This window comes from Amborella trichopoda, chromosome 4, assembly GCF_054954075.1.
Source record: "Amborella trichopoda isolate Santa Cruz 75 chromosome 4, AtrichopodaSantaCruz75HAP2 v2.0, whole genome shotgun sequence".
In the NCBI taxonomy this organism is placed as follows: domain Eukaryota; kingdom Viridiplantae; phylum Streptophyta; class Magnoliopsida; order Amborellales; family Amborellaceae; genus Amborella; species Amborella trichopoda.
The window spans coordinates 7,270,878-7,341,995 of NC_142339.1; the positions used below are offsets into that span (position 1 = coordinate 7,270,878).

At 35.7% G+C, this 71,118-nt stretch overlaps 5 protein-coding genes across 40 annotated transcripts in view; 2 read left to right on the top strand and 3 right to left on the bottom strand.

Annotated features, from left to right (window-relative positions):
* Positions 1-447: 447 nt before the first annotated feature.
* Positions 448-5,081, bottom strand: LOC18421710 (PHD finger protein MALE MEIOCYTE DEATH 1). Of its 5 annotated transcripts, XM_020662045.2 has the most exons (5): positions 5,020-5,081; positions 3,725-3,871; positions 2,909-3,342; positions 2,291-2,537; positions 448-2,171 (listed from the first exon to the last, which is right to left on the bottom strand). In XM_020662045.2, the coding sequence occupies exons 2-5, from the start codon at positions 3,826-3,828 to the stop codon at positions 722-724; spliced, it is 2,235 nt and encodes a 744-aa protein (XP_020517704.1). In that variant the 5' UTR covers positions 3,829-3,871; positions 5,020-5,081; the 3' UTR covers positions 448-721. The 5 variants fall into 5 exon arrangements, with proteins under 5 accessions (XP_020517704.1, XP_088720805.1, XP_088720807.1 ...); XM_088864679.1 differs by having other exon boundaries at positions 2,909-3,871; XM_088864681.1 differs by lacking the exon at positions 5,020-5,081 and having other exon boundaries at positions 3,725-3,961.
* A 2,998-nt stretch (positions 5,082-8,079) lies between these two features.
* LOC18421709 (uncharacterized) lies at positions 8,080-28,662 on the bottom strand. Of its 21 annotated transcripts, none has more exons than XR_016054007.1 (15): positions 28,224-28,662; positions 27,643-27,699; positions 26,761-26,931; positions 26,509-26,595; positions 23,562-23,644; positions 19,925-20,027; positions 19,632-19,746; positions 17,603-17,818; positions 16,418-16,476; positions 14,707-14,810; positions 13,818-14,263; positions 13,283-13,366; positions 11,483-11,523; positions 8,682-8,700; positions 8,080-8,577 (listed from the first exon to the last, which is right to left on the bottom strand). XR_016054007.1 is itself a non-coding variant. In XM_020662053.2 (14 exons), exons 1-14 carry the CDS (start codon positions 28,353-28,355, stop codon positions 8,521-8,523), a joined length of 1,332 nt encoding a protein of 443 aa, XP_020517712.1. In that variant the 5' UTR covers positions 28,356-28,662; the 3' UTR covers positions 8,080-8,520. The 21 variants fall into 21 exon arrangements, 12 of the variants coding, with proteins under 12 accessions (XP_020517712.1, XP_020517726.1, XP_088720817.1 ...); XR_016054001.1 differs by having other exon boundaries at positions 14,707-14,814; XR_016054003.1 differs by lacking the exon at positions 13,818-14,263 and adding an exon at positions 15,321-15,395 and having other exon boundaries at positions 14,707-15,230.
* A 6,826-nt stretch (positions 28,663-35,488) lies between these two features.
* Positions 35,489-41,671, top strand: SDS (Cyclin family protein). 4 transcript variants are annotated; one of them, XM_006826514.4, is made up of 7 exons: positions 35,489-37,328; positions 38,250-38,414; positions 38,665-38,831; positions 39,166-39,294; positions 39,701-39,881; positions 40,749-40,793; positions 41,379-41,671. In XM_006826514.4, exons 1-7 carry the CDS (start codon positions 35,682-35,684, stop codon positions 41,409-41,411), a joined length of 2,367 nt encoding a protein of 788 aa, XP_006826577.2. In that variant the 5' UTR covers positions 35,489-35,681; the 3' UTR covers positions 41,412-41,671. The 4 variants fall into 4 exon arrangements, with proteins under 4 accessions (XP_006826577.2, XP_020517763.1, XP_020517772.1 ...); XM_020662104.2 differs by having other exon boundaries at positions 35,495-37,328; positions 40,695-40,793; XM_088864695.1 differs by lacking the exon at positions 35,489-37,328 and adding an exon at positions 37,847-37,982.
* A 630-nt stretch (positions 41,672-42,301) lies between these two features.
* On the bottom strand, positions 42,302-49,498 carry LOC18421707 (binding partner of ACD11 1). 3 transcript variants are annotated; one of them, XM_020662125.2, is made up of 8 exons: positions 49,024-49,498; positions 46,839-47,035; positions 45,775-45,858; positions 45,241-45,344; positions 45,080-45,155; positions 44,859-44,942; positions 43,739-44,070; positions 42,302-42,722 (listed from the first exon to the last, which is right to left on the bottom strand). In XM_020662125.2, exons 3-8 carry the CDS (start codon positions 45,829-45,831, stop codon positions 42,467-42,469), a joined length of 909 nt encoding a protein of 302 aa, XP_020517784.1. In that variant the 5' UTR covers positions 45,832-45,858; positions 46,839-47,035; positions 49,024-49,498; the 3' UTR covers positions 42,302-42,466. The 3 variants fall into 3 exon arrangements, with proteins under 3 accessions (XP_020517784.1, XP_020517777.1, XP_020517790.1); XM_020662118.2 differs by lacking the exon at positions 46,839-47,035; XM_020662131.2 differs by lacking the exons at positions 45,775-45,858; positions 46,839-47,035.
* Positions 49,499-66,587: 17,089 nt separating this feature from the next.
* Positions 66,588-71,118, top strand: part of RID3 (Transducin/WD40 repeat-like superfamily protein) — a 25,077-nt gene continuing 20,546 nt past the window's right edge. For 2 of the 7 annotated variants that reach the window (XR_016054011.1, XM_020662252.2), the window contains exons 1-3: positions 66,588-66,725; positions 67,499-67,570; positions 68,510-68,760. Coding sequence is in view for 3 of the 7 variants with exons in the window: in XM_020662252.2 (XP_020517911.1) it covers positions 68,551-68,760 (210 nt within the window). In the remaining 4 variants the exon portion in view is untranslated. Of the gene's footprint in view, positions 67,065-67,498; positions 67,571-68,509; positions 68,761-71,118 lie in introns of all 7 variants that reach the window. The other 5 variants (XR_016054009.1, XM_020662244.2, XR_016054010.1 and 2 more) reach the window with 3 other exon arrangements.

Here is a 71,118-nt window from a genome sequence, read left to right on the forward strand (position 1 = left end):
AAGAAATAAAACATGCATTTTTATTTTTATTATATATTTATATTTTTAAATTTTTATATTTGTGACTTTTGAATTCTATTTATTGTTTTTAAAAATTATATTTAAGGCTATGCAATTATTTCTAAAACTATGTCTATATAAATAAAAGTAGTACGGATGTATGGGCAAAATATAGACACCAAAGAGTTACTACACAAGACACCTATATAAATATCCATACAAGACTTCTTTCGATTCGATGAAAAATAGGGAAAACCCACTATGGGATTATTTGTCTTTAGTACTGTCACAATTATTTTTAGCCATTAAATGTAAAATTTAATATATTGAAACAAATCGCAACATTCAAAAAAATTTATTTTGAATTTTATGCCCAATTGAAAATATATCTTCATCCACCCGATGTCACATCCAACCATTTTAAAAAAAAAATGTAAGAAAAGAATAGAATAGAATGTGCCCTTCTTGTATTAAAAATAAATGCTCCCATCATATACATTTTCTTAAAAAAAAAAAATATATCCACCACATAGGTTGGTTATGGTTCAAAATTGAGGGCAAGAGGCATCGAGCCAATAATACTCAAACCCTCTGCAAAACAATGAGCCAATAGGGTGGGTGGGTGGCTTTTTAAAGAATGTTAAAAATACAAAGCCAAGGACTCTCCAAGCTCCTTGGCCCTCAAACAATGACTACAAAAGTGGAGTGGAAAAACAGAGGATCACATGGTCAAGGGCTCGTGAGGGAGCATGTCAGGAGGGAGCAGCGCGGAGCCGCACCTGGCGCAGAAGAAGAGCTGCGGTACCACCTCGGCGTCAGCGATGCCAAGGCACCGAGTGTGCTGCCACACCTCGCACACGTCGCACGCCACCATCCGCTCCCCATCGTCGTCCCTCGCACCGCACTCGCACTCCACCCTCCACTCCTCCACCCCACCTTCGTACCTCAGCCTCGCCTCCCCCCTCTCGGCCCCTCTCCCTCTCACCCACACCCCCATCCCTGACTCCGCCACTCCGAACAGAAGCTCCGACTCGCTGACCTCCTGGCCGTGAGGCCAGATCAGGTCCTCCGCTGCAAAGCCCTCCATGACGCAGTAGGTGTCGCGGAAAGCACGCTCCGCCTCGGCACATAGGTCACCGACTGTGGCATGGAGCGGCACCACCACGAGCTCGGGTGGCGGAGTCCCCCGTGAGAACATCCCCGCCCCATCCTCGGCCACCACCACACTCACCATGAACCTCAGCTGCTCATCCGCGTCCCTGATTGGACACTCTTTGGTGAGGTGCTTCGTGTCAAGGACGACGCGCCTCGCCGCCTCCACAACCTTGCCACCCAAACCCCCTTCCAAAACCGTCCTGTACACGTATTCCAGATCTCTCTCGATCTCACTTCTTCTCCCCACCTGAATCTGGTTTTGAGGGTGGTCTCCTGACCCATATTTCCCGGTTTTTGTGGCCGCCTCACCATCCCAGTAGTCCCGCTCGGTGGTGGATAACAACGAGTACTCTAAGACCTTCGTTTTGGGGTTGACGGTGCGACGGATGAGGTGAGGGCCGACTGCGCAATTGTTGAGAGACTTGAGCACGAAGTCGAGGAGGCCTGTGTCCCCGATGCGCCCACGAGCGGCATCACGTACCTCCTTGCGCAACATTCGCCTGCTGCCGCTCGCATCCAAGATCTCGGCCACAACGTGTGCAGCCGCCTCAAACCGCTTGGGTGACCACCGGCACCGCGATGATGCGGCTAACTCCTCAACCCCCACTACCGCTTTATGATCGTGGTGCTTCTTTAGCAAGCACTTTGTGGGGGTCACCAGTCGTGACCCAGTGATGGGTGGTGCCGCATCTGCCTTTTGCCAAGGGAGGCGGGCCTTAAGCTGGAGCATGGTGTGCAAGAGCTTGCCCAGAGTGGATATCTCTGAGTTGCAGGTGGTATTGTAGGCTTCGAAGATTCGATGCAGGTGGGGGTCTTGGTGTTCGGGGTCAAGCATGTGGAGGGGAAGCTGGTTCAGGATCTTGACGGCCATCAAGTAGAGGTTCTCTGTTATGCCAAAGCTTCCATGGAAAAAACTGTAGCCCCACCTCCAAAACCATGGGTGGCCATAGGCCGCACTGTATAAGAGACGGAGCTCCATAGAGTGCTTGCGCGCTGTGTCTTCAACTGTCACCTTCCTGTAAAAAAGAAAGAGCAGGCATGGATTAGGAGACCGAGATAGTGGATTCTGGGGATTTTGGCCTGAAAAGGATGAGATTCAGGCAAACTTTGCTCGAAAAGTGGTGTGGTTGTAGACCTGGTGCAAAGCATGGAGCAAATGCGATCCCAAAGGCCCATAGTGTGGTGGCCAGAGAGGTGTTTGGAGCCGTTTTCATGGCCATTGAGGGAGAGGAGGTGGCCGAAGCCGCTGCAGTGGATGAGGCCGTGGAGGAGGTGGGTTCTGCGGCCAAGGACTAAGCGAGATGGGAGCAGGTGGTGGGATTGGTCGGAGGCAGGGATTATGAAGTGGTAGCGACGCCACGAGACCAGGTGGTGGCTCCAACCTAGTGAAAGAGAGAGATGAATTATTCATCAGTTTAGCCATTTGCACTAAGACCATGTATATATTAAATCAAAATATATGATTAAATTGTAAATTCTTCATAGGTATTTTCATAAATTTCCCCAAAATTTATTAAAACCCCGATACACGATCAAATCCTAATACACTTCAATGATATTCGAAACAGAAGCCCATTGGTGTTCATGGGAGAAAAGCCATTCAAAATGAAACCCTACTGATACTGGGAAAAGCAAACTACGACCCATGTACTGAAACTATGATGCAATCCAGATTCAATCATTATGACTAATTTTCAGTGATCTAAACACAAAAAGAAAATAACAAGAATAATTCTGAGTAATTTTCACGTACCTACACAACGACAATGGTCACAGTAGGGCCAGGGGGAATTGCGCACGTGCTCCTCAACCACATAGAGAGGGATTAGGGTTTCTTGAGACAGGGCCAAGTATACAAGCCAAGCGGGGTTACCCTCGACTTCGTGGGCCAAGGTTTGGGCCCAATGGGCCAAGAAGTCACGCACGTTGTCCCGGAAAGCTCCTGAGAAGGAGGCGGGGCGCCCTGGCTCTCCGAAGGAGTGGAAGGCGAAGATGTTGTCGGGCTTGGGAGTGGGCTTTGGCTTGGTGGGCGTGGGCCTTGGCATGGTCTTGGGGATCTTGTTGCAGTTGTAGTCGTCATAGGTGAGAGGAAGAGGGGAGAGGGTGAAGGTGGTATCAGAGGCTGAGCGCTTGTGCACTGAGCAGGCCATGACGCTGGACGACCCCAATCTTGCCTCCTCAGTGTTTCTTGGGGGAAAGAATTCAGGAGAGAGAGAGAGAGAGGTGATGCAGATACGAGAGAGAAAGAAGATGAAGAGAGAGAGGGAGGTGATGCAGGTAGGGGAGAGAAAGAAGAAGAGAGAGACGATGCAGGTAGGAGAGAAGAAAGAAGATGAAGTGAGAGAGGGAGGTGATGCAGGTTTTTTTGGGTAAGTTGGAGAGAGAAGAAAGAAGAAGAAGAGAGAGACGATGCAGACGAGAGAGAAGAAAGATAGAGAGAGATGATGATGCAGGTAGGAGAGAGAAAGGAGAAGATGAAAAGAGAGAAAAGATGAAGAAGATTGATAGAGAGAGAGAGAGAGAGAGAGAGGGAGGTTTGGACAAATGAAGAGAGAGAGGGGGGTCTTACATGACGTCATAGGGTTGCATCGCCTTCGGTGGTTGGAATATTCCAACGACGTACACGCTTCCGTACGCATAACCAGATAGATTTCCAGTGGGTCCCGACTCCATGTCGCCTCGCCGCGGCGAGAAACGTGTCGCGTTTTGAGGACTCCTGAAATTACAAATCGCATGTTCAGACGTTGAAAGTTGAGATAACGCTCGCAACCTGCAACATACGAAAGCGACGAAAAATGGTCGTATGAACACTCAGACTTATTATATCAAATGTGTTCCTCAACTTTCGTACTCGCCCTTGAGGGCCGGTTCCGGTTCTTGGCCTGGCCTGGCCCCCTTTTCTTTTTAGTTCTTGGTTCTTTTTTTTTATTTTCGATCGGGCCAGGCCAGGCCATGTTTTCCCCGGCCCATTGCAACCCTTACATGCCCCCCTATAATGTAGAAGTAATGCGCATCCAGTCGGGAGTGTTGAAAATTTTATGACAATTTGAAAATCAATGTTATCTCTAGTTCTGAAATTGAAAATTCCAAAAATATTACAAATTGAATAAATCTATGAACATTAAATTTTTTTGAAAGTAGACAATCTAAATAATTTGTTACAATATGTATATTTTTATTCTTTGAAATTTGTTTTTCTTTTCATATCTATACATCTTGAGGTTATGATGATTGAATTAAAAAGTTTTCGTACGTCATAATACTATCTTCTAAAGGAATTTTGAGGTACATCTGACTTCAATGGTATAAAGTTTGCACCTTAGGTAAACTTTTTTCACAAAAAAAAAAACAAGAGATAAAAACCAAGAAAATAACCTTGGCTTAATTGGTTAGGGTCTGACAATTTTCAGCACTACGTCATAAACTCAACTCCTCCCAAGGGTACGGAGGGCATCTAACAAAGATGAAAATCCTTTTAAGTTTACGTTTGGTATATACATTTTAAGAGTGCGGTTTGCCTAAGGCATAGGTTCTAACCAATCAAAGTCGAAGCACAATTAAAGTTGAAGCACACCACAGTGTATGGAAATGTGGTTTCGATACTGGAAATCTGTGTGATAGCCTTGAAATTTAATTTCATATCTAATTATACAATTTAAAGCTTAAAAAATAGTATGATCGAGTAGATCTATGAAAACTTGAAAATATTGAAAATTGACCGTCCAAAAATGCATAACAAGATACACTATGACAAAAACTTGAAATCTATTTTTTTCTCATGTCCATGCATCTTGAGGTCCAAATAATCAATTTGAAAAAAAATTTTGCATCAAAACATCTTCTAATGAAATTTTTGATATGCACCTTAATTTGACGGTTTAGGGCCTCGCACTTAGATAAACGTTTCCATATATTCACTCCCTATTACAAAAGTAGAGCCACAGTTGAGTTTCAATTGTAGAAACCATTAAGATAGCCTAAAAAACAATTGCTGCCCCTACTTATAAAACTAAAATCTCAAGAAATGCAAAGAATTATGAAAGCTTAGAAATGATAATATATCACTATATCCACTTTTTTAAAGGTTAAAATCTTTTTTTATAATAGAAGGGGTACAAAATCAATTTCACCAAAAGATTTCATGCTCACGAGGTAAAACAAAACCTCGGTAGTATTTTTAGGACCCCAAATTTTTGGGGATATAACCTCTATGCTGCAAATTTTTTATCCAAATTGCACTTTATGGGCTGGCAAAATAATACCTCAAGATTGAATAGAAGCTATCCATATTTTGAAGGGAAAGATCTAGGATTTAAAAAACTCAAAAATTCAAATTTTTTCTTTTGAATATAATTATCTGGTGATCTTTAGGCGCTTCCCAAATTTTTGGATCAGAAACATCTTTCCAAGTTAGTCTTGTACGCGAGAGCACAACAAACCTGTTCGTTAATTTCAAGATTTTTTGGGTGATGGAACAGCTTCTCCCCAAATTTCTATGATCGGGCCTCCATAAACTTCTCCCTATATTTCAATTTGGGTGAGGTTTGTATAAGGTGTCAACCTTATTTATCTTCAGTTATGAAATTTAAAATTCCATAAATAGTTACGATCAAGCAGGTTTATAAACACTTGAAAATCTTGAAAATGGACCAAATAATGTGTTCAAAGATTAACTATTTTTAGAACTAGAAATACAATTATTTTATTTTCTATGAATCTTGAGGTTGAGATGATTGATTTGACGATTTTTTAGCATAAGAACAACCTTCTTTAGTGGGTTTTTTAAGTGTACCGTACTTGTACACTATAAGATTGACACATAATTAGTGTTCATAAAACCGACCGATCTAACCGCTCAATTACATCGGAACAGTTTCGCATGGTTTTGGTGATTAACATGTATTTGAAAATTCAAATAGAATACTACTGTAAATTCAAAGTAGATATATTAGAATGATTTATTGGATAGCTTTGACGATTAAGTTTTACCTCAATCATAGTTCGAATCCCACCACCAACTTCAAAAGAGTTCAAACACTAACCACTACGCCATTTACTACTTGGTTGACAAAAGAATGACCTATATTATATATAACTTAATTTTTTTCTTCATTTTCTTTGAAAAATAAAAGAGTTAGTCAAGTCGATTTTTTTAACACAATTTTAATATGCTTAACATTATGGTAAAGATTAAAAATTATTTTGGTCATTAATACTCACTTTTATACTTTCCCATCTTTCACAAAAATTTAAAAATATCCCTAAGAATAAATTGATTTGTTAAAATCTATTTTTTTTCATTAATTTTCAACTTTGTTTGTTTTAATCATACTTTATATGGTTTTCATATTTTAATATACTTTTTTTTTTATTTTTTTTAACACTTTTTTGACCGTCAGATACTTTGCTCGATTAGAGTGGTTGAATCGACCGCTTTACTGATTAGACTAGTTAAACTGTTTCCAGACCCATATCCAGTTAACCGTTCCGAATCGATTGGTGCAATTCTGCAACACCTTATATAAACTATTTCCTTCATTTAGAGCGTATACTCGTGAATACTCGTAAATGTACTTAGGGCCTCTTCAAAGCCATTCACTATACAAGTAGAATCACTCCCAAAACGCAAATAGCATGCATGTGAAATTGATTCATTAATAAATTTGGAGGCCGTTTGAATACGTTGGAAATTTATTTCCAAAACTGTTATCGATGTGGATGGAGATGACGCATTATTGACGTTTGGAACGATATTTTTTGGGCCGAAAACTCTTTCAGCTAAAATAAAGAAATCTTTATCAATGCTTGTACCCTCCAAAATTGATTTCCAGCTAGATTTCCCTATTACGGACACACCCACTTTATAAAATACAATTAATTCCATTAAACCACCCCCACGCCCACCAACACCTCCCCCCCCCCCCCCTTTTATAAATTAGAACCCCCACACCCCTATAAATTAGAGAGAAACTATCTAGAGAGAGAGAATGTAACTTGAGATTTTAGAAAGAACTATATTTAATTTTAGAGAGAAACAATATATTTAATTTTAGAGAAAAACAATCTAAACGTTTTTAGCAAGGAAAACTTTCTCAAAGCTTTTACAAAGAAATTATTTCAAATCAAGTTTAGAAAGACAAAATATCTTAAAATTTTAAAGAGATAAATTATATCCAAATTTAAATAGAGAAGTATCTAATTTTTTTTAAAAGAGAAACTATCTCAAAATTTTTAAAAAGATAAACTATATCAAATTTTAGGAGTTACAGAGATTTAGAACTTAAAAACTTTAGAAAGAACTATCTCAAAACTTTTAGGGAGAAACTACTCAAATTTTATGTTTTAATTAGAGAAACTATTTCAAAATTTATAGAGGGAAATAATTTCAAATTTTAATTTTTATAAAGAGAAAATACCTGAAAGTTTTTATAGAGAGAAACTATCTCAATTTTAAGTTTTATAGAGAGAAAGTACTTAAAAAAATTTAAGAGAACTATCTCAAATTTTTTAGAGAGACATTTATCTCAAATTTTAAGTTTTAGATAGAGAAACTATGCCAAATTTTAAATTTTAGGGAGAGTCACTACCTGAAAATTTGTAGAGAGAGAAACTATCTCAAAAATTTTAAAGAAAATCTATCTCAAATTTTAAATTTAGAGAAAAAAAACACCTGAAAATATTTAGAGAGAGAAACTATCTCAAATTTTATATCTTAAGATAGAAATCACCTCAAAAATTTTGGAAAAAAAAGCTATCTCAAAATTTTAGGGAGATAAAGTATCTCAAATTCTAAGTTTTAGAGAAAGAAAATGACAATTTCAAAGAAGAAAGTGCAATGGCACTAGATATAAAACTGAAATAGAACCCGAAAAATGGTTTAGCAACGAATTTTAGAAAGATTTTTTAGAAAAAGAAGAAATTTAGTTTTATCTGGAGCAAATTCTAAGATTCAATAACCACTAAGGGCCTGTTTCGATGGACCACCATGGTGAGGCTTACACAAAAATTAGCAGTTGAACCTGACCATAAATAGAGGAATACCTTCAGGTGTGTTTGGATAGCCCATGTGCTAAACTACAAGTTTTTACCGTTGACTTGGAAGTAGGTCGGACCTAATTTCAGGCCGCATGCATCTGCTTCTGTAGATCCATTGACATGGAAGTAGGTCGGACCTAATTTCAGGCCGCATGCATCTGCTTCTGCAGATTGCAGATTGCAGATTGACAGGAATAGATGCCACTCCCCCCCTCTCGGCAGAATGCGTCCCAAATGTAGTTGGATCTTCTTTTTTTTCTTTATCCAAATAGTGGATTTGACAGGGATGTACACAGCAGTAGCCTGTTAGTTGAAATCAATCGGGACAATCTAGTCATCCCAATCATCCTCTTCACTACGATCACTGGACACATTTGATTCTGCATCCTGCAATAGCAGGGGAAATTTTAGTTATCACAGAGAGAGCATAATAAACCAACTTAGTAGCAGAAAATGCTATCATTGAAAGGCAAAAAAAAGTGAAAACTTACTGGAAGCGGTCCTTGCGATCTGTGGACAGAGAAAGAAACAGAGATCAGCCACATAAAGACACTTTTAGGGTAATATGAGTAGACAATTTAAAAACAAGTTACGAGCTTCTTAATTCCGTGGATGGATGACAAGGTCACTGTAAGCATACTAAGAAAAATCATGCATATTCTAAGTATTTGGAGCAATAAGCAGAGTTTGGTCTAGCAGTGAGAAAGAAAAACATTGTCGACCATGTGCCACAGTCCAGCTCCAGCTTACATGGTTAAAGCATTTTCTTCAAGACCTTGGTTTTCCAGTCATATAATCATTTGATTTTAAATGATAGAAGATTGGTCTTCTCCAATGTTTTACAAAAGGACTATACAGACCATCAGTTCGTACATAATAAAAAAACACATAATCAAGAGAGCACATGTTGCAACGTTTCCCCTACTTACAAAAGCCATCATCCAGTAACAAACAATAGAAGCCACCAAGCATCAAATTGCAAATCAGTTGGACACAAACTACCAAGGATTAGTACCATATACTAGTCTATCATGATTGGGTGTGGTTTGTATAAGGTGTCAACCTTAAACAATCTAACATGCACCTCTAAAGTTCATCAAAAAATGTAATTTTGGTGTAGGAAATTTCAATGATGACCTGAAAATCTACTTTAGATCTAATTATGAGATTTAAAACTCAAAAAATAGTACAGATCGAGCAGTTCTACAAACATATGAAAATCTTGATAATAGACGGTTATTTTTGGGACTTTATTTATTTTTTTCCACATCCATACATGTCAAAGTCGAAATGATTAATTAGAGGGTTTTTCAGCATCGAAAACAACCTTTTTCAATAGATTTAGCATGCTTTTTTTTTCCACAGTACAAGGTAGCAACCGTATCTAAACGTTTTCCATCATGAATAGAGCAATTACTGTTTCACGTGAAGTATAACTTTAAAGGGCATGTATAAAGGTTCCCTCAATAGAATTGTATCCCTTTTTTACCACATATAACTTCTGACCAATTTTTTTTGGGAAAATATCTATATAGACTTCATTTTCAACTTTCATATCTTCCTAAACCCAAAATTTCAAAACCTATCTTCTAACCCCCCAAATACCTTTATCTAATTTTATTCCAACTTTTAATCCAAACAAATTAAAAAAGACATATTTTTTTTAACTCTTCTCACGAGTTTCAATCTCTCCTAAAGTGTTTCTCACTCTAGAGTTCTTCCTCTCTGACCCATTTCTTTCCAGCTCAACAATGGTGGAAGCCAGGAGATTGTAGAGAAAATAGGCCACCTTTTCCAGCAAGGTCCTGCAATCTCCTTTCCCGGCAATCTCCTTTCCCAGAGATGAATGCATCGAGATCGCCGGAAAAGTGTTTGGGAAAAGATATGGGTTTCTTTTCCGGTGTCAGTGGCGTTTTCACGGCAAAACAAGCAGAGCAAACAAACTTTAAGGCCGAAAAGACAACCAAATTCCCACGAAAGACTCCAATTTCACGGCAATCATTTCCAAAATATTGGCCGGGTCTTCACCATAAATCTACTATTGGGCTGGAACCTTCACCGAAAACCTTGCGTTTTGGCCGCAATCTTCATCAAAAACCTCTCTCCAAGTAGGCTAAAAACCCCTAACCCTTAGATTTCCCCTTACTCTTTGCAAATCCCGGTCAAATTTTCGGCCATTACACTCATTTTTCTCCGTTATTCTTCTCCGTTATTCCTGTAAATTGGGGCTGAATTCACTCTGTGAAACCCTAAACAGGAAATTTGTGGGTTCTCCCTGTAATTTTCAGCTAAAGTTCAGGCAACAAAATCACAATCGGTGTTATCTGCGTTTTCTCTTTCTTCTTGCAATCTCTGCCCGATTTTCCTGCCATCAAGCACCAACTCGTAGTTCTATCCAATCTATCTTTAAATTTGTGCCAAAGTTACCGTCATCAAACCCTAATTCCTTTGCTACTCCAATTCCCTAAACATTCCGGTCAAGATTCCGACCAAAATGGTGGCCGTGAAAATGGATCCCCCATCATTTCGCCAGAGAAACACGGTTCCAGCCACTGTGTCCATCGAGCTCCGGCTACCTTCAAAACCTCAAAGTTCAAGCTTTCCCATGGCCTCCCTGACTCTAAAGAGTTGGAGGAGATAGAGAGAGGAAGAGAGTTTGGGAGGTTGATTGGGGGAGAGAGAACGGAAATCATGTCAAGAGAGAGGGGTTTAGAAAAAATGTCTTTTTAAAATTTGTTTGGGTTAAAAAAATTAGTAAAAAATGAATAAAATATGTTTAGGGGATTAAGAGATATAATAGAGTGAATTTCTATATAGTAAGATAGGTTTTGCAACCTTAGGTCAATGGAGAAATGAAAGTTGAAAATGGGGTCTATGGAGATAGTTTCCTATTTCTCTTTCAGCATGAGAAATGAAAGAGAAACTCTTCAACCCAGTTTTCCTTAGGACCAATTCATGAGCCATATTTGACTCTTTAAACCTTGATTCTTCCCAAGCATGAGTTTCTCACATAATACCGGAGGGGAGGCAATTCTTTATTCCTGAATCTCATGCTAAATATTCAGTTGTTTTGTGAATAGTGAGCGAAAAACACAGTGAGCAACAAAAAGTGGCCACTAATTCATGCGCATCTGATTGGATTATGGTAAAGAACATAAAAAAAAAATGTAACCTTATATTCTGATTGAAGAAGAAAAATGATAAGTAGCAACAATCAGATCCATTTTGAGAACACAAAAGTTCAATTCATACAAAATGAACGAATTAAAAATTCTTTCTGGGGACGAAATACCTGCTTTTGGACGGACTACTAGTGTAATCAGGACCTTCAGCCTGTTCACACAGTGCAATGATAACATTTTGTTAGGCTCACTGAAATTGTGGTCCAAAATCAGAAAAATATAAAAAGAGTCGATATAAAAGCAAAAATGTAAACTTTACAGGGGGGATAAAAGCAAAAAATTGTGAAGTTATAAAGTTTATGTGGCAGCAGAATGAGGCATAACGCAAGCCAGTGTCAAAAAACAAGGAATAGGGTCAGGAATCGATAGAGTTCCGAGCCCAAGCTAGGTCTCAAACCAAAAAAACAAAATATTAGGAATTGTCCAGACTCGGCTGGTTCATGTGTTTGATTCAGGATTCAGCAGCCTGCTGAGCTGGAATAACTCAGGCAATCCTAGTCAAGACTGAGTTTTCCAACACTGACTCAAACAAGTGCCACTAGGTTATTTTCGTCTAGGAGCAGCAATAAATGATTTTCAACATGATTAGAGCAGCAATGATAACACTTTGTTAGACTCATTGAAATTGTGTCGAAAAATATGAACAGTGCAAGTATAAAAGCAAAAATATAAAGTTTACAGTGGGTATAAAAGCAAAAATATAAAGTTCCAAAGTTCATGTGGCAGCAGTATAAGGCACAACCAAACCAGTGTCCAAAAAAAAAAAAAAAGGGGGAAATCAGGTCAGGAATCATTAGGGTCCAGAACCCAAGTCAGGTCTGACGGACTCTACCGAGTCTGTCAGAGACTCAGACCAAAACAAAAATTCTAACAAAATATTATGAGTTGTCTAGACTCAGCAAGTTCATGTGTTTGATTCAGGATTTAGCAGGCTGCCGAGCCGGAATCACTCAGGGCATCCCAGTCAGACTTCCTGAGTTTTCCAACACTAACGTAAATAAGTGCCACTAGGTTATTTTTGGCTAGAAACAGCAAGAAATGATTTTCAATATGATTAGAACATCAAAAATAAATAAAATTGAATCTATCTAACATTCTCTCGAAGTCAGACAAAGCATAGACAAGCGTACCAGCTATATCATATGAAACATTTAAATCCATTGTCAGATAAATCATGCAAGCTAAAATTAGGGGCGAACACCAACGTGATTATATATATATATATATATATATATATATATATATATATATATATATATATATATATATATATATATATATATATACATACGCCATATGGATGTCTTGGTAGCCATAACAGAGCCTTCTCTTTTACCAGGCTTTATGGGCAGCCATGAAATAGGCCTTAATGGGTCATAATGACCTGCAAATGCTATCCAAGATTGATAGAGGCATAAAAACCTTTCTCTCTTTTATTGCTAGATGAAAAAATGCGCTATTGGCAGTGTTTTGCAGATAAGCAGGGTTACATTCCTGAAATTGCACCCTTGAGAAGTGGAGTGCCAAGAGGGTATACCGGGCACAACTAAAAGGGATATTTCTTCCAAAAGCAAAAACGTTGACGTCCAAACAGGGCCATAAGCATTACACTTCTTGATGTGCCACATATAAAAAAAAAGGTCACATCTTTAACAAGTAATGCTAAGATAGAGACAATAAGAAACTGGAGAATCTTTTTCCCAACTTTTTCTACAAGGATCTATATGCATTGCATTGTTGTACACATAAAAAGTGGTGCAGATTATTATATGGCAGAAAGAGAATTCCAACAATTTTCCTCTGAAAGCAAGATGTTTACAAGGCTGAACATAAGCATCATGTATCCGCACATTTACATAATATGGATTTGTTCACTCACGCAAAGGATAAATTAGGTCAACAGCAAATACCTGCTCTTTACCATGGAAGCCACCTTGCATCAAAAGCCTTCTCATTTTAAGGGACGATGCTACCTCAGCAAGAAGATTGACCGACTGCAAAATTAGCATTAATAGATATGAATTGTGATGGAAAATGAAAAATTAACCAATAAACATGGGACATTCTTATTAAACGTTTGTTCATTCCAAGCTGAAGGATCCAAGGTTAAATCAAGAATCAAATAAATTCAGACGGTTTGTCTGTCCAGCTCTTAGTAGTAAAATGCTATCTGTGGAAATATAGTTGATCAAAGACCTTTGAGGGGAAGGATCAAAATCTATGAGTGTAATCAAATAAATATTGACCACATTGTAAATAACGACCACATGAAACTACTTCCATAATAAATTTTCCAACAAAAACATTAAGAGGCATTCGCCTTCCTAAATAAAAATAGCTGTGCAGAGAAAATGTGGCAATTCTTTCATATTATATTACTAGAGATTCTGATTTGGTGGACAATTATTTCACGTCACTAGTATGGACACTCCCAATGTACTTCACCTAAAGGTCTCTGCCACTCCCACTCTAGGCATCCAGAGTAAGAAAATGCAAAGCCTCTGAAGTCCAAAGCATCAACAGCCCTCCATAGCCATGGAATAAGCAATTCCTGAAGGGCCAACCTGAAACACAAGATTGTAACTGCCGGCCTCCCAAAATACTTCGTGAAATTCCCACCTGGCCCCAGAATACCTTTAGAGTTCTCACTGAGTTCAGTAAATACATCCATGGGGGTCTGGAAGCCAAGGTTTCTAAACTTAATGGAAGAATTGAAATCATAAAGATACCAGCACTGGGACCATACTACATTCCTTGAACTGGTCCACTAGCTAGCAAAGGACCTAGAACACTAACTCTTTACACCAGTCACTAGTATAATTAACCCAGTGACTTGCTGATAAATTTCAGAATGATATGCCTGTGGTCAACAAAAACTGCATCATGGTATGCTGCACGCCAAACCTACAAGAAGTCAGCATGTGAAACATGCAAAAGGAAAACCTCCCTGAATCATCTAATTTTATATTAGATAACAGAAGCATAATCTTGAGACTACAAAAGCATTACTAGTTTATTTTGTGTTCAAAAGGAAGACCATTTGATGCAATGAATATAATTATCCTGAATTTGAATGCATGGCTTTCCAAATTTATTCTCCTTAGCCTCTGAACTAAATTAATAATGGGTCTGTGTTCTTACTAAATGTTTTCTCCAACAATACCAAAGCATTGGTGTGGAGGGTATAATGTGCTCATACAGCATGTTTATGAATGAGAGAGAGAGAGAGAGAGAGAGAGAGAGAGAGAGAGAGAGAGTTGTGCATGTCTAGAGGCAAAGAAACAAAGCTAACAACCAAATAATAAAAAGATATATGACACAGTACAGTAAAAACCTTGGGTTTTACAGCTATAGGACTGTTTTCCGATCCACTAGATTTGATGACTTTCTTTGGTGAAGCAGAAGAACCTACTGCATCTGAATCAGGTTGCATGTGACCTGTCTGTTAAAGGTACAATGAGATAGACAGCACGCAAAATGGCTGAGTAAAGGAAAATCTTGTGGATGCCATGAAATATCAAATAGCATCACATTTTGGAAAACCAGGTTAACTTGATGTGGCATTCAATCTCGTTGCATACAAAAATTTAACCCGAGATGAATAACACAGTGGATCAGTTAGAACCCAGTTTTCCTTTAACAGTTGAGCCTCTTGTTCATATGAAGACGTAATATTCCCCATGTATTGACTTAGAGTTAAAGATGGTAAAGAAGAGACCTCCTAGAAGGTACCATATATCCTATAAGTAACTGATTTATTCAGGCCTCTTATTTAAACAAAAAACTCCCTTTCAGTGAAGTAACAGCATTGCAAAACATGATCAGGGGAAAAACGCCTTGGAAATTTGTGGTGCCATCCTGAAGAGGAAACATATAAAAAAGCCTCACTGATCAATCTCCACGGTAATTCTTACTTCAGTTTCCTTTATCCAGGGTCATAGTACATACAATTAGCAGACAACTCCTGTGTAAACCCTCTCATTGAAAAAGAGTTTCATACGATCCTTCCAAATACCGGCTTACCTATACAGTAAGAAACAAATAATGGCAAAAGAAATATCGTTTTTTAATGGAGAAAGAAATATTCCACCGGCATCAGCATAGAACCTTTTCACCAGATCCACAACAAAAAGTAAATTAACACAGAGAACAATTCAAAAAAAATTAAAATCCGAAAATGAGATGTCAATGTTTCATCTTAATGCCAGACATCAGCTTAGGAATCTTCTTCACCAAAAAAAAAACAACGTTTTTCTGAGAGGTAATTGGTGTGCATAGTTCAAACAGCCAGCAAGATATCAAGTTTTTTTTCAATGGTTTCTAAGCATATATGTTTAAGTGAAAATTTAGGTTTCCTTTCAATAGGTGGACACTCTACAATGTTCTCAGAAAACATTATTGTTTTTGGCCACTCTTTACGAGCTTTTTTGTGTGTGCTGTGTGTGCGTGTGCATATTTTTTCCATATGAGACCATATGTATTTCATACACCCTGTCATATTTAACGCGTCAGATTAATGTATAACAAAAATTTTAAAAGATTGGAGAAATTTTCAGTTTAAGATGCCTTGGCTGGTTTTCATTTAAGAGGACAATGTTCTCAAGAAACAATAAAAAAGTATATAGTGAGACCATTAAGTTTAACACATGAAGGTCATAATTAATCTTGACCATTGGATGTGAAATTGGGCAGTAGCATTTATTCCATTAACTAGGCTCAAAATTCAAAAGAAATTTTTTCGAGCTTCATGATACACCCAATCCATCAAATTTTAAATCAGATGGTTATCAAGAATTGTGACCTCCTTGTATCAAAGGTAAATGGTCTCCATGGTATACAATCCCATTCTAATATTCTGAGACTATGCCTGTTGAGTACAAAGAAAGCAATTTGTCCAACAGGGCATTTGATGAAAACAAAAATATAGTGAACAAAAGCCATTTCAATCCAAGAGAAACACCAAAACCATTCAGCCAATTTATCCAAAATCACATTAAAGGAAAACCATTTTAACCAGCCAAACCAACTTAAAAACATCGCTTTACCTTTCTGAGAACTATTCCAGGGTTACGTATAGAAACAAGAAGGGCAGCTCTTTTGGAATCTGCAAGAAGAAAAAGAATATAATCAGGCTATAGAAGAGCAACAAAAGATCAGAAAATGAACCATGAAGAAGATGGGATTGAAGTCCATATGATTGTTAGAGGATGAGCGCTTCAAAAAGTAACATAATCAGTGAAACAACTATTTCTGCTTCGATGGATCTTAATTTCAACCAGTGTTTAAAAGAACGGATCGGAGGGCAGATCATGCACTCCCCAAACCCATGTCAGATTGCCAAATCCAGATTGGTCCGAATCCGCAATCTGGGAAAATATTAAAAAATTAATAATAAAAAAAATGAAGTGATAAAAGTTTTAGGAAGGTTTTACATATTGAAATATGCCTAGAAAAGAAAGTTAAAAATGAAAAATAATAAACAATGGGGGTTTTAGGGGGTGACTGACCGGTACCAATACTTGGCCGGAAGCAGATTGGTCCCAGCCAATGCCCAGTCTGGATTAGGCAATTCCTGATCCAGACCGCGTTTTTTGAAACAAATGATTTGACGAGAGCCAACTGCTTTTTGTCCCTATTATTTAGGTCCAGAAATTACAAAACATTTATAACCCAATTCATCCCATAAACCTCCTGCACAAACTCCCTACATGACTTCAGGAGAATTCCAGAATTGCTGACAACAATCAGAGACAAGAATAAATAAAACTACAACAGAAACAGTGTTTCAGTCATCCATATATTGTATGCATATAATACTAGAGAATATATACTAGAGCGGCAGACTGGGAGTTTCTGTATCATAAAAACTAGCAAACTATCTAAAGGCCACGAGAGCACAACAGACACATTGTAATCATGCGCATTTATGCATGGAGGGCAGGAACGATATGTGCCTTTAAAGGGAAAATATATTCTATGAGTTGCCAGGTGCAGATACTAGTATAGGTGTGGTACTAAATGAAGTCATATCAGGAGTGTCTGAGATAGCAACCCAAGTATTGCTGAAAAGTAATGTACCTACAGTGAAGTAAGAATAAAAAAATTGAATATATATAATAATTAAGGAGTTGTAATGAAGAAGTTCTTGTAAAAACGTTTGTTGCTAAAGAAAGAGCCACAACTGCAACCAGACGTGTAAACAAAAATAATAAGAGCGACAGAGAACTCACCTACAAAAGGTAATGATGAAATACGTGGTGGATTGACCTCGTGTGTCTTCACAGACTTAGAGGTTTCAGTAGCATCATGCTCCTTGATGGACGATGTTGTGGCTAGTGAAGGAGGAGGTGGAGGAAGGGGAGGTGATGGTGCTAAAAAGGGCAATGTTTGAGTTGATGGAGTGTGTGTGTTTATGTTTTCTGTTATTGTTTGCGATCCATCACCACCTGGAAAATATTTTGCAATTATATAAATACAATATCGCCATAGTAGCCATAGTAGCCAATTATATAAATACAATATCGCCATAGTAGCCATCTCAGAAAGAGAAACACAAATGAGGCATGAATGAGAACTCATGAAAAATCATATAATTCATAAAAGTTAAATATTAAAGAAATGTAAACAGGCCAACAAGTTAAGACGATTAAATTTTCTGACCAAACGGAACACAAGAATCAGCCAATCTCAGTTGTTCAATGTGAAGTTCATTAGCAAAATCAAGTTAGGCTAAGCATAGCAAAAGAAGCCCAAAACTCCAAGTAAGACTTAATCAATCAACAATTAATTAAAAAAAAAGGTACTACAATTAATCCAAAAAGAAACACAGCTAACTTGACGAAGTAAACTCCAATTATGAATACATCAACAAGAACACTCAAAGGAGACAGATTTCAATGACCCACGTATCCAAATTGTTCATTCTGATAAATTTCTACATGGGAATGTTTTTTGGACCCCATAACTCTCAAATTATGCTAATTCTGATCTATATCACTAAAGGGAAAAAGCTTGAGTGAGGCCACTAGCTCATGGAATAGTATAAGCCCAACGGCCCAGATTGAATCTGGGCCGATCTGACGAACACGAATGTCTGGTAGTGTTTGAATTTTAATTTTTTTCTACGAATCCAAATTACTAGAAAATTTAGGCGTGCGTTCTTCTCATCAAGGCACACCTAATAAAAATATAAAAAAAAAAAAATTATTCACAAAAAATAAATGACCAAAATACCCCTGAAAAGTTTTGGGGTATTTTGGTCATTTTATTTCATGTAAAATATTTTTTTGATATTTTTCGAATATTCACCTATTTTTGATGTACACACGCTCCAAATTTCAAGTTATTTGGATTTGTAGAAAAAAAATTAAAATTTAAGCACTACCAAACATCCATGACCGTCAGATCGGCCCAGATTCAATCTGGACTGTTGGGCTCATTTTTTCCTGTGAGCTAGTGGGCTCACCCAAGATTTTTCCATCATTTAAGAAATGGACTGAAGCTCAACAAATATTCCAAATCAATCACCTTCAACATTGACCGCCCATTAGAGTGGATCAAACTTGTTTTCATAAAACTTTACATCCCATAGTACTCCTAAGTTGGAGTTTTGCTTGTAGGCCCAAATGAACAATTTGACACCATATAATCACCAATACTTGAAATATAAAGGGCCAATGTACTCCATTCAGAAGATTCTCAGAAGAAAATAATATGAACAATCCCTTCATTCCTGGGGATTTCAAGAGAATCACATTTTGAAGCCTCCAAAATAATTCTCTTCCAATTTGCACTTACTATACAGATTGTTTAAGGCCTGTATGTTACAGACCTTAAATGTGCACCACTAGCACAGCTGAAGAATTCCATCCAATTACCATTCAAGCAGGACATCGACAAAATGGTAGGACAACTCCCTTTTCCTCAGCCATACACAAGGGGAGCATTGGGAAGTAGGAATATATTCAAAGAGACAATGCCTGGGCCTTTTGCTCTTTTCTATCTTATAGGTGTCCTGAGAAGCATCCTAGTAATCTCTGTTAGTGCCGAGTTGAATTTCCTGTTTGTGGTCTGTGTAATGTTACGTTTTGTCATTAAAAAAAGGAACCTTTGAAGGTGATCAAAAATTGCCTTAGTATCTATAACATACAAGTGATCCTCATGAAACATACTCCAATGTAGACGTGACTGCTGAAAACGAAAATTTCCAATATGAAATTTAGAAAACTCGTAAGCCTGACAACTGAGATGGTAACTCACCACCATTTCGTGTTGTTTCAGAAACTGCAGGAAGGTCCAGGAGGGGGTTTGGCAATCTGATAGATCCCTTCTGTTTTGCAGATTTAAATGCAAAACCTTCTGATTTTGAATTTAGCTAAGTACAACAATAAAACACAAAAAAAAAAAAAATGACCAACAAGAACTATAGAACCACATTAACATATCAAATGAAACAGATTTAACAGAATACATTATAGTCCATGAATATGGGTGGAAATCAACTGATTGCGCAAAAACCTAAAAGGGTAAATAGCTCTAAATGATTATGTTACTCTCGAAGCTTGAGGAAGTAAACTAGGCGGTGGTGGCGGCAGCAGTTGATGCTTTTGGATGGATGAAGGAACACCTCTGCTATTACTCTCCGCCCTCAATAAACTAGAAATATCAACAATAACAATAGAAGTGTTAGTGTTACAAAAAGTTTTGCACATAGAATGCCGCGAAAAGCAACATATCTTTAGCTAGCATAAAGCATCCGTGACTAAAATAAACTAGAAACATTCCCTGTTGTTGTAGAAGATGAAGGTCAGTCAATAGCCACAAGAATAATCCCCCTGTCACAGCAAAACTCTAGACTCTAGAGTACATTTGTAATATTTGTCATGCCCATAACCATTGCCAGCAGGCAACCCTCAAACAGGTGGAGGTGGCTACCTAGGCAGCCAGGGACCCTAACCACCTAGGCGGCTGGGCGGCCCTTTTGTTAAAGGGGGATGGGAGGTTGAGAGTGGGGGTGCTTCTTTGGGGTGGGCACCATATGTCTTATGTGTGTGTGTCTATGTGTGTGTGCATGTATATATATGATATCGATATTGATGTTGACCTTGATGCGGAGCTGCTAACTATGACGAACATGCTAACGACAAACTATGTGTGTGTGCGTGTATATATATGATATCGATACTGATGGTGACCTTGATGCAGAGCTGCTAACTATGACGAACGTGCTAACGACAAATGTGCTAACTATGTATATGACGCCAAAAATGGACCGGTTTAATGTCATCCCTCAATTAGAATTAGCAAAAGCAATGTCTCGATTCCAAACATTCATGATCTGTATGTGAATGAGTCGAATTACTTATCCCTTGGTCTATTAGTGAACCATCTCTCCAGAGATTGTCAAAGATGTTCCACTAGAAATATTCTTGTTATTGCTTCGACTCATATTCCCCAAAAAGTGGATCCCGCTCTAATAGCTCCGAATAAATCAAATACATGCATTAAGATACGAAGGCTTCTTATTCCACAACAACGAAAGCACTATTTCATTCTTTCATATAATAGGTGATTCCACTTTGAAAAGAAGATGTTCCATACTAGCGGATTCGGGTCCACAAAATATATATATATATATACTGTGTGTTTTGTGTCTGTGTCAGTATAGATTGAGTGTGTTTGTGTGTGTGTGTGAGGCCTCGCATGAAATACTTAAAGATCATCTTCTTTTTTTCTTATCCAGAGTAAGAGAGATCATATGATCCTTGTTTGTGAGAGAGAGGTCTTGAACAATTGGAGTACATTCTTCTTTTTCTTCTTTTAACATGTCGAGAGGGAGACAGAGAGCCTGTGAGAGTGAGGGACCTCGCATCAAACACTTGGAGATCATCTTCTTCTTACATGTTAACATAAGGGTCCATGTGTCTCTTTGTGTGTATGTGTGTGTGAGGGAGAGAGAAAGAGAGGCCTCACATTAACCACTTGGAGGCCATCTTCTTCTTCGTTTCCTTCGTATATGTAGTGAGAGCGCATAGGCCCACGAGAGACAGAGAAAGAGAGAGAGAGAGAGAGAAGGGCCTTAAATAAGCCTTAAAAGTTTTTCTTTTCTTTTCTTTAATGTGGCTTTCATTTTTTTTATTTCTTTTTTTTTGTAATAAGGGGGTAGCAGGCACTAGGCAAGCGCCCAGACCTGCCTCCACCCACCCAGCTAGGCTACACCTACGCAGATTGTTGGCCCGGCCACCTAGGTAGCCGGCAGCCAATTGTTTTAACCTTGCCAGCAAGGAACCAAAAAATAGCAGCCATGAAGCAACCAAATTAACAAAAAAATGTTTTGATTATTATTGGAAAGAGAACATTGGACATTGTTGTTTCCTGTGTCTATCCTCTCATAATTTATGCTCGCACTTCCAATCAGAATCATGTTCAGTTTAGGCGTTCTATGAGATTAAGGCTGCATTCAGAAGATCTAAAAATGGATTATGGGTATAACTTTAATCTTAATTGTGTTGATGGTCAACACAACAGTGTTTGCTGGTGCCTTTTGTGTTGGAGCAGGTAATGAAGGCACCGCTCATAAGGTAACTTTAGTCTTTTACAATAAGAACCTCATGAGGTCTCTTCTTTCCTATTTTGCTACTTATAATGTGATGCCCAGTGAAATTAAGACCGGATGGGATACGTTGGTTTGCCTGATCGGAGTAGGAAACAGTCCAGCAACAGTCTTTCTGAGGATCTCATATCGGGAGGACCAGTGAACCTGCATCAAATAGGAGATATCCAATTCGATGCCTGGACAGACCCATTCAACCGGTCTAAACCGAACCAGTCAGTCCTGATATGCTACAGACATTGACCAAAGCTTTTCATCATTTTCGATCATGTTGGGGTGTTTTTTATCATTCTTAATATGATGAGGGGCACTTTGGTAGCTTCTATCATTTTGATTGGGATTTGGGGTGTCAAAACTAGGGTTTTCACACAGAGAGTGAATATGGTGACTCTCTCTCTCTCTCTCTCTCTCTCTCTCTCTCTCTCTCTCTCTCTCTATATATATATATATATATATATATATATATATATATATATATATATATATATATATATATATATATATATACCTGAAAAACCCTAGATTGTGGATACATAGTGGCGAATATTCGAGGGAATTCTGGCTATTCATTCTATTTGAAGCCCCAAGTAAAGTTCTTTGATTTATATCTTGATTTTTCTAATTTAGATTTTAAAAAGTTGGAAAATTTTGTCATCTGTTTTAGGGGTTTTGCAAACAATGACTTATTTGTCAAAGCATTGCCATGGGTTGTTTGCATTCAATATAATAAGTTTTAGGCTTGGTAGTTTAATGTTGGAAGCATTTGCTTATTTGGTGGATTTTTTGCATTTTGTTGGATAAAGCTATTTAATTTTTTTGTTTTTTCTTCATTTACTTTTCTTATTTTATTGTTAGTTGTTTAAAACTTCAACTGAACTACAGAGAATGCTGATATATGGAAATTGTTCCATAGTTAGGGCTTTGTGCATATATGTTTTCCTTTATTTTGATAAAAAAATTGAATATTTATATTTTTTGGTTTTTAATTCTTAAATGCATCTACGGAAAATGCTGAACTATGGAAGGTGTTCCATAGTCAGGATTCAATGTTTTATATTTACATAAATTGTAATTTTGGCTTCTAATCTTGTGCACTTATAATGTGTAATTTTCTTATTGTCACCAACAATTTTCTGAATTTTTCTATTTTTTAGATTTTTTACTTTTTTCCCTTTTCTCTATTTCTCAATTTATCATATTTTCTCTTTTCTTTTTCTTTTTTTAATTTTGAACGGTCTGATTGGTGAACCGGTTTGCGCTCTAGTGCCTCCACTGGTTCGACCTCTGCTCCGGTCTTAATACATTAGTCATAATGACAGTGTACGAAGGGCACTAAAATCGATGGCAAAAGAAAGCATAATCAGTTTACAAAACAGGGACCATATTGTTTGTCAGATAAAGATTCTCTGCTGTTTCATAATATTAAACCAAAACATCAATTAGAAACCCCAAAAAAGGTCACCATGAACAACAAAAACATAAAACAACTAAATATCAAGGTCAAACAATGACGCATAAAACAATGCAAGTTATCCATATGACATGTATTGAAGAAAAATAATCATAACTAGGATCACCTCTCATGAGGCAACTTGATCAAAGGATGTGGCGGTTGATTCACCAAAAACATTCCACTCCTTTGTAATGGTTCAGCATCTCCCTATACATGATAAGAAAAGCAAGCAGTTAAAGAGAAACAGCAATGATAATATTAGTGAAAAGGGGGTCAACTTGCTCATCGTGAAGTGTCCAGTCTAAGTGAATATAACTGACCTAGAATGTGTGGGCCTCTCAGAGGTAGACAAATACTCATAACACAATAGTTACCCTTTCCTAATGAAGTTAATAAGATGCCATATTTATAGGGACAGATGCCCGAGATGAGTGCAGCTTTGAAGTCCAAGAGTAATGAATAAAATCCGACACAAATTAAACCAGAATTTAGATTAAGAAACATACATCAGCAATCAAAAATGCATCCATTGACTCCTTTGACCATCCAAAAAATGAAAAGAAATAAGAGAAGGCGGCTTACATATGAAATCAGGACTTGTCTCCCTATCGTAAAATTTCCTTGTAACATCAAATTAGTTTCTTTTATAGATAAATTACAATTACAACATGTATCCATAGGAAGAAAACCCACTGCACACACATATGCACATAAAAAACTTAACTTTGGTCGAGTATCGTCCACATCCTTGGCCTGCCTTTTCATTAACTAGGACAAGGCATAAAAAGATATGACAGGATGTCAAAAGATATAACAATAACAATAAAAAACTTCTAACCTGCATCCCCACATAATCAATAACACTTTTGATGTGTAGCCCTCCAGAATCCACACACAAAATATGCCAGCTCCAATTTTAAAAATGGCAAGGGCTATAGAGAAAAACGGCATGCCTTAACAAAAACAGAGACAACTGAACCGGAAAATAACAAAAAAGCACCAAATAATCTCAGAAGCAACGTTAGGTAAATTGACCCAAGGTTCCAATTGACCTTACATGAAAGTTCCAACTTGACATTCTTTCTGGCATTGGGCACTGCCCAAAACACCGCATATTAATGCAGTGACACTTCCTTTTGAAGTGTCCCACAAGTCACAGGAAGTACCAAAAGGGTACTAATTCCAAGAAGTGCCAAACCTATTGTCTAAGTATCAGAAGTAAGCCCCATCACTTACTAAGAAGCAACAGAACATCCAAGCATAAGTATCAAAATGTGCAACCTAAATATCATCATCAAAGTGTTGCAACATGCAACAGGAATTTCCTTGAAGTGTCAGACAATTTGACAGAGCTATCTGAAACACTATAAACATTTTGCTTTGTCCAAATCTTTGAGCCACTATGTCAAGGACCCCAACACCAATATAAGTTCCCTGCAACACTTCTTATTGCATGTCTAGTAGTATATTCCTAATGAAGGCAAAAACAAAAGGCATATATCTCAAGACCTGTTCACATAGCCAATAACGTAACGATCACTTCCACACCCAAAAGAACACCAAAAGACAAACCACCTTTATCATTCAAATCACTAAAACACTACTCAAACCAACCAAACACTATACGTGGTGATTTTGAGATTATTTGAACTGACCTAAGGGACTCTTTTAATTTTCACAAATCATGACACCAGTTGGTGGGCCTCACTAGTATCCTACCCCAAAAGGCTCTCAAACTATAACATCAAACTGTCTCAGCAAATATAACTGCACACGTGCACATCCTCCCCAAAGAAGGCAAAAATGTTTGTGCACCCAAGCATGAAATGTTTGCATAGCTAAGCATGGAAGCATGTCACAAAGTTACGATGGGGAAACATGTACAAGTATATAGACACACGCAAGAATACACAGGGGAACACAAAGAAAACAAGTACACGTTCACAATTGTCCTGAATCATGTAAATGCATAGAAAGTAATACATGCTGCAGTTGTATCTGCACACACATAGAATTCTCTAGCACAAATATATGCATGAACATGTTGACCAGTAAGTTTGCACATGCAAGCTTCATACATTTCTCATGTGGAAACAAAATCGACATATAAATGCAACATGAAATAGATCCAAAGGCACATGCTGGTACAGAAGCATGAATTCTCTAAAACAAGAATGCACCATAGGGCATAATCATGTGCATGACTTTTCAATCATGTAAATGACTGCTCATGCAGTATGAACATGAAGTGTTCATGCCTGCACATGAGCATGCATATCTGCAGGTTGTGCTTTATGTGTGGCCATGTGTTCATTTGTATGCATATGTATTTGACCTTTCTTTGCAAGTGTACATGAGTCATTGAGTTCATTTGGATAGGACGTGGGGATCTTCTGCAAGCTCTTGTGCATGCAATTGTTTAGGCATTTGTGGATATGGAATCAATACATCAGTGTGGGGGGGTTGAGGACATATAAATAAATACTTGCACCTGTGCGATCACACATTGCAGAAATAAATGTCTATTTGAGTGTGGATGCTTGTTAGATTTTGTTAACATACACTGGAAGCGAAATTTTGAGCATTGTCATGAGATGTTAGGAACCTAGGATATTTCAGTCATTCATAGAAGGTCATTCTGTTATCTCTTTTACTAGAGACCCACATGGGGAGTGAAATTAGTACAATATAAGCTAAACCAAAACAGAAATCATCTTGGGCTCCTTATGCAAATGAAACTTTGGTGCTATTTGTGTTAAGCCAAAAAAGTACTCGCATATCAATGAGTAGAGATTTCATTATCCAATGAGAGTAGCTATCATGCACTTAATGAAGCTAGAAGAGATAAGAGGGGAAAGTCATAAAGTAAGTGCAGCCTTTATCTATTCCATGTGAAACATAAAAGGTTTAAGTTCCTCTCAAAATCATAGTTTTGGTATATTGAGAAGAGAGTGAAAATAAATAATTTTTTTTAAAATGTTAACTGTAATAAATAAATAAAATTAAAAGCAATCAAAGAGCCATAATTTGAACAGGAAATGATCAAGAGATATCGTCACTTTCACTCTAACCTTTGACTTCACCTCCTTTGGGATATGTTCAGATGTTGTCTCCGAGAAAAACTGAAAAAGCTCAAGTGTGCCATCTTCCCCTAAATCCTTCCATGACAGTCATAATATGTGAGTTCTCTTGGATTTTAGAAGTGATGTGAAAACATCAAAGGGATATAGAATTACAAAAAAAAATACCTTATTCAAACTAGATATACTAGATGAGAAACATCAAAGGGATAAACTAGAAGTAGAATTACAAAAAAAAAATACCTTATTCAAACCTCCATTCAATAGCAACTTCGCTATAGGAAATTCTAAGTCATTAGTACCATCTGTGCATCCAAACAAAGGCTTAAAATCCTCCTCGCCTACAAAGGGATAACTTGAACTAGATCTCACAGTAGCTGCTCTCTTTGTATGTGATAAAGCATCAATCTTGATCTATCAAGTTACAAAAATTACAAAATATTCACCGAAAATAAGATTATACAGTAAAAATGAATAAGCAATTAATGACTACTTTTTCAAATAAATAGTGCCAGCTTGCAGGACATTTCACAGATTTTAGCGTCCATTCATCAAAATAAAACTTGAAAAGAAACGAGAAAAGCCAATGAAACATAAAAACTGCACTTGTAAATGGCAAAATAACACTTCACTGCACTCATACAAATGGCTGTATAACTTCATAAATTCGTACAACGTGAAAATCAATTGAGATAAAAGTTCAACAAAGGATATATTAATCAAAGAAAATTAGTACTACATAACTTGAATGATAGCATGTACTAGTAGTATCCAAGTGATGCTAAGGAAAACTACAACGTTGGGTATTTACCATTTCAGGTCCAAATGCACCAAGAAATTTCGAAAATTTGGCAATATAGTGATAATTCCAAATGCAAAATATAAACTAGATTATTTTTTGACATCACACAAAAATAAAACGAACAAAAGGAAATTTAAGTATTTTATAGTTTATACAAGTCAAAAGGGCAAATTAAGGGCAGAATTACAAGTAAAATGCCGTCCTTTTAAACTAGAATAACAAGGACAAAAAGATGAAAGAAAACCATTAATAAACTTATTAACTAATCATTACTCAGATAGTTACGGGGAGGAAAGAAAAGGAAAATCATAGCAGGATAATACCTTAGCATTGTCAATTCTCTGCAAAACAGCATTTAATTTTTGCTGCTCCTTTTCAGTCTGCAATGACGAAAAGAAGAGCAATTTAATTCTGGGTCGTGAAAGAAAAAAATGTTGAACACTAAATTCCGAAATCACATTTTTTCATCTGAATAATCTGTAATTGAGAGCAACAGCTAAGAATCATACTCAAACTAGTTAAATCAGTTGAATGCAATTTCAGTTATAATCCAGAATAAGAATTAACCCTGCAGCTTCATCTTTAAAATCAATATTCCACAAAATAAAACAAGGTAGCTAATTAGAGGCGAAGCTTCAATCTTTAAATCCAATATTTGACAAATTCATTTTCTCACTCTCTTGCTGAACTAAAGGGATCCCTAATTCATCAGATTACCATTTTTAATACATTTTCTTCTCAGGTTGTTAATTGCAATTCAGCCCTAATTACATCTGAATATCATTTGAAATCAGAGAAATGGCTTCAAGCCCCTGATGAAACCAAAACAGAAATCAAAAATTTAAACTTCTCTCCAAACTGAAATCCAAAATCCAACATCTCTCTCTAGGGAGACTGGAGATACTCTTTGAATCACAGTGTCAAATATATGATCTGCAGCTCTCTGCAGATCAAGAAGAGCTTGGTGAAGCTGCCTGTAATTGTCCAAGAAGCCATGACGCCTCTTGCTCCCATCCTCTGAGACACGAAGAAGCATTCCTCTCTTCTCTCTCTCTAAAATGTCAATCGATCACTCCTTTCCTCTCTCTCTCTCTAAAATCTAAATCAATTCACTGCAGTTGCAGTGGCCGCGCTCCATAGCCCAAACGGCTTATACCTCGCCTTCCCGCTTTGGACTTTGGGCCGGAGTACCCGGGTCGCCATGGGTTTATGTTTCAGTGAATTGAATATCTTCCAAAATTTCGTCGCCATGGGGTCATATTTCAGTGAATATCCTCCGAAATTTCGCGTCGATACCCAATCTCTAGCGGATATCGTTGGCTGCAGTGTGAACAGTAAGACTCAAGCATACAGTACACCGCTCACTGCTGTATACATGCACATCGTACTACTAGGCTATCCATCGTCAGTTCCTGATGAAGGACGGTGGAGATTAATGAGTGAACATTCCTTTGCGTTAATCTGCATCGTCTATTCACGAGATATGGTGCATGCCGATATTACTCTGTAGTAATATTTACACGCAACTCATGAGACCTCGTGCATTTTAAGTACATTCTGAATACGGTTCTCTAACAAACGTGATTGAATGATTTCCAATAAAAATAAAGGAAAATTATGAGTATGGTTTGTATAAGGCCAAGGCCCAAAACAATCCAAGTAAAGTGCACCTCAAAATAGTATTGATAGATATTATTTTAGCAGTGGAAATTTTGTGGTGGCCTGAAAATTTATTTTCATCTCTAATTATAAATTTTAAAGCTATAAAAATAGTATAAATCGAGCAGATCTATGGACACTTGATAATCTTGAAAATTGACGATCTAGAAAATGCATTATAGGATGTACTATTTTCAATACTTGGAATCTATTTTTTCTCATGTTCATACATCTTGAGGTCGAGATGATTGCTTTAAGGATTTTTGGGCATTGAAACAACCTTTTATAGTAAAATTTGAGGTGCGTTTTAATTTGATTGTTTAAAGCCTCACCCTTTTATAAATTTTTTTCTAAAATTATAGATACCTCCAATTTGTATTTTTCTAGGCATGCTACCTCCCAACATTTTTGTTACCATACTACTAACCTTAGCACTATATATATATATATATATATATATATATATATATATATATATATATATATATATATATATATATATATATATATATATATATATATGCAACAACCCTCGAGAAAACTTTTAATTTGTTTGAACCAAAATCCCATGTTTCTAAAACATGAAGCCCAACATGTGTCGATCCGGTACAAAAATGTGTCAGAGCGGCTTGTGCAGGTCTGGCAAGCGGCCAGGCCGACTTCTGACATTAAAATTCTAATGGTCTAACACAAAATGTATCAATCTAGCTTATATTGAAATTGTACTTGACAAATTTAGAGAGAGTGGGAAACATGACCTAAAATGAGGGTATTTTCATTCAAAAATAATAATTTGTTTACCTTGAGAGTGGTTGTAAAAATATAGCATGATATCAAGAGTGTTGGAGGGCATTATGCCCATAAAGTACAAATTTGAGTGTATCTATAATTTTTTGATGGGACTGTCTATTTTTTAGGTTTTAAAGTATTTATAAATTTCCACAATTTTTTAAGTATTTATATATCTCCTTAACTTCTATCACTTAATTGAAATTTTCAAGTTTTATAATTCAAGGTGAAAATAGATTTTCTCATCATCATAAACTTTTCAAACTAAAAACTACATCCTTTGCCAAATTTTAGAGGTGTGTATTACTTCTATAGCATAAAACGGGGAGCTTGTATAAGTCTCACCCATTATGTAATGGGCAAATGGAATTTTTGGAAGTGTTTGTAGTGTGGTTCATAACCTGTGTCCCAAAGGCGCATCAAACATCCTAGACAAATACGAAAAAATGGTGGTCCCACCAAAAACTAAAATACTAGTATCAAAAAAATCATTTTCTATTATTTTTTAATTTATGTTACCATGGTTTAGATTCAAGTTAAAAAAAAAGTGGATCGGTAACCAGATCGGCCATCTAGAAAACCGTATTGGATCTATCCGGATCAAAGAATCAATCACTCTTGGCCTCAAAAAAAAAATCAAAGATCATTAAAAATCTTTAAAAATAATTTTTTTGAGTTTTGAAATAAAAAATGGGGTTGTTATTTTCAATAGAGAGAAAATCCGGTAGTCTAGATCGCCAAAGAGTGGCATTTGAGAAAGTTGTGGCTTTCTTGGTAAGAATATCAGCCACCATATTGCCCTTGCGAAAAATATGGGTTATGGTCTAAGCACGACCTGAAAGCTTATAACGACAGTTAGCAGCAACAACATCAAGTGACCATAGAGTTTTGCATCAATCATGGATTACATTAACAAATAATAACGAATCACTCTCAATATGTAGGGGAAAGCAATTTAACTAAATGACCAAGTCTACGCTTGCTAGTAAAGCATGAAACTCTGCATAGTAATTTGATGTTATTCTCTAAGGATTGCCAAAAGTTGTAATGAAGGAGCCAACATCACTTCTGATAATGCCTCCACCACCTACGAGCCCAAGATTTTGAAATGAAGCCCCATCAACATTCAATTTGAAATGATTTGGACGAGGAAAAGACCATGCAACTAGTATGGAGTGTTTTGATTTTTTGGTGTCGCCACGTAATATGGAGGTTGTCAACAATTGCTCTATCCGATAAGTGGAAGGACCAGGCTTTAGCATCCGCCATCTCTTTTATATGAGAGATAATTCTCTTGAGCAAGTGTTCCTGTTTAGATGCCTTCCCCTGGAAAACTCGATGATTCTATTATTCCCATAATATCCATTCAATAATCGAGGCTGTTACGTTATGTACTTTCATTATTTGCAAAAATACATGAATATTGAGATGTTGCTTTATTGTTTGGATGTCTGTATAATTATGAATTATAATATAATATTATAATATTGTATCAAAATGACTTAAAAAATATTAAAAAACACTTCTATGTTATAAGATTAAAAATAACAATAGCCCTTATAAAATAAAATTAGTATCACATCAAACATTTATTAATTCTCTTTACTCCTCCAAAATTATCATAACCTAACTAATACAATATTATACATTGAAATTGAAATGATTGGTTTATATTTTATAATTATTTTACCATACAAATAAGAATAAAATTAAAAATTATTTTATAATTTAAAAAATCTTATTTACAACTATAACAAAAAAAAACTAATATATTATTATATAATTTATAATGCAAATAAGTTAATAAATAAAATATAAAATTTAGCAATCAATGTATAATTATTTAATATTAATTATAATATTATAATAAATATAATTCAAAAGAATACTAGAAAATACTTTCGTATCATATGATCAACACTAAAAATAAATCCCCTGATGAATTTCAAGGCTACGATATTTTAAAAAATGTAAATAAGATTTTCCCCTAAAAATGGAAAATAACGATGCTCGAGAGTCGACAGAAAAGGGTAAAAGTTTTACGCACACGATCATAACAAGCCACGCATGACGCTAAGAGATTCCAAAAGCTTTGTAAGAATTTGTTAAAAAGTATACACGCACGCGTGAGATAAGCCAATTCCATCACAACTAAAAAGTATACACGCACGCGTGAGATAAGCCAATTCCATCACAACAATAGTCCCATGCGTGAGGAGCGTAAAGCAATAGTCCCACATCGAAGCCTTTTAGAGGTAACAATTCAGGCAGAACCAGCTACAAAACAACAGCCGGCTCGATCCACTTGTTTTATAAGGACATATATCGAGAACCTATCGCGTTGAACAGTTTTTGATTCGGATCAAACGATTCTAATTCAAATTGCCAAAATTGTTAATCCTTAAAATTTTGATTCTAAAACTATTTTGCAAAATGATTTTTGGTGAGGAGTTCGTGTAAACAATAATGAGAGAACTCATCGACATCCGACCTTTCCTTTTATTTTCGTGTGAACATATTTCTCTTTTTTCACTATTGGTGAATGAAGTTGTTGTACGACATGTTATATAATGGCCGTACGTGGTACCCTTTCCCATTTATGTGCATCATCATAAATAACTTAAATTTTTATTATCCCAGTACCTATACCATAACCCATTGTCTACTTTACGGACAGTTGGGTTGTCTGGATCCAAGGATATGCAAAAACAATATTTTTTATACTCAGGGTATTCCACACAAGAACATGGTTGGCAAATTTTTTTAAGAAAAATTGCATAAAGCTCTCAAAAATAGTTTTTTCAGGCATTTTACCGTTTCTAATTTTTCTTAACGTATTTTTCTCAAAAATCAAGTTTCATAGTAAATACTCCCCAATACAAAATATTCATTTTTTTTTACAAAAATACCCTTCTCGTATATAACAAATCATTTTCGGGGCCCAATAAAAGGAACCGTCTGACCGCGGTTGTATATTGCCGGACCCATCCATTCTGCCAAATTGGAATTGTATATTGCCGGGCGGTCTATTTCAGACACAATTTTCAATTTTGCCAGACCGTGGCTCATAGATGCCGGACTGCTCATTAATCTAGAAACAAATTTGGGACCGCCTCTTCCAAACTCTAAGCCGCCATGATGAAGTATCGGACCGCTATGGTGACCGTTCCAAATCAGTGACTTAAGTGCCAGACTGCCTCTTCCAAATGCCGGACCGCCACTGTGAAGTGCCGAATAGCAAAGGTCAATATGTGAGGCAATGGAGGGGTATTTTAGTCTTCTTTTTTTTCTTTTTTTTTTTTGAGTTGAGAGGTATTTGCTAGGAAATATGGTTTTGGGAAAAAGTTGCTAGAAAAAATTGGGTTGGGGGTAAATTTCTTAGAAAGTCCATTTTTTAGGGTTTTATGCAATTTTTTCAATTTTTTTTATACAAAATCTAGGACTCATCGTCACTAGGGATTAAGACAATGAATAAGCCTACGAAGAAAAAAGGCTGGTAGTAATAAAGATGTTTCTTATAAAAACAATCAATTGGCTGTTACAATTAACCTAAAAACATATTATGCGCTCAGGCACTTGTTTGTATTTGGATGTTTGTTCCAAGAATGGCCAAGTAGATGCAAAATTTCTTCAGTTTTCAAAGTGCAAGAACTATTCATCTTTTATGGTGATGCCGACCATACGGATTCGAGTCTTTTCCAACCCAAGGATGATGGGATGATGATGCAATTCACGATTACAGGGAGTTTAAAATCCAACTTTTATTTTTATCTTGGTTATTAAAATTCAAGGATCAAATACACTTTTTTTTTTTTTTTTGTTGGTTAATGAGGGAGCAAGGTTTAGGGAAGTGTAAAAGGGGTATTTTTCTTGTTTGGAGAGATAGTATCACGAGTCACATTGTTTCTAATAGACCTCAATCGTCAGATTTTTGGAAAGGTATTGTTGGTGTGAGGGCATGTAAGATGGTTTGTGGTTAAAGGTGGCAAAGTTAGGTTATGGCCTCATAAGTGGCTAGTTAATGTTGCATGGAAGTTCTTTTATCCACAAGTTTTCAATAGATGCTAAGACCAAATTGCCCGGGTTGAATAAAACTAGGTGGTGCAAGGTACTTGTGGCCATTGGAACATAAAAATGTTGTATAATTGGGTCCCAAATTTTGTGTTCCAACAATGGTCAATTATGCATTTAGAGGTGAATTTGATTTATATGTCTTCAAATTTGGAGGATTCGATTGTTTGGGAGTTGGAGAATGATGGATTGTCGACAGTGAAATCTTTGTTTTTTGACAAATAGTCCACAGTGAAATCTACCTATAGACACTTCTATCACGATATATTTTGAGAAGTTCAGAGCTCTTTGAACAAGGTTTGGAAGTTTGTAATACCTCACAAGATACAAGCATTCATATGGGTCCTTTTTCAAGGTAAAACCCTCACCAATAACAATCTGCAGAAGCGAGGGAAAATTTTAGTTAATGTGTGTACTTTTTTGTAAAGAGGATGAAAAAAATTGTGACTTTTTTTTGCATTGCCTTTTTGCTAGAGCCTTGTGGGAGTGGGCTTTTTGGTTGGTGGGGTTCATATGGTTCTGGCCTAGGAGCCATTCATACATCATGTTGCAGTTAGAGTTGCCTAATTTGCCGAAGTTTGGTTGGATTGTGTGGATGATCTTTCAATCAGCATTTCCATGGGAGATTTAGAAAGAGAGAAATAGGATATCGTTTGAGGGCATTCTTTTGGAGATGGAAGAAGTCCATAATAGAATTTTACATGACCTTTGGAGCTGATTTTCAGTCACCAAAAGAAGGCGCTCAGGTGGATATTTGGACCAATTTGAAGAATATTATTGTGAATGTTTCCTGACTTCCGAGACCGAAGGGGAGGTGGAATCTTCTTATGGAGGGTGCAATCAAACTAAATTTTGAGGGTAGCTCTATAGGCAATTCGGGGGTATCGGAACGTAGAGGAGTTTTTAAAAATTCTTTAGATATGTTGTGCTCCTTTGTTGTGCCTTGTACAAATACAATGGGTAATGAGGCATAATTTATCGAGGAGAGGTTTACGTGGGCTTGTTGTCTTGTTGAAGGTAATTCCCAAAATGTTATAAATTGGTGCAAGAAGATTAGTAAGCCACTGTAGAGATTATGGCATATCTAGACTTAGGTAATGGATATTTTTCAAGGATGGGTAGTTTCTTTCTATCATGTGTATCAAGAAGTTAATAATGTGGCTCATAATCTTGCCAAATCTGAGGATTCATTGGGATTTATTGTTGTTGTTGCAGAGCTCATTCTTTGTTGATTCGTGATCTCGAAGTACACTTGGCTTTCTTATTAATAAAAATATATAATAGTATAAAAAAAAAAAAAAAATTTTAAAAAATGAGCATCTCTTCTTCTTTAGCATTATTTACAACTACTCGTTTCCTTCGTTATTACATATATTTCTTTCTTGTTTGCATAAAAAAACAAAAAAAAAGAACGGATTAAATTTCCCAGGTTCCTTTCACATGAACGTTTGGATCCCCTCTTTGATGTTTTCCCTCAACTATTACCACATGAACGCAGGGTCCCACTTTGAACGGTCCCGATCTCGGTCCTGCCATCTCAATTCCATCGATTCGTGGGTTGCTGAAGGAAATTGCTCTTTCGGCGGGGCCCACGTAATAGGGTAGGGTGCTGAGCACACGTGGAGTATAAATAAGGAGGATCAAATGGTTCAGTTTTTGTAGCAGAAAGTGGGGTTCGTTAGTTTCAGTTTCAGTTCCGTTTTGTTTACCCTTCGGGACTTCAAGCTCTGCAACTCCAACTGAACCAGAGAGCCTGTCAAACCCTAAAAACTTCGACCTACAAACTAACACTATTCTAGAACTACCTCAAAGCTCCATTTAAGTTCTTCAACCAGCTTTGGCGATGATAAAAAACCAGCAAGCTCTGCAAATGACTACGCAGGCCAGAAAGCACAAGCTTCAACCAGCTCCTCCTCACCCTAAGAGGCTACGATCCAAGATTGCTCGCAGGAAAATCCAGAATCTATCGGAAAATGATCCGGAATTTGGACGTTTTCCGGCTATTTCCTCCTCATCAACGAGTTTTTCAACTGGATTATCCTGTACTTCAAGTTTGACAGTTACCGGAAATCAAAGCCAAAATACCAAGGCCAGAAGCATTTGTAAGAGGAGAGGACAAACGGGAGCAACGAAATTAGGTGAAAAGTATCAGGATAATAGAGGAGAGAATCGTGGCTTGGAATCACTTCTGAAAGCTGATGATCAGAGCTTTTGTGGAGTGGTGAAGCTTAATCAAGAGACTAGAAAGAGGAGGACTACCTCTACTTTGCGAGGAAAAGTAGCAGGAAGTTCACGGGGAAAAGAGAAAATCAGTATTCAGAGAGATGTTTTTTCCGGCACTTCTTGCTCCGAAATTGTGATTGAAGATAATTCTCGAAGCTATAGCAAATCGGCTAAGTTTGGGGAAGTGATAACCACGAGAGTGACCAGATCTGCTCTGCAAAAGAGGGAAGCGAGAAATTCATCTGAAATTGACGCAAATAGAGCAAGTCAGTCCCATTTTTTGGTGAATTCTAGCTCTGGAAAAGAAATTGAAGCGAATTCTGGCCGTTTTAGCAAATTAGAAGTTGTTTCAGAGGAGACAATTGATCAAAACACCAGATCAACTTTTCGGAAGGAAGCAACCAGTGCATCGCCAAATCAAGAAGAAAATGGAGGCAATTCACTCGCATTTTCAGGTACATCTTACTTGGAGCCTGAGCCTAAAGAAGTTACTAAAACAAGAAGAAGATTAACTTTTCGTAAGATATCAGAAGAGAATTCGTCAAAAATTTATGAAAATGGATTAGAACTCTCGGATACTTCTTGCTTACAACCCTCCATTAAAGATGACTCTCTGAGCTTCACCGAATCAGAGTCATTTTGTAGAGACACGACAGAGGAAAACACCAAATTTCAGAGGAATGCCGGAAAATTCACACTCAAACTCCCATTTTCTGGCGAAAAGGTCGCCGCGAAATGGTCTCCTGAAAGGGAACCAAAGGATTTTCCGGCCATCGCTTTCTCGGACACCTTCTGCCTGGACTCCATCGCACGTACGAGTACCAGAGACTTCTCCGAATCTCACCACCAATTCCGTGAAAATTTCCTCCCTTGCCCTTCTGAGTCCACTATCGAGTTGATAAAAGAGGACTCGAACTCGGACTTGGCATGCTCAGAACACTTATCAAGCGTTGATTCAGCATGTCGCAATGGAATCGACTCGCCACTTTATCTGTTCGAGTCAAGGAATTTTCTTGCTAACTTTTCAGGCAAGAACACCGTAAACTGGGATCCCGGTTCCCCTTGCCCTAGCTATGCCCAATTCTCTTCCTCTCCTTCCTTTTCATCAGTATCCTCTGATTTTTCGGAGTGTATGGCTACGAAATCTTCATCACATTCAGAGACTTTCTCTCTCTTCCTGAAGTACACAGAGGAGCTTCCGAGGTTCAGGCCAAACGTGGAGTACTTTAAGGCTGGACATGGCGGCGATTTTGCAGGCGATTTTAAGGTAACTTTCTCTCTCTAAGAATGACCGAAAAACCCTAAACACTTCTAGAATGTCGGCTATGTCCTGTACTCGTTAAGCTATATGAAAAAGAAAAGTCTTTCGTTACATAAACCAACAAATGGGATTGAAATTTCAAACACTTTTTCATAACTATTATTCTTAGTCTATAGCTAATGGAAAAAAGAAAAGGAAAATTATTTCATGAGTCCGGGGACCCATTTCTATATTTGCCTCCCTGAGGTATAAAGGTGGGGAAAATTATTTCATGAATCAGGGATGCATTTCTATATTTGTGGCCCCTGAGGTATAAAGGTGATTCATCTAAAAACATGATCCATCTAAAAACAGTTGAAACTAGTTGTTTAAATATATTTTTTATAAAACTAGTACTTTTTAATTTTTTAAATTTAAAATTTAATTCTTTTTTCGTATTCGTGATCACCATGTCCTTAAAATTAACTCCCCAAATCCATCTCAAAAATAGATTTTTAAGAGGAGCTGCATTTTAACATGGACTCATAACAACCATGACCGAAAAGAAAAATGGTAAAACTTCAATATCAGTTTTCACCTTCTGCTGGCCCGAGACCTAAGATTTTGGATTTAGAAGTTAAAAAGGTTAGGACCGAGTTTAGTTCCAAAGCTTAACATGAGGTACACATCTATGAGATTTTCAGGAATAATTTTATTCGCACACTGACATGACATGAGCATGTGAACAAGAGAGTAGAGAGAGAGAGAGAGAGTAAACAGGCAAGCTCACACGCGGTGAATCTAGAAAAAGAAAATTGTGGTACTTGAATGGTTGCTTACATACCAGGAGAGAGACTTATGGCAGTTGCTGAAAATGCTTTTCTTCTATTTAATGTGTGGTGTCTGGAATTGGATGTTTGTGAGGGGTTAAATGCTATGTTTTTGCAGCTTTCGGAGTTTGCAGAGTCGGCGATGGAAGAAAGTTACATGAGGTTCAGATACAGGGAGAGACGTGAGGTGTTCCTTCACAACTACGTTCAACAACACAGATCCACCGACTATGGCGATCTCATCCGAACCCAGCGCTCCCTTCTCGTTAACTGGATCGTCCAGGTATAACTTTAAATCACCAAAAAATACTTTTCAGAGCAACAATCATTCGAATCCCGTTTTTCAACAGAGAGCCCGTCTTTTCTTCATCTAAGAGAGAGAGCAACTGTTATTTCTCACTCTTATTACTGAAAATAACAGTTGCTCTCTCTCTCTCTCTCTCTCTCTGAAAAATGACTTCTCATTCTTCTTACTGAATATAACAGTAAATCTCTCTCTCTTTTCCCCTGCTAACCCTTAATATTTGTTTCAGCGTTCGAAGAAATTGGGGCTTCAATGGCAAACGTTGTTTTTGAGCGTGAACTTATTGGACCGATTCTTATGCAAAGCCGTGTTCAAGACAGAGAGTCGCCTCCAAATCCTGGGAATCGCTTGCGCCACTCTAGCCACTAGGCTTGAAGAGAACCAGCCACTTAATAGGTTAGTTACCCTTCAAAATTTTCTCCGTTGAAAAATTTCTTTTCCTGAATAATTTTACTGATCTATATGACCCCTTTGTGAATGAATTTCGCCTGAGTCATTTTAAATTTAAATTTACATTTCTTCATTTAGGAATGATTTTCGCGTGAGCCATTTTACACGAATGACTTTTGGCTGAAGAATTATGCATTGATTTTACTCCTTTGTATTTGCTTTAGGTAATTGGACAATCAAATTGCATATAAAATTGTAGGAAGAAATTTAGTACTAAATCTAAATTGGGTATTTTTCTTTTCTTATTTCGTGGTTTCCCCTCTTCTGGTTTGGTGTGTAGCGTTAGGCAGAAGACTTTTCAGGTAGGGAGCAATGTGTATAACAGGTGTGAGGTGGTGGCCATGGAGTGGGTGGTTCAGAAAGTCCTTTGCTACAGATGCCTTCTCCCCACTACATTGGACTTCTTATGGTCTCTCTCTCTCCTAATTTTTCTGAATTCGGTTTCTTTCTCCTGGTTTCAGAAGGGTACATTTCTCTTAGTTTTTTTAACTGGGTTTCTTTCTCCTGGTTTTAAAAGGCCATATTTTTCCTACTTTTCCAAATTTCTCCTGGTCTCAGAAAGGTATATTTCTCCTAGTTATTTGAAATGGGTTTCTCTCTCGTAGTTCATTTGAGGTGAGCTCTTATCCTAGCTCTATGAAGGGTCTTTCTTTCTCCTGGTTTTATGATGGGGTTTCTTGGCTCTGTCTCTTTCTTCCAGTTTTATGAAAGGGGTTTTCTGTGTGTCCCTGTGTATGGTTTTCTCTGGTTTTATGATGGGGATTGGGCATGGAAACATGAACGGCATTCATGATGGGTATACGTGATTCGTGTAGGTTTTATTTGAAGGCGGCGGGGGCAGATGCAGAGATAGAGGTAAGCGCAAGAAATCTGGCTGTTTTGTCACTTGGGGACCAGGAGTTGCTAGGGTATTGGCCCTCAACCATTGCTGCTGCCCTTGTTATCCTTGCATGCCTCGCTGCTGACTACGACCAAGCTTCCGAGTGGGTCATTGAGGTCGCTCTCCTCCTTTAGTGATGACTCTATTTGACTATTGAGTGCTCTCTCACTCTTATCTGGGTTAAAATCTCTCTCACACACGCATATATATATATATATATATATATACTACAAAAAATTAGGAAAAATTTTGTACCGACCTCTAATTTTTCATCGTATTTCACGGTACCTTCGTCTCTTTTTTTCTATGTTTATTCACTTTTTGACACAAAAATTAACCGCAATAAATTATTTTATTCCATCTCAATCCAAAAGTTTTTTAAAAAAGTGCAAAATAAGGTTAAAAAGGCTTTTGGATATGAAATAAAACAATTTGTTGGGACTAATTTTTGTGGCCAAAAGTGAATAAACGTAGGAGAGAAGACATGAGGGGGTACAACAAAATACTCCGAGAGTTTTTTTTGTGCCACTTGAAAGAAAAATAGAAGGAGGGCCTATTGTGAAATAATATGGGGAATTAGGGATCTATACGGTATTTTCCCTTAATATCACCTAGTGATTAAAAAACTAGTCAGCATGGATTCGCTCGCTTTAATTTGGAAATCGATCACTCGTTCTAGCTCTATGTATATATAGAAATGTGGTTGAGTCTAAAGGGACTGACGGTTCTGCATAGTAAAACAGCGATCCAGACTGCCCATTCACCGATTTTTGCCCGGTTCATGTGTTTTTCCGCCGGTTCACTGTTTTTTCTGCACAGTTAAACAGTGATCTAGATCGCCGATTCAGTGATCCAAATCAATATTTGGGGTAGATGATCTCGGTTATGGATCCGTTTTTTAAATTGCTAATATCACTCATTTACTACAGGAAATGCTCTCCTTGTTTTCTAAATGTGAATATAGCTGTTTTCTACTTGTGTAGACTCATATTAGGAGCAAAAGCGACGATCTTGCTGAATGCATACAGGTAAAGCCACATTCCGCCCTTTGCTTTTTACTTTAGAAAATTTTTCATTTTTATTGGGATGAATAAATAAAGGATGCGGATTTTATATTGTTTTAACCTAAAAGTAAAATTGCAACCTTATATAAAGTTCTTTCATAAATAAATTGGGTTTTATATAGTTGTAATCTAGAAGTAAACCAGCCATATAAAAAAAAAATCATAAATAAATGGGCTTAAACTTTTGAAATGGTTAGTAAATGATACTAAGGAGTATGGGAAACTTGTAATCCTCAGGGTTATCATAGAGAGTTGGACCCACTATTGGGCTAATGTCTCGTTTTGGTGGGATTCGACCTTTTCACCCGGCGATGACCTTAAAGTGTACATGATTTTGCCCATAATGCTAAAAAATAAAGATTATAGTCCTTAAGAATCAAAGCAAAAACACCATTTAATTTGAACCCTCGCAGTGGGTTAGGGGTTTTGTGTAGATACTATGGTTATTGTGGTTAATTTCAGGCTCTTTTTTTCTGCCGATTTCCATTTTTTTAAAGGTAGAAAGAAAATAAAAAGGGATACTGAAATTTTATGCTTTTGTTGTTGCAGAGTCTTGAGTGGCTAGTGGAGCATACCTCGTAGAGTACAGAGCCAATATTCTCTACTTTTTTTTCTTTTTTCTATTACAAATTTCATTACGGTGGCGTAATAAGCCAGCCAATGTCTCATGCAATTCCTTCTTTTTACGCTCTGCTGGATAAATAAGCGGCCATCACCTGAGTGGGCTGGCACTCCTCTCTCTCTCTCTTGAAGACGATTGTCCTGAGCAACAATTGATTCTTTTTGAGCAAGTAAATGACATTTGATTTGCCTGAGCATTTATCAGGCTTTATTTGTTTCAATTTTGCACCTCTGCTGTTTATGGTTTGTTAATGAGAAGAGTAAACCATGCACAACTGAGTATTTGAATCCGAATTAACCTTCTCCTATAAACACTATGGCGATGGTGTCCCAGCTGACGTGCTTAAAATGGTACCCTTCTGTAAGTGCTAATTATACACATAAAAATACCAGCTCTCTCTCTCTCTCTACCCATTCAAACATCGTATAAGGCCCCAGGCTTCCCTTGAGGGCAGGGCCTGATCTCGAATACTAGTCCATCGATGGTTTAACTGATTCCTATAGAAAATACAATGCGGAGCTGTGGAGGGTGTAAAAGGAAATGGCAGTAGCATCAGAGAGAAACGACTCGCTGTAGCACAGTGACGAGGCATATTTATGGCATAGGTCTAACCTATAGTGATAACAAAAACACAATGAGTTGAGTTCTGAAAACTTTGTGTTTTGGCCAGGTTTCTCATTTTATAATTAAACAGAAAATAATTAATAAAACTGTTGTGAGTTGTGGCATGCAGAACGCATGTTTCCATGTTTAGACATGGTTAAGGTCTGATTTTTAAACACTGGTCTAACCGTACTGTTAAGTAGTGCAAATCCAGGCTTCAAATTGGCAAACAAATAGACAGTCAAAATTCAAAACTGTAGGACAGGCCAATTCCATATCTCAATGTCCCAGTAAAATGCCCAAAATAGATAAAAGTAGCCCAATGCATCAAGTTGCATTGTGAATTCATTCTTTGAGAGAGAGAGAGAGCACGATCATATTAACAAACTAGTAAGTACATACAATCCCACAATCATATGATACCCAGCTTATCAACATCCCTTAACTCATCTGTTGAATGAACAGCAAGAGTGGCTTCTCTCGGTGAGTCAGCAAGGTGAATACGCGCAAACTCATCAACAAGGTCAGTCCTTTGCCTGGAAATTGTGTCCATCTTCTCTTCCTCTGCCTTGCCAACCTTCTCTTTGGTCATGAGGCTCACATCTTCAGCTGCCTTCGCCACACGGTTCAAGGCACCAGTAACCCAAGAGGCACCCGTGGACACATACCTGTTAAAGAAAATAAGTGAGATTGCATTCTTCGTCATTTTTCTTCTTTTTATTCCAATAATACTGAATTTTTCTTATTTTTCTTATTTTATAGTGGGAAATATAGTGAACAATTCAAAGTATTTTTACACTGTAATCATTACCATGCACCGAGTTTGTTTGTTAACTAATCGCCTCTTAGTACAAAGACATTTTCTACTTGGGGCAATTTTATGCATTGCCAGGGTTAGAATGAAAATTACAGGTAAAATCCACCTTATTAGTTGATTATTGGAGGGGTATTACACTAATATATCTTCAATAAAAACGATACAATGACCCCTAGAGTGGAGCAGGCCAAAACATGACTATAGGATAAAAGACATTCAGTGTAAAGAAATATAAAGTAGGATAAGAATTCACCTTTCGAAATGCCCAAATGAGGGACAGTGTTGTAGAGATGGAAGCCACAAATGGGGTTATGTGTTGTCTGGGGAGTCCAACCTTTTCTCTATCACCTTACGTATTTTTAGGGCATACAGGAGACAAAGGGACTATGGGAAACCATTACTCCTTAGGTTTATGGTGAACTTAGAATTATAACATACTCCATTTTAATCTTGCAAACTATACAACAAGATTAAAATATGGACCATAATTTGGCTAAGTTTCCCTTTATATTTGTATTTTACCTGCAATAGGTGAATACAAGCTTAAATCTGGATACAAATGGGTTATAATTTTTCCATGCCAACAAATGGATTGTATTGTAAAACAAGAAAATAACGAGTTCATAAAAATTTTAAATTTAAAAATTTGTACAAGTATTTCTGTCTTCCTGAAATTGTTAAATTAGTTTCTACATATTTTCTTTCTTCTGGATTTTGTTTATTACTTTCTTAGAGATTTTTCAAGCAAAAAGGGCATCAAAATATTGAAATTCTCTTGAGAAATCACAACATAACAAAATTCACAAAGGCAATATCTGTCACTAGGGCTAGGACAGAGTTCATAAATTTCCTTCGACCATATGGTACCTGTTGCTCATGATGGCAGAGCCCGCATCAGTCACCTTCTGTTCAGCTGCAGCCAGGGCTAATTTGGTCTTTTCGTACACCTGAAATTTCTCATCCATCTCCCTCACCTTCTCATTCACAGCAGCAGTGCCAATGCTAAGTTTCTCACTAAGCCCAATCTTTCGGTCAAGTGAGGCCACATTGGAGGTGAGGTGGATCTTCTCATCAAAGGCCTTGGCCTTGCTCAATGCATCCTTTCCTAAGACAAAACCCTTTGCAAGCATGCTGCTCACTACATCCTCAGCTTTCTTTATCACTGCACCAGCTGTGCCTGAGAGTGTGCTTTCATTTGCCTGAGGCAAATCACTGTCAGATATTAGAAAGAGAGAGGAGCCATGGGGTCCTTAAACAGTGTTAAACCTCAGATAGGGAGGCTAGATCAGTCATCCAGTGGACCAATCAGGATCGCAGATCCCAGTTGGATCAGACCAATTCTCCAGCATGGGAATCGGCCCAAAAATATTTGTGTAATACTTTTAACATTTGAGAAAATAGCAATTGAGAAAAATAATTTAAAAGGGGTGGGAACCGCACTATTAAGATGATCTACCAGGTTCCCTGAAAAACTCGCCCAGTTCTCTGACACAACTAGGTGAGTGTCTAAAAGTCGGACTAGTTTCTGGTTTCTACTAAGAGCCTCATCAGTCCTCACCGATTCCCAATGATTTCCTAAATCACTGTCTTCAACACTCAATAGATGTCCATAAATACAAGAAAACATGTCTCAAACATTCTGAAAGATGACACGTGGGTCTTAGAAACCAATGCTAGTAACATTGGACATTTATCTTTAAGGATATCAAAAAGCGTTTAGAAGGGAAGGGCTGCTCAGGGATGAAAATAGTAAACCAATTTGGTTAAAAAATTGGAACTGGTCCAGGAATTGGGAGAACATGAAGGGCAAAAACAACCAGTGAAAATACGTTAAAATAAAGAATATCACAGCGCGCCAATCAGCAATGATTTTTTGGAAATTGGAAACAATTTTATAAGTGCATTATCTCAAGATTGATAAGATGAGTTCCATAAATGAACTTATAGAGACGATATATGACTGAACATGAATAGGGTTTTAGCATACCGAAGGTGGGGGTAAGGCCTCAAGAGGGAGTTGATAATTCTCAGCGGCAGCAATGGTCACAGAAAGGTCAGCAATTGTTGCTCCCTATGTAAAGAAAAGATGAGAAAATCTGAGGTAAATCCGAACAGGTCAAAGCAACGTCCACAGAAACCTCTCTCTCTCTCTCTCTCTCTCTCTCTCTCTCTGGAGCTAATAATCCAGCAGAGAAATACTGAACACACCGAGAGTAGTATTGCAGTGTCTGCGCCCTGAGAATCCTTAAACGTGACGTATGCAAGTTGAGATCCTTCAGACTCCCTGAGACAGGCAAATACCCAACTTATAAAACAATGGTCTCATGTATCAGGTAGCCACCCTTAAGAACTGAACAACAGGATCTGACCTTTGCATTTCCACATATTGAATATCACCAGAAAAGGAAAAGAATTCCTTGATGTCCTGCTGTGAAGCACGCAAAGAGATATTGCTAACCTTAACAGTCCTCACCTGCAGCAAGAGATGTATTAAACTTCCATAGCTATTCAATGCTCTATGCTTAGAGAAAATATGGCAAAATTTTGACACAAAGCCATTTAAGGAATGAAGAGTTCTCTAAGGTATGGCATCTCATACTTGGACTTAAGTCAGAATAACAGGAAAGAACATACGGTATAAATGCATGCCAAAATTCGAAGAAACAGATAAGACATTTTCCATAATACATTGCCTAGCAACCATAATACATTCAAGAAAGTCAAGAAAAGGCAACCGACTGGCTGAAATAGCTTTCCATGAGATATGAAAGCCCCATTTCAGAAACAGATCAACACTATCTGAAATAGCTTTCCATGAGATATGAAAACCCCATTTCAGAAACAGATAAACAATATCTCTTGCACATACAACAACGAAATTTCAAGTTTATTTAAACTCTCACATCTGAAACATCAATTGTCCAATTCGATGTTTGATTCAACGGGAACTCCATCCCCATGCTCGGGACACTATGGTCCAATGGGATCTGCACAGGACATGGTGTATTAGGTGCTTTCAAAGGAGAGAACAAATAAGCTGATGTTCATCCCGCCAAGAAAATGCAGAATAGGTATAGCTCACAGTGGCATGATCTGGAAGAGTGAATTCAAAGAAACCTTAAGAAAATTTAGCTAGTGTAAACTATAATTTCTCACTTATACATCCAACTGAGTAAAAGGAAAATAAATGGGGATAAAAGATACTCGTAAACAAGAAGAAAACATTGGTCTGTAGGACAAAAAAAGGAGAAGTCATAAACATCAAAGAATACAACAATAAAAGAAAAGGAAAAAAAGATCGTCCTCAACATGTTTGGTTGAGCTTCCAACCAGCATCAATTGCATACCTGACTGGCAAGTTCACATGCCATCATGCAGCAAACCTTAACTTCTAAGACAGCATAGCTTTCTGAGCAACATGTATAAACATGTTTGAACTCCATTATCTGGAATAACTGGCACAACAAAACCTTTCTACATTGCTGGAATTTTTTGTGACAAGTTATGAATATTGTTGACACCCTGTGTCTTTATTTGCTAGACATTCTGTTAGAGGAATCAGTTGGAAACAATCATAGAAATTGCTGGCTACATTTCCTGAAGGTATTATTGTGACTAGAGATGTCAGTAAAGAGGCTCATGTACTGGATTATATGATTTGGTAACCAATAAATATCCTGGCTACTGAGAAGTGAGCTATGGCACTCAATTAAGGATTCTAGTGGTCGATTCAAAAAAGACAAAAGAAGAAAAATAAAGAGGTCAAACAGCAAGAAGTATCAGCTCTTTAGTAGGTTGTAACTGAAGCTACATAAAAGACACATCTGATTGTGTGTAGACAAGAGAAATGGCAGAATGAATGGGGCATCTGGACTCTGGGCAACATATTAGGTAAGTATTGTCCAATCAATCCATGAGACTGGTATCTTAAAATGCATAACGATTATTTAAAGCTCAGACTACGAACCTGGCAAGGAGTGACCCAGAGTCAGTGGGTCTCAGCCGAGTCTCAACAGATTTGGCTGATTATATTAAAGAATAACACAGTGAGCTCCGGAACAGATGAGACTCAGCCAGTTCCAAACGTCTTTTAATGGAACCCGGTGCCTGCTGTGTCCGAGTAACTCGAGCAAGTCCAATTCGGACTTGCCAATATTTGAAACACTGACACATAACCATCATCGTCAAAACATATTCTCACTGACACAACCATTATAAATAAATAAAAAATTGACACATGAATTTGGTTTTCAAGAGGTCTCATGCATATATCTCTAGAGAACATGTTGAAAATGTACAACTCCACATAGTGCTTATTTGCTGGAATACCTCTAGCAGATCTATACAAACTTTTAGAGATCTTTATTACAATAGGCATTGGCCAGAATATAGAAACATTTCTGTGAGCTTTTATAGAATTTCACTCTTGGAAACTATCGAATGTCATTGTAATGCAGAATAGATAATACTTCTGTGCAACTACTAGCTCTCCAGATAACCCTCATTCCTCGCACATTCAAATACACAAGAAGCAATTTTGAAAATATTGAATGCTTCAAATCCATCATTTTGTCAGGGAAACAAGAGAAAATTGTGATGCATTAATTCTTACATTCATTTTTAATTGAGTGTCTCGAAAAACCAAAATGGAACCCTCCATCATCCTGGACCATATCTATATGGGGCCTGTTCTCAGCTCAGTTGAGGTAACCCCACTAATCTAAGACTTTAGGACCTTAGTCCATTCTTCACTAAGAAACATTTGCACTCCATTATCTCCTTTCTCCATTGGTCAATATCCCATAATTCAAACCTTCAAATTAGCCAAATCATTTTTGGATGACACATCCTTTTCCATACTTGCAACCAATGTACAGAGAATCACCTCAACCAAGGTACTCAGCCCTTCACCAAGTTGAATAACTCGGCCGAGTCCAGCACAAGGTCTTTTGACCCTTAAAAAATAATAATAATAATAATAAACATGTATTAAAAAAGTAAATTGACACATAGAACAACTTAAAAAAAGTTAAAACGAGCTTAAAATTGTAGAGAAAATGGATTTGAAAAAATGATTTATAGTTTGGGTTATTAAAAAAAAAACCAAAAAAAAGGAAAATATAAAAATCGTGATGATGGCAAAAAACTCACCAATCTTTACCAAATACATCCAAATCATATGCAAAAAGATTATAAAACAATCCAGCATTTTTTAAATCTTTTTGGGAATGTTTTGAGATTTTTTTTTTATATCCCCGAATTGTGCACCCAACTCGGGAAAACTCAGCCTCACCTATAGACGAGGCTGAGTTACTGAGTGGACTCAGGCGAGTCATGGTAGACTGCCTGGAACCAATCTTACTCATAGTGCCCATTTCACCAGAGACAATTACCCCATATTGTGATTTTAAGATTTGGCAGTAGCAAAGCTGAATCCACTAGAGCCACAGCAAAGTTCTCAAAGTCCTGTACTAACTTCAGGATACACTTCATGCTGATTTATGATCAATAGCACAACGCATCTCCTATAAATATTTAAATACTCTAAACAAAATGGCGTGTCCTTAACAATATAATTGCAATTGTCCCAAGCTGCAACTATTTTAAGTAAGTCCAACCAAAACATACGATTGCCATGAATTATTAACGAGTTTAATGCTAAACCACTATTAAACATACATGTAAGGTTTTGCATATTCAAGGGAAAGCAAGAAGGGAAAAAAAATTGAAAGATGGGGTTAACTGATGTCACTGAACAATAGCTATTTTGAATCTCACAGGTAATGAACATTAACCAAACTCTCTGCAATGAATTAAAGTTCATGAATATAGCAATAAATTCATCAAAATAATTTCAAGTTACTTGAGATCCAAGCATTATGTTGCTTGCAAAAAAATGAAGAAAAAATCATTTGCGAATGTGAATCATTGAAACCAAAACTGCTTGAAAACAAATATTAAGCCATGAAATTCATCACACAAACCATCAACCCAATTCAAACATCTAAATGTGAATGCAAATAATTAAGCTTGTGGATCTACCAGCTCCAAGAAAGACAAACCCATTTCATACATTTTGACATGACCTCTCTGTCTCTCTCTCTCTCTCTCTCTCTCTCTCACCAAAAGTTTCAAATAATCATCCTGCTTACCGACATTGGAAGCCTCTTCTCTGCACAAGATCCCCAAAAATAAAAGCGATCGTGAAAACCTAATTTGCAGAGAGGATGCAAGAACGTGGGAGAGAACTCCAAACCCTAGATCTCTGTGAAGGTTGCAAAGAAACACTAACTTCAAGAACGAAAAGAGAAAGAGACATGAGAGAGAGAATGGTTCGGTTTAAGTATGCAACAGAGAATGGGGAAAGCGAGGAAGGTTGCATTTTTGGGAAGAGTGGAGAGGTCGTGGACAGAGTCTTAGAGAGAGAGAGGGGCAAAAGCACAGCCATTGGTGTTGTCTAGAGAGAGAAAGAGAGGGGTTTAGAGAGAGAAAGAGAGGGGTTTAGAGAGAGAAAGAGAGGGGTTTGGAGAGAGAAAGGTGTAGAGAGAGAAAGATGTGGTCGCGCCAAATTTCCGGAGAAAATAGGCAACGGTAAGTGGTGCTCGGCCACTAACTGACTCACTCCCACTCATTGGATTCTCTCTCCTCCCTCGCGCCACTTTGTTATGCTGCCATTTTATTCCTCGTTTCCCGCCTCTTTTCTCTATGGGGATATTTCCCGAAATGCCCTGCCCCCAAGTTCCATACGCGAGGTGACTCGGTTTCAACTTTCAACGCTCCCTCTCTCTCTCTCTCTCTCATTCTACCCCTTCTCATTTTAAATATTTTTTTAAAGGAATAAATTATTTATTAGAGCTGATAACTTAGCACCTTGATCATATTTTTTAAATTTTATTTTAAAATATCTTGAGTTACAATCAATAATTTAAAAGATGCAGTTTGTATAGAGCCTAGGCTCAAACAATCAAATTAGAGCCTACCTTCAAATAGTGTCGAGAAATGTGGTTTCAATATTGGAAACCTTTGAGATAGCCTTAAAATATATTTTTATGTTTATTTATAAAATTTAAATCTTCAAAAATAATGTATATCGACATATCTATGAAAACTTGAAAATCTTGAAAATTGACGGTCCAAAAATGCCTTACAAAATACACTGTTTCCAAAAACTTGAAATCCATTTTTTTCTCATATCCATACTTCTTGATGTCGAGATGATCAATTTGAATATATTTGGGCATCAAAACAACCTCTTCTAGTGAAATTGAGGTAAGCTCAAATTTGATTGTTTAGTGCTTAGGCTCTATCTAAACTTTTCCCTAATTTAAAACCCTGTGATTTCTTATCGCTGATTTGGATGCGATCAGTTTAAGACCAAACCGATTTTGGGGTGGAATGCGTCTAAGCCTAGTTTCCCCGTAAAACTTCCTTATATATTTTTACCTCTTTTTTTTTCAAGTTTAATTTATGTTTTTTTAGGTCCCCTCTAAATTTTCATCTTATAATTTTCTATTTAAATTTTCTATTTTAATTTTTATTTTATTTTAGTAACTGACTGCACTAGTCCAAACCCGATCTGGATGGCAAATGCAACGATTGGACATGGGTCAATGGGTGAAAGATATGCTTCACAGATCTGGGTTTTAAAACACTGGTTAAAATAGTAGCAACTCGATTGAATGATAAATACTTCATGTCTTGTGGTTATTTTCATATGATAATTTTATTTCTTTTTGGAGATTGAACTATGTTTTTAATGTGAATATTTTTTTGGAAAAAGTTTGTATAAGTTGCAACCTTATACTGTGGAGGAAAGGTGCATCTAAAAAAATCCTACAGTGGATAATGTTCCCACGTAGGAGAACCCTTCAACCGATCATCTCGACCTTGAGATGAATGGACATGAAGAAAATAAAGAATTCTAAGTTAAAAAATAATACATCTTGTAAAAAGTTATCTATACCGTATATTTTCAAGATTTTCAAATATTTATTGATCTACTCGATGTGTATCATTTTTTAAATTTTAAATTTTCTAACGGAAGATAAAAAGAGATTTTGAAACCATAATAAGATTTTTCCAATCCAAAACGACATCTCTAAGTAAATTTTATAGGTGCATCCGACCTCTACTGTATAAGGAGGCAACCTTATACAAACCTCACCCTATTTATTTTCCGTGCCGCTTTCTTTTCATCCTTAGGCGAGGGGAACCACACAGATTGCATAGTTGAGTTTAAGTTTTTCAATGGATTGGTAGGGACCATCCTTGAGGAAATGGACGGTAGAGATAAATAATGTACCCATGCGTTCCATTTTCTAAGCGTGTAGGATTATATGCTCTTGCATGAGCCCATTGTACATTTGCTCTCATGGTGAAATTCAAGTAGGGCCAGTTTTCAGGATCTTGTATTTTTAGGATGTAGTCCATTTAACCTGAAAAATTACATATATATATATATATGTTATATTTACTAAATTATAAAAATATCTCAAAGTATCGGTTATTACATGTATGTCTGTTTTTTCAACTTTATAACATTTTTTTTAAAAAAAAAATAAAACGGTCCATTTTTCGTTTTTCAAAAACCGAAATCTTTAAAATTTTAGATTTTTCAAAACTTGAAATTTAAGAATTTTCGAATTTTAAAAATCTAAATTTATATTTTTTCAGTTTTTGAAAGACCGATAATAATCCCCTCGTAAAGAGCTCTCTGCCCCTGATTGTCTATGACTGTTGGGGAAAATGGACGGCCCCATCCTGCCTCGTGGTTGCAATCCGACGGTTTGCAAGGACAAATGTAATTTGTTGAGTTATTAGAGTAGGAGTTGGTCATATAGGGAAAATTGTTTCTTTCGCAAATATGTTTAAGGTAGAACTTTTCCTGATTGGCGCTGTTTGTAGGGTAAGAAGGTGCTTCTTTTCGAAAAATTTACATAAAAAGCTATTTTAAAAGAATAAAAATTAGTTTAATGTATTTTGTATTTTTTTTTTTTGCTCAAGTCCCATTTTTAAGAGATTTAATTTTATGCTTTTTTATGTATGCAGTTTTTATAAGGCCTAGGCCTTATGAAGAAAAGTAAAGCATCATCGCTAATTCTTACCTGGAAAACACTTTGGGCATGAAAAATCCCTAAAATGACTCTAAAATCTATTTCCATGAGAATTATAAAATTTCTAGCACAAAAAAGGTACAAATCATGTATTACAATATACACTAAATTTAGGGTTTGAATTCCTATTTTTCTTTCACAATTGTAATAATCAAGGTCTAAATGATCGATTTGAATGCTATCTGATGCTAGAACCATAATTTTGGGTGAGTCGAGAGGTGAAGCTTTACTTATTTTTATAAAGCCTCACCCTTATTTAACCTTTTCTTTTTTTTATATGCATTAAATTTGAAGTGTGCATACTTCTCACGGTACTGTTAGAAAACTACAAAATCATTCATTGGTATTTAATAATTTTATTTTTTTCAATTTTTCTATTTTGTAGTTAGTACTGATGTGTATTTGTGCACAACATAGACGCCCCAAATTTGAGCTTAATTTGATATATAAATAAATAAATAAATAAAATTACAATACGTGATGCACTCTCACAAGGTGAGACTTGAACATAAAATATAAACTATAATAGATTATTTTCTAATTCCAAATATAAAATGAGACATTTAAATAAATTCCCTTTATTTTGACAAATGCATTAGAATTGGATTGTGTCATGTGAATAACCAATAGCTTAACCATGAAAAAGTAAATTCACTACTGTTGACATCTCAGTTAAGGGGAAAGTATGCAATAGTTCATAAGCTATGACCATAAGTATTATAATTCCTCAATCAGTTGATGAAAGATGATGAAGAAATTGTTATTGATGAGACAGTGATAACCGGGCACTTTTGATATGGAGGAAATAACCACCAGAGAGAATTCTTTCCAGCAGGGCTCCCTCTTTGGCATGTTTACTTCATGCGAAAAGCAGTAGACACTGTAATACGTAGGAAAGTGCCTTCCCATGCTTTCCCATCTTATAGCTCTAAATTGTAAGGAAGAGTTCCCCAACTATTTAGGCAAGAAAGTGTTCCTCACAGTGATGGTAAGGTTCATTCACATAAGAAACTTTCCCATCAGCATGGAGATTCAGCTGATCATAATTGCCCATCAAACCACAATTTTTCTGTAGCATACTTAACTTCCTGCATATTATATTAATAACAATATTTCGAAGGGAAATTTATCAAAATACTCATTACTATTTAACATTTTGCCCATTTGTAACCTTTCAAACATGACCATGTATTTTTTAGTTGGTCTTTTGAACATATATCAAAAGATCAAGCGCAAGTGTTAAAATATTATCCGAGTAATTTGATAAATTATCGTATTTTATTTTAAAATTGCCAATGCTCAAAATCATCTAACTAGCTTGAAATCGATGTAGTGGTGGTTCCAGTCTAAGAGCCGGCAATTTTGTTGAGTTCACACTGGTTATCGCAACCTCTCTTCTTCTTCTTCTTTTTCTTTTTTTACATTTAAAACAAAAAATCCAAAGAAGCAGCAAGCTGTCAAAAAATCCAAAGAAGCAGCAAGTGGATGACCACCCAACCCCGTAGTCCCATTTTTTGAACACTGGTTAACACCAAATTTGATGAGAATTTGACACATTAGACCTTAATAACGTGAATTCCTCTTTCCTGTGTCTCAACAATTCATCTGACATATTCAATAAGTGGGAATCCGAAATCCACTTCCAAGTCTTAAAACACTCCAATTTTCAAACACTACTTCTAATTATTTAACATTTGACATTTTATCTTAGGGGTAATTTCATAAATTGAAACCTGATTTTGATGCATTTTGAAATTTAATTTAAAGAATATGACCTATTAGAAATTCGATAAAAAAATAACATGTAAGATGTTAAATAATTCAAATCTTAAGTGTAATTCGACAAATTTCCCAAAATAGATTACGAACAAATTATGAGATCGACTTTGGGCCATCGACCATCCATTCCCAGTGTTGGGGGTAGAGATTAACTACCCCATGGAATAGGATCTACCATATAGCCATAGTGCATGGTATGAGAGAGATAGTGTCACAGATTGGAGGCAAAATATAATTTATTAAATGACCATAAACCAATCAACATATCAAAATTCATGAACTCTAATTACATCCATACACATATTTAGACATTACAAAAATTCATTTATTCTGAATACATGAATTTAAACACAAATTTGACCGTGATATGTACACATGAGAGAAATTGCTCACAGGTACATTTTCTATAGCTTCAAAACAATCGTCAACACCAACTAATTGACTATAAGAACAAATGAATTAAATATGAACATGGTTACAAATGCCATGAATCATGGTTACAAATGCCATGAATCATGGTTACAAATGCCACTTCACAAATCCTGGAAATGGCTTCCCCGATCTTTTGCTTTCGATCTATTAATACCCACCATGATAGGTAAGTCAGAATATTCACCCAGACATATCAGTGCATTTGCAAGCTAGAAAAGAAAAAAAAGAACACCAAAAGGCAAATAAATTTAATGAAAATAAAAGAATAATAGTAACATGAAACTTAGGAATGAAAAAGGAAGACTATAGAACTCAATTGAATGCAGAAGTCTCCAAGAAAGCCGTTGTTAGGACAATATAGATTAGGATAGTACTCTTAGTGGTAAGTGATGGAGTATTTTGTTACTCTGCAATTGTAAATAATATTTTAGCAGTCTAAAAGAAAAATTAGAAACGTGTTGGCCAATTTAAGATTAGAGGGAAGGCCTGCCTAACAAAGCTTCTCATCTCTTTTATTAGTGATATTTTCAGCACTTAAAATGCAGCATCAATAGATACATATGGCCACCCAAAAAAAGAATCACAAGGAAAATAAAAAATACTAACAGTAAAAGCTGCACACATTATACAACCAACATTGTCATGATGGTCACAGAAGGGGTAGCAAAATGTCGTATCAAGCTTGGGTAGCTTCTTCATTAGAGGAGGCTTGGTCCTAGACTTCCTCTTCCCCATATTTCAAACATTTAGCTTAGACAAATGGTTGAAATAATCAAATCACATATCACATAAATTGATCAATAATGACAAGTAATCAAGGATAGCCAATGCCAATTCCCATTAATAAGCATCTAAGCATATAATTACCCTCTCAGGTGCTTATGCAATAAGCAGCCTTGATGAAAATACAACTAAACATATCAAATCAACAAGTTTCCCATCAAATCAAGTTTGTGAGCACATCGGAGACTTTGAATATATTAAGGATGACAAGTGGTGACTTGGTGATCTTGATTAAGAAGTAACCTTATAAAAAATTGCCATAATAGCAGAAAAAACAAGAGAAACTCTGAAAAGAGGAGATGATGTGATTCTGATAAGGCAATGTATAGATTCTAGTTGGCATCCAATTTTGGTAAAGGATGACTCATTGAATGCAATATCTTGGGCATCCAATGTAGCCAAATGCCAGCGGTGCTTGGAGAAGATTCTTGGAGAAATTTTGAATTATGTGAAATTTCTGAAGTTGGGTTTAGGTATATTTGGAGAGAATCAAACAAATTAGAGGACTTCCTAGTAAGAGAAAGAATTTAAAATTCTTCGACAACATTAAATGACAGAGGTCTTGAAGTATGAATAATGTACCATTATAGGGTTGTTTGTCTCTCGAACATAAATGGTGTATATCTCATACAACATTTATACTTGTACATCGTTTATGCTTATTAATGATTGTATTAACAATGTAAAAATATGTACATTATGTGTGTGTGTATCATTTGTCATGGCTAAAAGAAATTGTCATTTTAAGAATTTTTAAAACAATATTCTTCCCCATAGCATGAACTATTTTATAAACTGAAGAGAACTGCGTATGATGAAGAACACTACAAAAACCATTTAGAAAACAAAGTTTTCAGAAGCTATAACTAAAGACACTTTCTTAACAGAAGTTCTCTTCAAATCAACCTCTAGTACGTTTTCGTATCATTCTTATAATATAAAATCTCACGTATATAAACTAAGGTAAAAAACTTTGTTGTTTAAGAAGTTTGCTATTTCCTATAGTATATGTTGGATTTGTAATTCTAAGCTTAACACCTTAGAACTGAAGCATTATCATCATAGGAGATAAAAAAGATCCTAATTCATGATCTTGTAACTTTGCCACCATTACTAATCAACTCAAACCTAATTGACTGTATGCATATAAAAGTTTTAAATTCCTCAGAACTTACTGAATGATCATGATAGGTTCCATAAGAAAATTATTACAACAAATCCGGAAGAAAAAAAGGGGTAAACCAGGTCTATCAGCTAATAAAAGAAAATATGAAAAAAGAACAAGGAGAAGAAACCAATTTATAAAAAGGAATAGAGAATAACTAATAGTATGGGAATCCAAATTCTAAATTTAAACCCTAATTATATTGCAACGAAGTGAACAAATGTGTAGACACCCCCCTCGAAATTCTGGCTAAGGGAACTCTTAAAAAACCTTGATCAAGGTCCTAAAGGACCACACAAACCCTATTAGACCATAGGCAACTTAGATCTATTTTAAGTACCCCAAAACTTTCCAAAGCCTATTTCAACTTGAAAAAGAGCCCGATATCTTTCCAAAGGTCTAAGAATCACCTAAATCGGACCTACGGATAAAAATATATAACAAATGACAATTTGTTCCCTATGCGACCCAAGTGTCAGGCCGCGGGCCGGCTGTAACTCAGCCGGCAAACCCACACGCAGGCTGATGATGCAGTCAGCAGTAAATATGTTTTCTTTAATTAGATAATGCTAAAACTTCTAGATAAATCCAAAAAATTCCAAAAAAAAAATCCAAAAAAATTAAGAAAAATCACCAATTGAATCTTATAAATATCCCCTCTCCCTAGCCCAAAAGTGGACATAAAATAGACAAAAAAACCTTAAAAATTCTCAAAATTAGAAAAATTATCCAAAAATACAAAATGTATTAAAAAAGAGAGGCAAATACTGCATAGACTGAAATAAATATACCTACAATCAAAATTGTTTAATTTTCATTCTAACTAGAGCAATTGTCGATTCCAAATAAGCAATCAGAGAGAAACAGTGGATTTAGGGATTCTGCTTCTATGTAAATTAGCTTTAATTGGATATTATTTGTTTGGATATGTAATGTCTTACTCGCTTGGTCTACTTGTTGAATTTCTAAGTTCTAACCATTATAATGAATATCTTGATCATAATTATTCATGAATACATTCATGACCCCAAACTTGCATGACCAAGTAAGATTTCTGAAAAGTTTTCAAGCAAATGGCATTATACCATACAAAGACTGAAGGGAATAGTTTTTTAAACCTAAATATGATCAAGGTTAAAGTGTAGATAATGGATACATGTACGTAAATCTCTAAACCCTAGAAACCTCATAACTATAAACCCTATAGCGGTACATGGAAAGGCTTACAAAGTCATAATCAAACCCTTGAAGGCCTACCATATACCACAATTCCAACCAAATTGTGACCAAATCAAATCCTAAACAAGAGAGAGTAAAATAAGCAAATCTTAATTCCTAATCATAGGAAATCTAAACCAGATATCTCAGCTGGCAAATACTGAGAGAGAGAGAGAGAAGAACAACTATACATAGAGTAACCAAACTAACTATTGCATATAGAGGGTATAGATAACAAATGAGGAAAGCTCTTAGGTTTGGAAAAATTAGAGAGTGAAAGAGGGCTCATCTGCATAGAGAGAAACCCAACTTAATGTTCTGGTCTTATAGAACTTTAGAGAGCAAATAAGAATTCTATGGCACAGAGAGAGAAGTTACCTAACCCGATGTTCTGGTCTTGTAGAACTTTAGAGAGCAAATAAGAATTTTATGGCATATAGAGAGAAGTTACCTAGTTTTTAACATGTATTCTCTAGAGGATATTTAAAAATTGGTTTAGTCGACCTGGAATCGCCCCAAATCAGGCGAGTCTAGAGAGGAATTGCCGGTTCTCGACGATTTGCAATAGTAAATCAGTATGTAAATCGGTACACGTGGCAGACCTCATGCCTACTGTAATGCAACTTTGCGTGGCACCTCACCCCCTTGCTTTCACGTGCATACAAAGCTTTCTATACACAGCTATTTATAAAGCAACATATTACACTCGTCGTTCGATGTGGGACTAATATAAGAGTTGATGCGGTAATATAATGTATACATTTATTATGGAAAGAAAAGCATCATTCAATAATGTGGTGCAGTTGATTAGCTCTCTTGATTTCAGCGTACGCGTCTCAAGTTTGAACCCCGTGTGCCATTTAGAGCTTTATTTTTATTTTTTAAAAAAATAAAAGGAAAAAATAGTGTTGTAGAAAAAATAAAAGGAAAAAAATAAAAAATAAAAAGTAATACAACAAGCATTTATTGTAAAAAAAAAAGTAATACAACATATTTTTATTTTCTTATCAAAATAAAATAAAAAGAAATATAACAAGTATTTCTTGTCAAAAATAAAATAAAAGGTAATACAACAATAAAAAAAATAGTGCAACATCTTCTAATTTTTTTGTCAAAAAATAAATAAAAAGTAATACAACAAGTATCATATTTTTTTTGTAAAAAAACAAGTAATACAACAAATATTTATTATCAAAAAAATAAAAGGTATTTATTAATACAATAAGTATTTCTTAATACAACCTAGGAATAAATGATGTAATTATATTTTTTATTTTTATAACATGGTGGTCTTTAACATAAATTTAGGAATATTAATTTAAAGATATGGTTCATACAATAAGGCCATTTGAAATCTCTCTCTACTAAAAATCTCTTCCACTAAATTTATTCTAGAAATCTAAAAAATAATTTTTTTAAAAATTAAAGTGTTATTTCGAAAATTGGTACGCATTTGAATAATTTCTATATTGATAACCAAATATTTTATTTTATTTATTAGTTTATTTGCATTATAAATCATGTAATGTACTACATTTATCAATAATATATTTTAAATTAGATGATATTATAATATATTTTGGATTTGTTATTAGTTGTATAATAAAATAATTATAAATGTAAGCCAACAATTTCAATTTTAGTATATAATATTATAGTTAAATAGGTTGTAATAATTTTGGATTAGAGTTAGTTCGGTTGTAATAATTTGAGTTTTTTTTAGTAGATTAGGGTTTTCTGCCAATTCGAGATTTTAGTGGCCATTTTTCATCTATTTAATACATTATTTATTGTAGTCCATATAAGATTATATACTCCATCTGTGATATTTTATGATTTTTCTTTTGTGTGATGCAAATTTAATGGTTAACATAAATTCATACAGGGAAAGAACATCTCACTATTCATAAATTGATGAAAAAAAATGAAAGTTAATAGTGTAGTACCCACATTTCTTATTGGATTTCTAAAAAAAAATATTTATAATGAATTTTAATAATTTTTTTAGATTTTTTTTAAGGCTAAATTCGACCGATGCGACCTATTCCCGATCCGGATTGCTGATTCACCGATCCGGATGGGTTTTTGAGGTGCCCGATCCGAGGCACTAATCCGTTTTTTAAACCACTGGTTTAAAGAGAGAAGAAAACATAAATCAAGAAAATCGAAGATAAACTCCAATATTTTATGCAAATTTAGATAGAGAGGATTAAGTTTAGAGAGAGATGCGGGAATCCACATTCATTTGCCTTATCCCGAAAGTCAATTCCCCTTATCTTATGAAGAACTTCAGGCCATTTGGTTTGTGTAATGTTCTTTACAAAATCATTAGTAACCTTATTTCGAATAGATTAAGGGGATGTGTTACATATTCTGATAGATTCTAAATAAGTTGTTTTTTAAAAAGGGAGATTGATACAAATAATATATTGATGGCTAACAAACTTATTTACTATGTCATAAATACTGATCCAATCTTAAGATGTGTGTTGCAGTTGGATTTAAACAGTGCCTATGATCGGTTTCTTGGGATTTTGTTCTTGCGAGGTTGCATGCGTTGGGTTTTCTAAATATTTTTGTTTCTTGGATTCGCCACTGTATCACTATTCCCTCATTTTTAGTGCTTCATAATAGTTCGCCTTTTCATTAGAGGAGGCTTGGTCCTAACTTTCTCTTCCCCATATTTCAAATATTCAGCTCAGGCACCGGTTGAAATAATCAAATCATATATCATATAAATTGAACAATTAAGTTAAGCAATCAATGATAGCCAATGCCAATTCTCCTCAATAAGCATCTAAATGTATAATTAACCTCTCAAGTACTCATGCAATAAGCAACCTTGATCAAACGAAAACTAGATAAATCAAATCAACAAGTTTCCTATCAAAATCAAATTTGTGTTCACACTGGAGATTTATAACATACTAAGGATGACAAGTGGTGACTTGGTGAACTTGATTAAGAAAAAACCTTGTAAAAAATGACCATAATAGCAGAGAAACAAGAGAAGCTCTAGAAAGAGGAGATGATATGGTTCTGATAAGGCAATGAAGTAATGTATAGATTCTAATTGGCATCCAAATTTGGTAAATGATGTCTCATTGAATGCAATCTCTAGGGCATCCAATTAAGCCAAATGATAGCGGTGCTTGGAGAAGATTCTTGGAGAAATTTTGAATTATGTGAAATTTCTGAAGTTGGGTTTAGGCATATTTGGAGAGAATCAAACAAGTTAGAGGACTTCCTAGCAAGAGAAGGAATTTAAAATTCTTTGACAACAGTAAACAACAGAGATCCTCAAGTGTGAATAATGTCCCATTATAAGGTTGTTTTGTCTCTCGAACGTAAACGGTGTATATCTCATACAACATTTATAGTTGTACATCTTTTATGCTTATTAATGATCTTGTTAACCATGTAAAAATATGTATATTATATGTATGTGTATGTGTGTGTGTATCTTTCTCTATGGCTAGAAGAAATTGTTATTTTAAGAATTTTCAAAACATCATCCTTCCCCATAGCATGAATTATTTTATAACCTGAAGGGAACTGCCTATGATGAAAAACACTTTAAAAACATTTAGAAAACAAAGTTTTTTGAAGCTATAACTAAAGCCACTTTCTTAATAGAGTTTCTCTTTAGGTTAACATCTAGTATGCTTTTATATCAATATTAGAATATACAATCTCACAGATATAAACTCAGGTAAAAAAATTTATTGTTTAAGAAGTTTGCTATTACCTATAATATATGTTGGATCTATAATTCTAAAAGCTTATAATCTTAGAACTGAATCATTATCATTAGAGGAGATAAAAAAGCTCCTAATTCATGATCTTGTATTTTTGCAATCATCACTAATGAAATCAAATATAATTGATTGTATACATATAAAAGTTTTAAATTCCTAAAAACTTACTGAATGATCTTGACAGGCTCCATACGCAAATTATTACGACAAATCCAGAAGGAAAAGTGAGATAAACAAAGTCCATCAACATAAAAATGAAAATCAACAAAAAGAACCAGGAGAAGAAACTAATTCATAAAGAGGAATCGAGAATAACTAATAGTAAGGGAATCAAAATTCTAAACTTAAACCCTAATTACACAACACCAAAGTGAACAAATGTATTAAGAAAAGAGGTAAATACTGCACAGACCGAAACATAACATACTTACGATCAAAATTGTTTAATCTGCATTCCAACTAGAGCAATTGTCGATTCCAAAGAAGTAATCAAAGAGAAAGAATGGATTTGGGGATTATTCTTCTATGTAAATTAGCTTTAATTGGATAATTATCTGTTTGAATATCAATATCCTACTCTCTTGGTCTACTAGTTGAATTTCTAATTCTAACCATTCTATTGAATTTCTTATCAATTATTGCCATAGATCATATGATTATTCCTAAATCCATTCATGACCCCAAACTTGCATGACTAAGTAAGATTTCTTAAAGTCTTTCAAGCAAATGGTATCATACATACAGGGACCGAAGGGAATAGTTTTCTAAATATTAAATATGATCAAGATTAAAGAGTAGATAATGGATGCATGTACGTAAATCCTTAAACCCTAGAAACCTCAGAACTGTAAACCGTATAGTAGTACATAGAAAGGCTTACAAAGTTATAATACAAGCCTTGAGGGCCTATTATATACCACAATTCAAGCCAAATTATGACAAAATCAAATCCTAAACAAGAGAGAGTGAACCATGCAAATCTTAATTCCATAAGAAATCTAAACCATGTATCGCAGCTTGCAAATACAGAGAGAAAGAGAAGAACAACTGTTCATGGAGAAACCAAACTAACTATTGTATACAAGGGGTATAGATAACAGAGGAAGAAAGCTCTCAGGTTTTGAAAAGATTAGAGAGAGAAAGTTGGCTCATAGGCGTAGAGATAAACCCAACCTAATGTTCTGGTCTTACAAAACTTTAGAGAGCAAATAAGAAGTCTATGGCACAAAGAGAGATAAGTTACCTAGTTTTCAAAACGTATTCTCCAGAGGAAAAACGTAAAGTAAGAGTTTTTATGCCGGTCTAGCGATATAGAGAGAGGAGGTAGAGAGATAGATTAGTTTAAAGAGAGAAGGAAATGGAAATTAAAAAAAATGAAGATAAACTCCAAGATTTTATACAAGTCTAGAGAGATAATTAAGTTTAGAGAGAGAAGAGGAAATCCACATTCATTTGCCTTATCCCGAAAATCAATTCCCCTTGTCTTATGCAGGACTTCAAGCTAGTTGATTTGTGCAATGTTATTTACAAAATCATTAGCAAATTTATTTCGAATAGATTAAGGGATGTGTTACATACTCTGATTGATTATACATAAGCTGCTTTTTTAAATGGAAGATTGATCACATATAACATAATGATGGCTAATGAGCTAATTTCACTATGTTATAAATACTTTGCCAATCTTATGATGTATTTGCAATTGGATCCTATGGTCGGGTTTCTTGGGATTTTGTTCTTATGAGGTCGCATGCTTTGGGTTTCTCAAACTTTTTTGTTTCTTGGATTCGCCACTTTATTACTACTCCCTCATTTTTAGTGCTCCACAATAGTTTGCTTCTTCATTGGAGGAGACTTGGTCCTGGACTTCCTATTCCCCATATTCAGCTCAGACACTGACTCATATAAATTAAACAATTATGTCACATAATCAATGATAGCCAATGCCAATTCCCATCAATAAGCATTTAAGTGTGTCATTACCCTCTCAGGCACTCATGCAATAAGCAGCCTTGATGAACAGAATACTAGACAGATCAAATCAACAAGTTTCCCATCAAAATCAAATTTGTGGGCACATGGAGGCTTATAACATATTAAAGATGACAAGTGGTGACTTGGTGAACTTAATTAAGAAAGAACCTTGTAAAAAACGACCATACTAGCCATAATATCAGCAAAACAAGGGAAGCTCTAGAAAGAGGAGATGATGTGGTTCCAATAAGGCAATGAGTCAATATATAGATTCTAATTGGCATCCAATTTTGATAAAGGATGACTCATTGAACTCAATCTCTGAGGCATCCAATGAAGTCAAATGCCAGTGGTGTTTGGAGAAGATTCTTTGATAAAATTTGAATTATGTGAAATTTCTGAAGTTGGGTTTAAGCATACTTGGAGAGAATCAAATAGGTTAGCAGACTTCCAAGCAAGTGAAGGAATTTAAAATTCTTCGACAACAATAAACGACAACAGTCCTAAAGTGTGAATGATGTCCCTTTACAGGGTTGTTTTGTCTCTCAAAATTAAATGGTGTATATCTCATACAACATTTATAGTTGTACATATTTTATACATATTAATGATCCAATTAACAATGTATATATATATATATATATATATATATATATATATATATATATATATATATATATATATATATATATATATATATATATATATATATATATGTGTGTGTGTGTGTGTGTGTGTGTGTGTGTGTGTGTGTGTGTGCTTCGCCTCGGCTAAAAAGAAATTGTTACTTTAAGAAATTTCAAAACAACATCCTTCCTCATAGTATGAACTATTTTATAACCTGCCCATGATGAAGAACACTTCAAAAACCATTTAGAATACAAAGTTTTTAGCAGCTATAACTAAAGCCACTTTCTTTCTTTAAGTCAACCTCTAGTACACTTTTGTATCATTCTTATAATATAGAATCTCACATATATAAATTAAGGTAAAAAAGTTTATTGTTTAAGAAGTTTGCTATTACCTATAGTATAAGTTGGATCTATAATTCTAAGCTTAACACCTTAGAACTGAAACTATCATCAGAGGAGATAAAAAAGTTCATAATCCATAATCTTGTAACTCTGCCACCATTACTAATCAAATCAAATCTAATTGACTATTTGCATATAGAAGTTTTAAATTCCTCAAACCTTACTGAATGATCTTGACAGGTTCCCTAAGCAACTTATTACGATAAATTCAGAAGGAAAAACATCATCCAAAAGGAAATAGAAAGAAAGAACAAGGAGAAGAAACCAATTCATAAAAGAGGAATCGAGAAAAAATAATAGTAAGGGAATCCAAATTCCAAAAAACGCTAATTACACAACAACAAAGTGAACAAAGGTATTAAAGAAAATCAGGCAAATACTGTATAGATTGAAACATAACATACCTACAATAAAAAATGTTTAATTTGCATTCCAACTAGAGCAATTGTTGATTCCAAAGAAGTAATCAGAGAGAAACAATAGATTTGAGGATTATGCTTCTATGTAAATTAGCTTTAATTGGATATTTATCAGTTTAGATATCAAATGTCTTACTCTCTTGGTGTACTTGTTGAATTTCTAAGTTCTAACCATTATATTGAATCTCTTATCAATTATTGCAATGCATATATGATTATTCATGACCCTAAACTTGCATGACCATGAAAGATTTCTGAAAAGTTTTCAAGCATATGGTATCATATTGGAAAGCGTGTCTTCAAATAGTGCAGAGAAATGTGGTTTCAATATTGGAAATCTTTGTGATAGTGTTAAAATATATTTTTATCTTTATTTATAAAGTTTAAAGCTTCAAAAATAGTGTAGATTGACAAATCTATGAAAACTTGAAAATCTTGAAAATTGACGATCCAAAAATGCATTACAAAATATACTATTTTCAAAACTTTAAATCCATTTTTTTCTCATGTCCATGCATCTTGATGTCGTGATGATCAATTTGAGGATATTTGGGCATCGAAACAATTTATTCTTGTGAAATTTTTCAAGTGGACTCTAATTTGAAACTAACTTTTTCCCCATTTTACTGTTCCTTTAACTGAAGTTGCAACACATGGGGGAAATTGGAACTCAAGCGAGGCCTAGCCGTCTATTGCTCCCACCGAAGCTCAACCCTAAGGTTACGTTTAGTAGGTATGAAAATGTTTCCATGTGAAAGTCACGTCATACATATTTGGTACGCGACAAATACGGATGAAATTTTTTCCCATGGTAATTTTTTTTACTACAAATTGATTAATTCATGTGAAAATAGAATCACATCTCTTGAGGTGGGAAAATTTATGCGGGTTTATTTTCACACAACAGGGCTGCCCACTTTATCAAATACAATTAATTTTGCCAAAATAAGCCCATGAATTAGCGAGAGGAACTATATCAAGTTTTAAAATTTAGAGAGAGATTATCTTAAAATTTTGGTAAAAGTAAATATATTTAATTTTAGAGAGAGAAACTATTTAATTTTTTAGAGAGAGAAACTATATCAAATTTCAAGTTTTAACGTGAGAAAGTTTTTAACATTTTAGAAAGAGAAACTAAATCAAATTTTAGATAGAGAATAACCTAAATTTTTTTAGAGAGATAAAATATCTCAAATTTTATAGGGAGAAGTTATCTCAAATTTCAAAATTTTAGAGAGCAAAAATGTCTCAAAATTTTTAAAGAGAGAAACTATCTAAGAAATTATGTTTTAAAGAGAGAAAATGCCTCAAAATTTTTAGAGAAAGAAACACATCAAAATTTCAATGTTAGAAAGATAAATTGTTTTAAAAATTTCATAAAGAAAAACTATCTCACAATTTCAAATTTACTATCTTCTCTCTCTACTTTCCAACTATGTTCACCCAACATAGGAAAATTCATGCATGAGTAATTTTTCTTTCTTTATGTAGAGGGTGTGGTATGTATAAGTCCGAGGCCCTAAACAATCAAAGTGAGGCATACCTGAAAATAGTGTCCAAAGATATCATTTTTAGTATGACCCTAACAATCAAAGTGAGGCATACCTGAAAATAGTGTCCAAAGATATCATTTTTAGTATGAAATATTTTTATGATGATTTGAAAATTTATTTATATATCCAATTATAAAAATTTAAATTTCAAAAATATTATCGTTAAAGTAGATCTATGAATACTGAAAAATCTTAAGAATTAATGGTCTAGATAATGCATTACAAGATATAATTTTTTTAAGATTTCAATTTTTTTTTTTACATGCATGTATCTCAAGAGATTTCAATTTTTTTTTTACGTGCATGTGTCTCAAGGTGGGTGGAGATGATTGAAGGTTTTTCGACATTGAAACCACTTGCTCCAATAAATATTTGAGGTGCGCTTAAGTTTAGATTGCTGGGTTGATTGTTGAGGACCTTAAGCTTATATAAACTTATGTAAATAGTTTGCAAATAAATATTTTCTTGTCAATTTTTCAGCGAACGACCCGTAAGTTTCTCAGCCTAGCTCGGCCCACCGGAGCTCAACCCTGCAACTTCTCTCCTCCTCACCCAAAGTTCACTCTCGTCTTGCCGCTCTCGCCATCCAGGAACCCTGGTCTCTCACTCTGTACAGAGGATACCACGTACGCTCATCCATCTCTCTCGGTCTTGGTCTCTTTGTTCTTCTCTCTAGAATATCTGAGAGGCTTTTCTCAGCCCCTTTTTGTGTTGTCTCTAGATATCATTGAATCTTCAGTTGGTTTTGATATAATTTTGGTCTATCTCTCGACATTGTCGTTGGAGGTTTCATTGGTCCCTCTCTAGAACTTTACAGGGTTTTTCTGTTAATGTTTGTTTTCTATAGAGAATACCCAAATCTAATAGGGTTTTTCTGTTAAAGTGATTATACGGAATATCGATGCCCAACTTTAACAGGGTCAAGCTAGTTTATTTTACTCATTTAACTGAAGAATCGTTCATAGGTTTGTTGTCTAGTTTCTTATTTTTTTCTTCAAATTTTTTTCTTCATTATTGGTCTTTTTTCCATGAATGGAATGTTAATATTGGTTTTTTTTTTTTTGCACTATGTTGTGATTATTTCGTATTTGGTGGATTATTTGCATCTTTTGTGGTGCAATTCGTTGTTTTTAATGCGTTTTGAGGTGGAATTTGATGATGTTTTGGTGTGATCTGATTCTGGTTTTTCATGATCTGCTAATAGTTGGTGACCTTGTTGATCTGAACTGTGCTGTTTATTTGTGTTTTATTGCATATTTCTGGTAACTGAATTAATATTTTGTATGCTGTCCATAAATATTTTATTCAGTTTATCCATGATTTATTCATCATTAGTGCTCATTTTTTCTTATGCATTTTTTTTTTTTTTGAAATTTCTGCTATGGTTATTTTATTGTAGACCATCCCCTCCCCCAAACCAGAAATTCTGGACAGAGTTGATTTCACATCAGACATCGGCGCAGATTTGCACGTAAACATTTGTTCCACAATTTTTGTTGCTAATTATTGCTATTGTTGGGTAGAATTGCTATGGGTGGATTCTGTGCTTCAAAATGAGTGGTGGGATTGGAATTTGTTCTCCTTTCGTTTGGTTTTCTGGGATAAATTATTTTGTCAAATTCATTCCTTGGATTAGAGTATTTTTTTGGTTGAGTTTATTCTTGGTTTTCTTTTGTTGAGTTTATTCTCAATGACTTATGTTGGATTAAGGAATTCTCTTGAGTAATTCATTCAGGCAAATTGTGTGTAATTTCTAGCTAATTTCAAAGTTAAATTTTTGTTTGTTTGTGTTGTATACATGGGTTTCCACTTCTTTTCTGTTAAATTTTGAATTCTGGCATGTGACTTTTATGTAATTTTATATTGAGCTTCCTGAGATTATTATTGTGATCTTTGTGTCTCTCTCTCATCAGCATTTTTGCTACCTCTTATGAATCCATTGACTCTCATTTCATCTTAGAGACAGTGAAAACACAACTTAAATGGAATTGAATGTAAGAATTGTGCGTCTAGTTGTGGACATGCTCTGCCTGTTTTTTGGGATCTAAATGTTTAATGATCATTGCGCGATATAAGTACAAATTTCAATCTGAGCAATTACATTTTATAAGATATGCATTAGATGGTTTGTAGTAAGAAAACCATATTCAAAATATGCAGTTTGCACATCAAATCAACAAAATACATAATGAATGGTTAAGACAGGCAGTTTCAAGCTTTCAAAATATCAAACAGTTGAAAAATAACAGCACCACAATTTATTAAACACGGTTCCTAGCTTTCAGGCTACCAATTTTTAATTTCCTCCTAGATTACAAGAAAATCAGCGGCTGGGATTTTCCTTGGGAAACTACAGAGAAAGTTATCAAATGCACCCTAACTCTTAACTGGGAAACTGGGATTTTTACAGGGTCCTCCTTTTGTTCCTTTGAGAGAGTGAGAGGTGGGTTGATGGAGTCCTCTCGAGAAGTGGTGGTGGTGACGTCGCCTTTGGATTCAGGGATTAGTAGCTTTGAACTGGGTTCTGGCTCAGAGGGTCTCCGCCTTCGCTCCTGCACTGCTCATCGTCATGGCCTCACTTGCCTTGGTACTCACTTCCTGGCCTCTTCTCAAATCCAAAATTCCAACTCTGGTGCCATTTTCTACTGGTCTTGGAACAAGGTACCCCCCTTCTCTCTCTCTATCTCACCCCCCACACTGGTGCCTTTTTTACTTCTCTCTCTCTCTCTCTCTCTACAATTTGGCCCAAGGAAGATATATGTAAATATCCCTCACGTTCTTACTCTTTTTTGTCCATTGTTTGAGTCGTTTAGTTTGGTGTCCTTTTTGCATTTTCCATTAGAAGTTGTGTAATTTAATACCCGATTAAAAGTTTGCCAATCCTTTTGTCCATTGTTTGAGTCGTTTAGTTTGGTGTCCTTTTTGCATTTTCCATTAGAAGTTGTGTAATTTAATACCCGATTAAAAGTTTGCCAATCCTTCATAGATATATGTAGAAATTAGTGTAGGTATTATACTATTTGTTTTGTTTTTGGCAGACCTCCTTTTCTGCTTGATGTGCAATCATAAATTCATAAGTATTTTGATGGAGCTCTTTCACTGATCGGCTTTAGGTGACATCTTTCTCCGAATTTGGCTACCCAATGGCCTATATGCCTTTCTGTTTGCTTTGCCATTCAGTTTTAGTTTGTTAAATCAATCAAAGAGCTTCCTTTCTATATGCTTAATTTCCCCGAATTAGTTCGCTTTCAATTCTTTTGTCTTTGTGATTACTTCAATTCTCGTATAGATATCATTTGTTGTTGCGATCCTGCTCTTTCATATTTTAAGCAGTACACATAGCGTCAATTCAATTGCCTACCATTCTTAAACAATTAACAATAGTGATGGCTTTTGATGTCAACAATTCCCTAGAACTAGTTCAACATTAGTCTGCCTAATTGTACACTCCCTAATGGAATGGTTGGCTGATGCCAAACATCGATATGGTGAAATAACCTCTATCTATGACATTATCTAGTCAAGTATTCTCAAACATTTATGTTTATATGGGTCACAGATGCTTTTTAAACTAGAGATTTAGACTCTGACAATTGATGAGTCCCCAATTCGAGTAAAGTCTTTTTAAAATTTGGTTTTAAACTACAGTATGTATAACCCATTGGGTTTGCACTACAAATTTTTATGGAGTATCACTTCTTATCAGTAGTTATATGGTTGTCGGTTTACGCAATGGGTATGATTGTTTTGAAGACGTGGATCCACTGGATCTACATCAAGCTGAACTCTCAGAAATTTTCATATCTCAAGACTGTATTTGTGTCTCAGAATTCCTTGTAGTCTTCAATGCTTTAAGAGGCACTAGGTGCCCTTTTTGGGGATGGGGGAGGGGTTGGCTGCCTTGGTTTCGTGGCACCCCTAACACATATATGCATATATATGTGGCCCAAACATGCACACAGAAAAACACATGCACACACACATATATATAATCTCACATAAATCTATAACGTATGTGATAAACTAACCAATTATATATTTTATATAAAGTATATGTATAATCCAGGATTTGAAAACCTGGGTCATTCGCCTGTTAGACCGATCTGGATATGTGGCTCCAATCCGACTCGGTCGAGGTTGGCCAATCTGGCCAAAAGAATTGAATTTGAGGCATAAGAAAAGCGGAAAAAAAATGATATTATTGTGTTTGTGAAAACAAATCTAAGATTATATTGGTTATTTTGATGAATTTATTAAAAAATCTAGATACTTAAAAGTCCAGGTCTTGTCTGAGTGGCTTATATCTTTCGATTTCTTCAAATCAGGGCTCAGATACACAAATTTTTGTTATGGATCCCTTAGAGCAGTGAGAGAAGATCAAAATGAACAAATTTCTACAAAAAATGCATCCAAATCGAGAGAAAAGAGAAGTTAACTTTACTCAAAAAAAAAATCGAGAAAAAAGAGGCAAAATGGTGGATTGTGGCTGACAAAAGTGAAAGAAGTTACTTAGAAAATTCTCAATGATGGGGTCCTAGAGGGCTTGCTGGGTTTACAAAAACAAAGGGGAAGGCCGAGGTATTTCGCTGAAAGGTTGTCAGTCCTGCATCCTAATCTAGAGGCAAAAGCAGAGAGGTTATCTGGAGAAACTGCGATTCCAATAAGCTTGGATTTAGCCATATTGATCTGCATCCTAGTGGCTTGCTTTGAAGCACCTCAAGAACAATAAGAGCTTGTCAACGTCCACATCATAGAAGGTAGTAGATTATTTATTAAATACAAATTATCAAATGCCATGGTATGTAATAATGGATACTGTTTTCCGACACCTTTTATTATGGTAAAAAACTTAAGTCAGGCAGTCATACTTGGAATTCCATTCCTAACCTTACTATATCCCATAACAATTAATAATACAGGAATAGAAACATCTAGAGTAGGACAGGCAATTAAGTTTGAATTTTTAGAAAAACCAAAACTTAAAGAAATCAATAGAGAAACTGCAGAGGACTAGAGTGT

What these genes read in the sequence shown, in the direction of transcription:
- LOC18421710 (XM_006826516.3), bottom strand. Translation starts at nt 3,890, where the DNA reads ATGCGATTTGTAATTTCAGGAGTCCTCAAAACGCGACACGTTTCTCGC. An exon ending in TGACCATTGTCGTTGTGTAG is followed by an intron (nt 2,538 to 2,908) that starts GTACGTGAAAAT and finishes CTCTTTCACTAG; the next exon opens with GTTGGAGCCACCACCTGGTC. An exon ending in TGCTCCATGCTTTGCACCAG is followed by an intron (nt 2,172 to 2,290) that starts GTCTACAACCAC and finishes TCTTTTTTACAG; the next exon opens with GAAGGTGACAGTTGAAGACA.
- LOC18421709 (XM_020662053.2), bottom strand. Translation starts at nt 28,355, where the DNA reads ATGCTTCTTCGTGTCTCAGAGGATGGGAGCAAGAGGCGTCATGGCTTC. An exon ending in AGAGAATTGACAATGCTAAG is followed by an intron (nt 26,932 to 27,642) that starts GTATTATCCTGC and finishes GTAACTTGATAG; the next exon opens with ATCAAGATTGATGCTTTATC. An exon ending in TTCATCATTACCTTTTGTAG is followed by an intron (nt 16,477 to 17,602) that starts GTGAGTTCTCTG and finishes TTCTTCTTGCAG; the next exon opens with ATTCCAAAAGAGCTGCCCTT.
- SDS (XM_006826514.4), top strand. Translation starts at nt 35,682, where the DNA reads ATGATAAAAAACCAGCAAGCTCTGCAAATGACTACGCAGGCCAGAAAG. An exon ending in TCGTTAACTGGATCGTCCAG is followed by an intron (nt 38,415 to 38,664) that starts GTATAACTTTAA and finishes TATTTGTTTCAG; the next exon opens with CGTTCGAAGAAATTGGGGCT. An exon ending in CTTCCGAGTGGGTCATTGAG is followed by an intron (nt 39,882 to 40,748) that starts GTCGCTCTCCTC and finishes CTACTTGTGTAG; the next exon opens with ACTCATATTAGGAGCAAAAG.
- LOC18421707 (XM_020662118.2), bottom strand. An exon ending in GGACAATTGATGTTTCAGAT is followed by an intron (nt 45,345 to 45,774) that starts GTGAGAGTTTAA and finishes CTCTTGCTGCAG; the next exon opens with GTGAGGACTGTTAAGGTTAG. An exon ending in CAATATGTGGAAATGCAAAG is followed by an intron (nt 45,156 to 45,240) that starts GTCAGATCCTGT and finishes TGCCTGTCTCAG; the next exon opens with GGAGTCTGAAGGATCTCAAC.